Here is a 72,089-nt window from a genome sequence, read left to right on the forward strand (position 1 = left end):
TTCAGCAGTTTGATGGACTATCTCCGATCCCATAAACTGCTTTTCCCCAGCCTCAAGCCAACAAGACGGCGTACGACACTTCTATCCGTACAAAGCTTGATAAGGTGCCATCTTTATGCTCGAGTGGAAACTATTATTGTAGGAAAATTCTACCAAAGGTAAATGTTCATCCCAATTACCTTGGAATTCTAGGGTACATGCTCTCAGCATATCTTCAAGTGTTTGTATCGTTCGTTCGCTCTGACCATCAGTCTGTGGATGGTAAGCTGTACTTAAACACAACTTGGTACCCAATTCCTCTTGTAGACTTTTCCAAAATCGTGAGGTGAAACGGCTGTCACGATCTGACACAATCGTTAACGGAACACCGTGAAGCCTCATAATTTCCTTCACGTAAGAATTCCCAAGCTTATCCATAGACCATTTCTCCTTGGCTGCTATGAAATGCACACTCTTAGTGAATCGATCAACGACCACCCAAATCATGTCGTGACCATTCTTTGTTCTGGGTAGTTTAGTGACAAAATCCATAGCAATGTCTTCCCATTTACCCATAGGCACAGGTAAAGGTTCTAAACTCCCGTATGGTTTCTGATGTTGTGTCTTGACTCTCGCACAAGTCACACACTCAGCCACATACTTTGCAACATCAAGCTTCATCGTCGGCCACCAGTAATAGGGTTTCAGGTCCCTATACATTTTAGTGCTGCCAGGATGAATCGAGTACATGGTTTTGTGAGCTTCTTCCATCAGAAGATCTCTGACTCCTCCATTTCTTAGGTATCCAAATTCGATCTTGGAACACCTTCAGTCCATGACTGTTTATACCGAACACCAACGTTTTGCCCAAACGTTCCTCCTTTCGGTCATTCTTCTCAGAAGCTTCCTCTTGAGCTTTCTTTATACTCTCCACAATTGTCGAGACAACTTCAATTCTCAACACTCTTGGCCTCTTCCTTTCAAGATTGACTTTCCGACTGAGAGCATCAGCAACAACATTTGCTTTACCGGGGTGGTAAAGTATCTCACAGTCGTAGTCCTTGAGTAATTCTAGCCAGCGTCGTTGCCTCATATTCAATTCTTTCTGATTAAAGAGATATTGGAGACTCTTATGATCAGTGAAAAGTTTGCACTTCGTGCCATAGAGGTAATGCCTCCATATTTTCAGAGCAAAAACTACTGCTGCCAACTGCAAATCATGAGTAGGGTAGTTCTTTTCATGCTCCTTCAGCTGTCGAGACGCATATGCTATCACCTTTTCTCTTTGGGTCAAAACACAACCCAATCCAACACCAGACGCATCGCTATAAACAGCGAAGTCTTCAACTCCATCGGGTAGAGAAAGTATCGGTGCCTCGCATAGCTTCTTCTTTAACTTCTCGAATGCTTCTTTATGCTTATCACTCCAAGCATAAGTAGCTCCTTTGTGGGTCAAAGCTGTTAATAGACTAGCGATCGAAGAAAAGCCTTGGATACACCTTCGGTAATATCCGGCTAATCCTAAAAAGCTTCGGATCTCCGTGGGACTTTTCGGTTGTTCCCACTTCATTACAGCCTCAATCTTTGCTGGATCAACCATTATCCCTTCTTGGTTGACCACGTGACCTAAGAATTGGACTTCTCGAATCCAAAAATCACATTTGGAGAACTTTGCATACAGCTTCTCCTTCTTCAAAACTTCTAACACTTCTCGCAAGTGTCTGCCATGCTCCTCCTGGCTTTTTGAGTAAATCAGAATGTCATCTATGAACACTATCACAGATTTATCAAGGAACAGATTACAAACTCTGTTCATCACATCCATGAATGCTGTTGGAGCATTGGTTAGTCCAAACGACATAACCAAGAACTCATAGTGTCCGTATCGTGTTCCGAAAGCAGTCTTCTCGATATCTTGCTCTCTTACTTTCAGCTGATGATATCCTGGCCTTAGGTCAATCTTCGAGAAATAGCTCGAACCTTGTAGTTGATCGAACAGGTCATCAATCCTCGGCAACGGATATCTATTCTTTATCGTTGCCTTGTTCAGCTCTCTGTAATCGATGCACATTCTCATACTTCCATCTTTCTTCTTTACGAATAACACCGGAGCTCCCCAGGGCGATGAACTAGGTCTAATGAAACCTTTGTCCAATAACACCTGAAGTTGCATCATTAGCTCCTTCATCTCCGTTGGTGCTAATCGGTATGGTGCTTTTGCTATTGGCGTAGTTCCTGGTAACAAGTCTATTCTGAACTCCACTTGTCTATCAGGTGGTAATCCAGGAAGATCTTCGGGAAATACTTCCGGATAATCACTCACCACTGGAATATTCTGCATCGCCTTCTTTTCCTTCTTAGCATCAATCACGAATGCTAAATATGATGTACATCCCTTGGTCAAACACTTTCTGGCTTTTATTAGCGAAATGATTCCAGAATTTACCCTGCGTTTGTCCCCATACACCATAAATAACTCTTTCCCTGGCGGGTTCACTTTCACTATCTTCTTTCTGCATAATATTTCGGCATCATTGGCACTAAGCCAATCCATTCCCAACACGATGTCGAAACCGTTAAGTTCGATAGGTAATAATTCCTCGTGAAACTTATTCCCATTTAGGTCGATTAAGATGTTTTTCATACGATGGCTAACAGGTACAAACTTGCCACTAGCAAGTTCGACTAATAAAGCATTATCTAGTCTATCAACAGACAAAGCTAGTTTTCTACCAAACTCATGAGAAATAAAGGAGTAGTTGGCTCCAGAATCAAACAAAATTTGAGCAGGTAATTCGTTTACGAGAAAGGTACCTGAAGCGACATCAGCTTCATCTTTCGCAGCCTCAAGTGTCATCTGGAAGGCTCTTGCTTTCGGCTTTGGTGGAATGTTGGGCTTGGCTGCCTCCTTCTTCTTCGGACAGTCTTTTAAAACGTGCCCCTCTTCATTACAACCAAAACACACCCTTTTGTTGGACGGACACTCATTGGCGAAATGCCCAATTTTTCCACACCTGTAGCAGGTTACATCCTCACTACATTTCCCAAAGTGCTTTTTCTTACACTTATCACACCATTTCGCTTCGCCTCCCTTTCCTCCAAACTTCTTCGAATTTGACTTCGAAAATTTATTTTTCTTATTGGAACTGGAAGTTCCATCAAATTTTCTCTTTTCGCCAACTTCAACCTTGTCGGCGGTTCTCCCTTTGATCATATTCTCAACAGACTTGGCAGCCCAGATAGCTGCCTCTAGAGTAGGTGCCTGACGCACTGGCACCGCGTACTCCCATAGGAGTCCCTTCGCATACCGGTCCACCTTTGTCAGCTCGTCTGGGACGATGCGCAAGGCAAACTCCATCTTATCGGTGAAATCGTTTGTGTATTCATCAACTGACATGCTGCCCTTGGTCAATGTCAGAAACTTGTTCTCTAACTCTAACAGATTTTGGGCCGAACAGAACTTGCGCTTGAACTGCACCAAGAACTCTGGCCATGTCAGTTGCAGTGGCTCATTAGGGCTTAGGGTCTTCCCCAGAGTGTTCCACAAACGAACAGCTCCACCCCTGAACTGACGCACTGCCAAAGTGGTCTGCAACTTGCCTCTGCAGCCACACGTCATGAAGGCTAGCTCCATTTCTGAGATCCAATCCATAACTCCGATTGGATCCTCCTTTCCAGTGAAGGTCGATGGTTTGCAAGTCAGAAAATCCTTATACTTGCATCCCATTCCATCATTCCTTCTATCCTGGTTGTTTTGCCTAACTATCGGTGGGTTGGCTTGACCAACAGATCCACTGAAGTTTCCTCCTTCCGAGTGCCCTTCATTTAATTCGGGCTCTTCCACTTGAATTGACAGTTCTTCACGATTCTGTTGAAGCAACTGCCTAGTCTCCTCCATCTGACGATCCAACATTGTTTGAATCATCATTTGTACACCAGCCATTGTTATCGGCTCAGGTGCTGCTGCTACGACAGGTATTTGCTCAATCACTGGTGGTTGATTCCTGTTTTCGTCAGCATTTCCAACTCCACTCCTTGTTCTCACCATTTTTGATCTATACACCGAATAAGGTGAAATTAGATCCTCATTCACGATAGGTATTCAAATCATCCTTATCACTCCAAAACGTTTACATGCTAGTTCTAATATCGTAGACGTTCTCTTAGAATCCTACACACATAAGGTTTCCAGATCCGGTCGGCAACAGACCATAGATCCGAACAAATAATATCATGTATGGCAACATATAACATTTAGCACATAAAAGCATTTTAGGCAACTTTCCTAAAATAAACTAGTGCTCGTGTCTAAAATATAACAGATGCTATCCCAAAATCTTCACTTAGCATTCTAAGTTTAAGTCGAGAAATCCTACAAATTCCTAGTTCCCTTAAACTAATGCTCTGATACCAACTGTTGCATCCCCAAAATCACGGCCAGAAAAGACCGGTTTCATTTATGCTTTTAAAATAATTCAGAGTAAATCCTTTGATTTAAAAGAGTTGCGGAATTTGTTCCCAAAACAAAATATGATAAAATAAAGTTTATCAAAGCATTTCACCAAGAGATGCGTTTTCATTATATAACAATATTCGGGATGTCATGTTCCGATAAACAGACCAAAAGCATAAACAACAAAAGATAGACCATACAACAGTTACATATAACAACTGGTCTAATAAACAAAACAACTTGATGATTCATCCATCTTATGCCCTTGCGCCACTACCTGTAATACAACAAAACTGAGTGGGTCAGGCTTGGGAGCCTGGTGAGCATATAGGGTTTTCAACCCGCAATAAATAATTATATTTAATTTCACCAACCAACAATAACCCGATTACCCCTTTCCCGTTATCCTCACTTTATGTCCCTAAAACAACAGCTATTACAAGGGACCTAATCTAGGATTTTCATCAGGACGGACATTACTGCAAAGGGGTTTCCTTAACAATAGATGTCCTAAAGGCAACCATGAGGGGGATGGAGTACAGCGAATGAACACCCAAGTTCATTAACACCTACAGGTAATGAGCCTGCTAGCGTTCCACTAGACTGTCTAGAAAAGTCAGTGGTCGTCATCTAAACTCCGCTAGATGATTGAATCAGCAACAACAACGAGGCCTCTCATCTGTTTATCACACATCAACTATCTACCCATGTTCTACCCAACATGTTAGTAGATAAAAATATATATTTTTATACATAGTTTAAAACCTGTATAGCATGTTCAATCAATACATATTCCACATAACAGATGAGGCACACACATATCACGTATTTCATAGAGAATAAATCATATCTATGAGTTAGAAGAAAGTGAATATACATTAACACACATAAAAACAAAATATACACATAACACGTATTTCGTATAAAATACTTTATAATTATGCGTTAGAAGAAGGTAACTACACACTCACTTGATCAGAAGATGATCGGACAGCACTACTGCTTGCAGAAGTAGTATTCTTTGGTAGATCTGGAAGAACTTCACAAAAATCGGGTTTTTCGCGGGCAGAGCTTCGGCATGAGAAAGAGAAGAAATGAGCAATTATGCCCGGAACCCTCGCACCCCTTTTACAGGAGGCTGAAGCCTCGCATTACGCTGGGCGTAATGCCTAGTACGCGGGGCGTACGCCTCGGAAGTCGTCACTGCTTACGTATCCGAAGAACTCGAGTGCAAGGCGCGTCATGCTTCGCCCTACGCTGGGCGTAACCCGGATAAGTCCGGTGACTCCCCTTCGGATAATATCGGATTAATAATTAAATTTATATATTAATTATTTAATAACCTTCAAAAATTCATATCTTCTTCATACGAACTCCGTTTTCGACGTTCTTTATATCCACACGTAGGTGAGACTACGCTCTACAACTTTCGTTTAGACTCCGTCGGCTAATTTTGAATTTTATTTTTATTATTTATTTTTAGTAGGCCGGGACAGGAAAACTCCGTTATAAATTCATAACTTCTTCATCTGACGTCCGTTTTCGTCTGTCTTTTCACCAATGCACTACTATCAACGAGATCTTCGATTCTCGTTTAGATTGTTTCAACCAACAATCACTCGATCTCGAATCGAGTATTCGGGCTGCATACTGCTAAGTCGAAACTTCGGAAAATCATAACTTCCTCATACGAAGTCAGATTTGGGCATTCTTTTTATGCACGCTCTCGGTTTAACGAACTCTACAACATTCGTTTAGATCACTAAGGGTAAATATCGCTCTAACGTAAATTTCACTTTTTACGTCACTCAGCGTTGCCGGTTCTGTCGCGAAACTTCGACAGGTCATAACTTCTTCGTTATAACTCGAATTTTGGCATTCTTTATAACTCCGGAATCCTTGTTTTAACCACTACATCTTTAAGCGAAGATATCGGGCTTATCTCACACTTTAATTTTGACGCTTATTTTATTCTTAATTCATTAAATTATAATAATTAAGAAAATAAACACATAATTCACATAATTCACATAATACTCAAATATTTCATCATTAATACTTCAAAAAGAGTTACAAGGGTTAACCTAGACTATTACATCAACGATAATGCCTAGCCTGGAAACGCGGGCGTTACATTCAGCCCTTCGGTTCCCTAGGGTTTCGGCCCTATTTCACTGTTTTTCAAGTAAACTTCCCGTTTTGAGTGATTTTTGGCCAAGTTAAGGGTCGGGATGAGCCGGATGACTATAAAAAGTTGAGAGATTTTGAGAGAGATTTGGGAGAGATTTGATTTTAGTCAATATTAGTGTATAGTCTCGCAATGCAAGGTTCGTGAACCCCTTTATGCTTTGTTTATGATTGATTTAAGTCCCCAAAAGGTTCCATAGTCGTGTTTTGGTGTGCTTGACTCCCTTCTTAGGGTTTTACATTGCTAAACACATAAAAATCTCCGAGACACTTGAATCCTTGACATAAAAATGCACATTTTCATACATAGAATAACTTTTAACATAGAAGTACTAGCTAAGTTTGACCGGTTTGACTTGTTGACTTTGACTTTGACTTGTTGACTTTGACTTTGACTTGTTGACTTTGACTTTGACTTTGACTTGAATAGACAGTTGTCACACAAGGAAACGTGTTGGCAGCAAAACCCCTTACGTTTGACAGTGCCAAACGTCAGGCTCGAACACTGGTGGACCATGGAATCCGCCAAGGCATAATGGCCCTCGTTCCTGAGTCAACCAAAGGATGTGATGATAAACAAAAATCCGGGAGTGGGAAGAAAAGACAATCAACACAAGAGCCCTCAGATGGAAAACAGACAGGTGCGGCCTATGCTGCCATGACACCGGCCACTCCAGCACCCGGCAGTCGTTATGCTGGAACCATCCCTAAATGTAATAAGTGCAACTTTCATCATACCCGAAGGTGTCGGAAGATGTATTGCAAGAACTGCCTCAGAAGGGGACACACCATCCATTTCTGTAGGGCACCGACACGACCAATCTCTCAGGTCCCATTTGAGGAAGTAAGTCAAACCTGCTACGAATGTGGCAAAATGGGGCACTACAGGAGAGATTTTCGACTGGCCAGAAACCCCGGTGAAGAGGGAAGAGTGCTGATGATCACTGCAGGAGAGTCTACCCCGGAACCACCTGAGAACAGCGGTATGTTTCCCGACTCGAAACATTTCTAAAACTTGCATTTTCACGAAAACCGTTACCAACTAGACCCTAGCTATAAAAACTTCTTCCTCATTCAAATCGAAGCACATAGTTTATATAGAAACTAAATACCCTTTCTGGTAAGCTATAATGACTTGGTGTAAACATTAGGGTCATATATAATTAAGAACCTATAGACTTAGAGTGTGTGATTCCGCCTTATTTCATGTTCCTTGTCTGGTTGTAGATTTAGGGCAGAGTCACTCAGTCAACTGTCTTGTCAATCTTAATTATATATGACTTGTAGACACCAAGAGATTATAGAGGGACCGGATAGGGATCATAATATCAAGTATCATCCATCAGAACAATTCTACGATTAGTACACACTTAATACAGTACAAAACGTTCCCAGTAGTAATATCAAGGTCAAAACAGAAAGCACTAGAAACGTACACACATAGATACACTAATGTTCTAACAAACACTCCTTCCGAACCAACCTTACACGTGATCCGACTACATCATCCCGCCTAGATTGAATGGACCCACGCTATACCAATCCCATACATCACTAAGGAGACCTTTCTCTTTAACCAACCGAATAACAAAACTCTCTTCACTCATAACAATAAACTAGATGCGAACCTCGGAATTGTCTCTCGCTTCAAACCTCCGGAGTACTCATGCGAGGAGTATGGTATCCTCCTGTAACCTTCCCTAAGTATTCCCAGTAGACCTTTTGGAAATACCACTCGCGCAGCAAGTCAAGTTCAAGCACAGAGGCTAGAGACAGATACGGTTAGCCTGTCAATGTTAAGTGTATACGCGAGGGTGGTATATAATTAAGATTCTACGGACTTAGGATGCGTGTTTCCACCCTATCTCCTGTTCCTTGTCTAGTTGTGGACCTAGGGCAGAGCCACCCATCCGACCGTCTTATCAATCTTAATTATATACGACTTGTGTACACAAGGCAATGATAGATGAACCAGGTATGAGTCCTACCATGAACTTCAGGACAAAAGCTGCTCAGGACTACGAATGGACATCCTACCAGTTGGATGAACATTGTCAAGCAAGTCAAACCCACACACTCTCTATAGATCAGAACAGCAGATCCAACAGTGAAGATCCGCTGAAACACCCAACAAGGATATGAATTCACTGAAGAAGGCAAGGATTAAATAGAACCAAAGTACCCACCTCTTTTCCTTATCCTTAACCAACCACTCGGAAATCCGAATTTCGGGACGAAATTCCCTCTATCGGGGGGATGATGTGACAACCCGAACCTTTTTCAGTCAACGAAAGTCCAATCCCGTTAAATAAAAATTTCGAGTTTTATTTATTTTGTCAATTTTGTCAAATTCGTAAGGGTTGAGAACAACATAGATTATATAAATTAAAATTTATATAAGTGTCAGGTCTAAAATCGTGCGAAAAATCAAGTTTTTCTTCGAAAATCAGCCAAGTCTCGAAAGAGCCCGGTGTTTACGGCTGCAATCGTGTTCACGGCCGTAAACCGTGAACGGCTGGGTGGACCCCACCACCGACCATGAACCCAGCCTATATATATGTGTTCTTACCCTCATTTTTACTTTTCTGGCCGAAAACACCACTTTCTCTCTCTAAAACCACCAACCGAAAACTCAATCTATCCTCCGAAAATCACCCAAATCCACCTTGGAACTAGTTTTGGAGCATCAAACATTCATCCTTTCATCAAATCAAGCATTACTTATTCTTGAGTTCACGGCCGTAAACCCTTCAAATCTTCATATATCACCAAGAACAGGTCGTAAACCATTCAAACGTTGCAAACCATTCAAGGGCCAAATTCAGTTCACGACCAAGAACAGTTCACGGCTGAGAACAGTTCACGGCCGTAATCCTTTCACTACCGCACTCAACCCCAATCGGAATCTTGGCTGAAAACCCACTTTTACCACTTCGATCGAGTCTCGGCAACATTCCTTAACTAAAAGCAAGAGCTTTTCTAACACTTTAACTAATGGGTTCGCTAATTTAAATGCAAATATGTGTTTAATAATTATTAGGATTCCGTTAATTCCGCGTACAAAAAATCGTGGGTCATCCTTCCAGTCTTGATGTCAAGCATGTGCACATAAACAACAGTGAGTTCATACCCCCATATTTTCCAAGCTTTTTAATGTTTTTTTTTTGGGGGGGGGGCGGGGAATACAAGTAAAAGCACAAGTAATCTTGTGTTTAAAAATATAATTTGGTTTATTATATTTTCCTATAGTTAACACACGTTGAACGTAGAACTTACTAAACATGACAAACATTGTTATTACTAGACTTATGAACAGTTTTACAAACATGTTAAGATATAAACGTTACAAGCATAGGTTTCAAACAAGGAAATAAACTTATGAATTATGGAATAAGAGGTACTATTTTTATAAGGATTCATGTTAATAACAAAAAGGGGTTTTCATAGTATTATTCGTGAATTCGTTGAGAGCACTACATTCTGACACACGACTTCTTGGAAGTCTACTCCATAGGAACCAGAGTCTCCTGGAGGGAGAGCGTGAGTTTGTGTATAGATCTATATGGGACTGACAATCCCGCACCCTGACTATTTGCTACAGTCAACCGAGGGTGACAAACGTCAGTTCAGTTTACGACATCCGAAGTACGTGGTAGTGTTTATCGTCTATCAGCATGGTTATAAGAACTCACACAGAAAACAACGACTCGTTCACGTAATAATATACTTAACAAACAGTCATCAGTGTTAATAACTAGGGGATTACTTAGCATATACATCAGGGTGATATGAAATTAACATCCGACATGCTGTGGGATGTGTGACCTCTCCCTCATTTCCTGTTCCTTGTTTGGTTGTGGGCTTAGGGCGGAATCACCCAATCGACTTTTGTTCGATTTAGATTTCTATAACTCGTATGTACTAAGTGATCTCAGGAGGGTATTAACAACACTTTCAGTATACAGAACAATACATCTTCGTTTAGTTTTATTTTAAATAATAAAACTACTATACATTAGTGGTGGTACCTAGGGTTTTCAAACAGAACAACGCTTTAACAACATAAGTATGGAAAATACTTATACTTTTTAGTTTTGGAAAAGTTAAGACAACAACTTACACTTAGGGGAAAATATAGGATTTTCCAGGACAAACATCAGTACTTTACAAACGATCATTTTATCATTCAACTAACGAGTATTCATTGTTAATTCTATAATTCCTTAGTTTATGCATCCAGACTACGTATGAAGAATATCTGATAGACCATGGAATGTGTGGGTTCCGCCTCATTTCCTGTTCCTTGTTTAGTTGTGGGCTTAGGGCAGATCCACACAATCAATTGTATGTTCGATATTAATTTATACGTAGCTAGTATGAATTAAGTGGTCATAGAAGGAACTGGTGTTATCATACTTTCACTAAGAAAATATTGGATTTTCTTGAGAAACACTTTCAATAGATTTCAAAGGACCAATACAGTCAACTTTGTAAGTACCTAGTGAATACTTCAGGGTTATGTACATGAGGATCTGACAACCATTGGAATGTCTGGCCTCCGCCTCATTTCCTGTTCCTTGCATGGTTGTGGGCTTGGGGCAGAAGTACACACTCGATTGTTTGTTCGATCTGGATTATATATAATTTGTATACACTAAGTGCTCGCAGAAGAACTGGTATGAATCATTTTACTTAACATTCATTACATCAGAAAATATACGGTTTTCTAGAAAAACAAAGCGCACTTTTCAAAGAACATAGAACCTGTTTTCTAAAACAAAACGCTTATGAACTCACCAGCTTAATGTTGATACTCTTTCAAAACCTACTTGTATTCTCAGGACACTAGTAGACAAGTACACGCACCGGGTTCAAGAAGATGGAGTATAGTAGTTTTGAGTCTTTATTTTGCTATTTACTTTTGGAGTCAATCGTGTAAGATTCGAATACAATGTAAACATTATACTATTAATACAATGGTTGTTGTTGCTTTGATCACTATTATTCAATTGTTGTGATACTGTACATGACGTCCTCCGCCCCCAAACGTTTCCGCAGTTCCGGTTTGGGGGTGTGACAGACTCCAACTCTATGTATGACAACTTAGCAATGTGAATCAAAGATGACTATATATTTGCTCAATTCTATCTAAGTTGGTACTTGAAAGTGTTAACAAGCTCTAACACTTCCCATTCACCACATTAATTAACCAAAACGAGCTCTTTGATTAACCCTAACCTTACTAACTTAATCTAAACAAGCTCTTAGAATTAGATTGAAAGATTGCATTAAACTTTATGTGAATTTTCCCAACAACACCCAATACTCCTCACAAGCTCGGGAGCATAAGAGTGTGTGAATAAGATTTACAATAAATTCATTCAATGGAAATCAGTTTAGTGCTTGTTACTTAGTCCAATTCACAAAACAATTACGGATTTTGCAATTAGATAACTTGAATGACCTAACCCTAATTCAAATGGCCAATAAGAATCACAATTAGAATCAAGCATTCAATTAAAGCAAAATCAAATTCACTAGATAGAAATTAAAAGCAAACGTCAAGTCTTATGATTGAAATCACAACTAAGAAGTCAAGACATGAAGTTAGAGAAACTAGGGTTCTAGCCACACATGGCTAGAACAAGATCACAAGTTAAAAGATGGAAATAATGTGTAATTACAACTTACAAATAAGAGAAATAATGTTTCCAAATGATAAATGATCAAATCCTTGCAAAAGCCTTCGAAATCCCCTTACCAATAGTGCTCTGATATGATGTGTAAGTGTAAAAATGACCCTCATCTGTAATATGAAAGATAGGAAAAACTATCAAAAGGCAGTTTTTGGGTCGAACACGGCTAGTGTCAAAATAGGCTAAACTGACACGGGTCGTGTTCAGCATGGTAAACACGGCCCGTGTAAAAATAGGCTAAACTGACATGGGTCGTGTTCAACATGGTCAACAACTTCTTCTTGGTCAAACACGCCCCATGCCCACTTTTCAGTGTAAATCCAACACGACCCGTGTACTCCTCTGACTCCGAATCCAAACTTGATTTTTCCAACTTTTTCGTTCTTTGCCCGATCATCTCGAAATCTTCACCAATGCTTCCCGGCACCTCCCAAAGTGCGTTCTAACTTCCGGTTTAACTGAAAAGAACATGAAAGCGTGAAAATAAGGTTGTTCTTGAGACTAGCATGAATTGGATGAAATGCATGAAAAATGAATAACAATTATGCTAAATAGATGCATAAAAGGGACTAAAAGGTGTGCAAAAAGGTGCACAAAATGCACCTAACAGTCTTTTACCCTTAGTAAGAGAGACATGATTTGGACCTTGGTTATAAGTTATTACCCTAATTATTAATAGGGTGGATTTTGGATGTGTTCAGTGGGAGGAACCCTTGTAGTAGCAAACGTGTGTGTGATTCGGTTATCTTCGGTTTGAGGTGAGTCTTCTCACTGTGCTTGTGGGTCGAAGGCACCAATATCGGCCCACTAGATTATGTTTGTATGATGCTAGCTGTCTTTGTAACTCTTGCATGTTTCTTTGATTAGGTTGAAATAAACCCTACGGTCGGGCCCATTATTGTATGATCGGGTTGAAAGAAACCTCAGGGCTAGGCCCTAGGGCTGGGCCCATGAATATATGATGGGTTGAAAGAAACCCCAGGGATGGGCCCATGATTGTGTATTGGGTTGGAATATACGCTAGGGCTTGGCCCAATTGTATGTTTGATATGTGGTACTTTGGGGAACTCACTAAGATTTGTCTTTATAGTTTATGTTTATGGTTTCAGGTACTTCCACTACGAAAGGGAAGGGCCCGACGTAATAGCACAACACCCCCCTCATGATTCTGCACTTAGGATTATTTGTACTCTGATTTCTTTAACATTTTGTATTGTGGTTGACTTTGAGACATTGTAACAACCAGTTATTTAGAGTCAACAAAAGTCAGTAAAAGTCAATGCAAGTCAAAGAAAGTCAAACTTGTTAAATCAAAGTCAAATTATTGAAAACATAAAACATAAATGTGATTTAATTCTTTATGTATATTAGAATTTTGGTAAAAGAATCAAATGCATTTTAAAAACCAAAAACACCCTTTGGAAAACTGAGAAATCTCGCAGGACCCCACCTCCTCGGACCGAAATTGGATTTCGGTCAATATCGAAATCATGCGAGGCCATGACCCACTTCGGACCGTAAACGGTTCACGATCAGCACCGAAATCAATTTGCGAGGACCCACCTGTTACACTGAAATCTCTCTCTTTTGGGCTATTTTTCGATTGAAAACCTATCAAGCCCATATGTAGGACCGAAATCACATTGTTTGAGGCCCAATAAGGCCGAAAACCCCTTTTATATATAAGTGTTTTGCCGCAAACTCCATTCATTTCTCACTTTCCAAACCGTGAACGCCTTCAAATTGATCTCAAAATTCTTTAAGGAATCTTCATGTCTTCAAGGGATTTCGCCAAGATCACCATTCAATCTTCAAATCTTCAACCGAAATCCCTCAAGAACATTCATCCCATCTTCAAATCTTCATAATATCCTTCAAATCTTCAAGTGTCACTCAAGAACACCAAGCCTATCTTCAAATATCCATATTTAAACCAAGAACACCAAGAACAGCTCCAAATAATTACCAATAATTTTTGATACCGCTATTTTCACCTACGCTAGCCCGAGGATCGTCTCTAGCATTTCGCTATCCAAAAACGAACACGTACTAGAGGTGAGTTCATACCCCTACGTTTTCACTATTTTTCAAAGTTTTTAAGGGACGGGGGGGGGGGGAATACAAGTAAACACAAGGACTCTTGTGTTAACATTTAAACGATTTTCAAACCATTTGCAATTGTTTCAAAACTATTTTATTACTGCACTATATCAATATATATATATATATATATATATATATATATATATATGTATATATATATATATATATATATATATATATATATATATATATATATAAGATTCAATAGACTTAGAATTGGCAATTCCGCCCTAAATCATGTTCCTTGTCTGGTTGTGGGTTTAGGATAAAATTTCTTATTCGACTGTCTTTTCACTCTTAATTATATATGCTGTAAATATATATGAATATAAAATATATTTCATCATAATGTTAACCCTTTTGTAACATGTCGAGCAAAATGGTATTTTCACAAATCTTATATTACTGTTTATTACACACTATTAAATTGCAAGGGGTTTCAGTTCATTACAGAACATACATATAAACTATAATAGGTATAGTTTGGAGTACACTACACTACTTTCTAAATTCAATAATTGTTACAAGAACATACATACAAACTATAATAGGTATAGTTTGGGAAACACTACACTATTCTACTAAGTTCAAGAACACCATACATGAGTAACTATATAAAATATAACAGGTATACTTTATGGAACATACACACTACTTAACTATTTCAAGGATACACTACTAAAATAATTATTTAAGTACAACTATTTTACATTACAAGTACACTACTACCGGGTAACACATACATTTTTTCAAGGGAACACTATAACATTATACGTAAACGAGTTAATACATGATTGTGAGGCACTACTTCATTGTACCCACTAGAGTACAGGTTAAAGTCCTATAAATTATAACCAGAGTCTCCTTGAGGGAGAGCGTGAATTTGTGTATAGATCTATACGGGAATGACAATCCTGCACCTTAACTGTTAGCTACAGTTAGACCGGCAGGCCTGGGGTGACAAATGTCATAACATTCTAACGCCTGAAGAACGTTGTGGAGGCCACAAGTCATTTTAGCATGGTTATAAGAAACTCACAATAGTATCAACTAAACCATTGTTTACGGGGCTAACACTACTTCAAGAGTTTTATTTTAATAATAAGACTACATTACACTATTTCACACTACAGCTGATGAATTCCAGGCACATATAAAAAATGTTTTTCATACAAACACTATTATGATATACTACTGTAACGACCCAAATTTTACAAAGAATTTTTTCATTTTTAATTAGTCAACCATTTTCATAAAAACATAAAGATTCCAATAATCGTTTTCAAAACCTTCAACATTACAACATTATTATTTTCAAAACATCAGAGTGTCCCCCAAACCAGATCGGAAAAGAGATATAAAGTGCACGTCGCATCATCACGCCTTGCCTTTACCCTTGGACTCCGATGTACCTCAAACAAATCCACAAACAGTAAGTTGAAAGCTTAGTGAGTCCCCCAGATCATACCCCACACAAACCACATATCATATTAGCTATAAAGCTACCTCTGCCACATATCACATGTCAATTAGCCATGAAGCTATCTCTACCGTTAGCCACAAAGGTTATCTCTACCATCAGCCATAAAGGCTGTCTCTACCATTGGCCATAAGGCCGTCTCTACCATTAGCCATACGGCTATCTCTACCGTTAGCCACAAAGGCTATCTCTACCATATATCATGCACAAATACATATCACACCTCTACATAAAAGGTAAACCAACTATCGCAAAATGGGCCGGCCTTGGTGCCTTAGACCCATTGGTATGGTGAGAAAACTCACCTCTCAAAGGCTGAACTGGCAAACTGGATTTAGGTATTCCTGTGTTGCTCTTTCCTTATAATCAATGAGTAAATATCTCAGCATAGTCCCATAAATACCCCCAGGGTCAACCCTGGTCAAAGTCAAAGTCTATAATCAAGGTCAACAGTCCATATTGACCTTGATTCGTCGAGTACAATCATTCACTCGTTGGGTTCCCTGCTTAACTCGTCGAGTCACCCGAGGGACTCGTCGAGTTCGTTGGTGTTTACGGCCGTAAACCATCAACCGTACACCTTTGACCGTAAACCCTTGGTCGTAAACGAGAAAACCCTCTCGACTCGCCGAGTCACTTGCACGACTCGTCGAGTCCCCCAAAGTTCATCATGATTACGGTCCTTTCCAGTGGGACTTAAGGTCCCAAACTTTAGATCCATCATCTCCTATTATAGATTTCATGTAAAGTTACAAACTTTACGTGCATGCAGGGCCTTTCATAACCGTAAACACCAAAACTAATCCTCCAACAAGGTTTTCATTCTGGGGGATGGAATAAGCTTATAAAGCATGCAACTTCATGATATTTGGGACCTAGTGAGGTTCAGATCTGGAACCATACCCTTGTGATAGGTCCAGATCTAGGCTTGCTTCCATTTCCTCAAAGTTTGTTCATGAACTCCCAATTAGAATATAGGCTTAAGGTAACAGATTCATACCTCAATTTGATGCCCAAGAAAAACTAAATGCTACATCCAGTGTTTTCCCCTTGATTCTTCTTCTCCAAGCTTGGATTCCTTCCCAAATTCCCAAAGTCAAGCTCTGAAATGCACATACTTCACACACCAGGGAGTTTACGGCCGTACACAGTCTCTTATGATGTTAAGGGAGGCTACAAGATCGTTTAATGAGGCTTATATAGGAGCAAACCCCGAAATTAGGGTTTTTCATTAAACAGCCCTGACTCATCAAGTCAGCCTTCTGACTCGCTGAGTCACTTCCGATTCGTGCCCTGAAATACGACCCTACTCGACGAGTTGAGCTCCCAACTCGCCGAGTCCATGCTCAAATCCTTTCCAATTCAAACCAGGTGTTACAAGTCTACCCCACTTGAACTAGACTTCGTCCTTGAAGTCTGCTGACTCAAACAAATTGGGGTAATGATCTCGCATCTCCTCTTCCGGTTCCCAAGTCCATTCGGAGCCCTTCCGATTTTGCCATTTCACTTTCACCAGTCTTACTTCCTTATTCCGAAGAGCCTTCGTCTTCCTATCCAAGATGGCAATGGGCTTCTCGATGTAGTTCAAGCTCTCATCCACTTGGATATCACCCAATGAGACAACCGCAGCCTCGTCTATGACACACTTCCAAAGTTGCGACACATGGAACGTGTTGTGAATCTGGCTAAGCTCCTCTGGCATATTCAAGCGATGTGCTACTTTGCCCACCCGGGCCGTGATCATGAACGGGCCTATATACCAAGGCCCCAGCTTGCCCCTCTTCCGAAACCTGATGATCCCTTTCCATGGCGACACCTTCATCAACACGAAATCCCCCACCTGAAACTCAAGATCTGATCGTCGTCGGTCGGCATAGCTTTTCTGACGGCTCTGTGCGACCCGCAACCAGTCGCGCACCTGCTGAATCAACCCAGTAGTCTTGAGCACTACTTCAGTGCTTCCCATGACCCGGTGTCCAACCTCATCCCAACAAACTGTTAGGGTCGAATTATATTGTAATATGGTGTAGTTTGTTTTACCCTTCGTATGTTTTGTTAAGTTTATTTACTGAGGTGTATTTCGTACGAAGCTTAATTGTCAATGCCTTAGTATTTTTTGTATGCTTTCACTGTTCCTATAAATATGGAACTTTACTAGAGTTAGATAAGAGTCCTTGACAGAACCTGTCTATCTTCTCTATAAAAGTTGAGAGCATAAATGAGCAGAAACCAGATCTTATTTACATCGTTTGTTCAATCTGAATTCATTTAACTCTAATTTTGATTAATACTTGATTCCACGATTCATCAATTGGTATCAGAGCAGGAATCATGATCTGAGATCTAATTTTCATTCTGTTTCAAAAGGTTTTTGAATCAAAATTCTAGTTCAAAAAGTTCTGCATCTTTTGACGTGAAAAAGCTTTCTAGATCTTGAGTTGTGATTTGATTCTGCAACAGATTTGTTGAATCGAGTATTCTACTTTGTTTTTCTGTTCAATTCAGCAATTTGCTCTCAAAATTTCTTTGATTTCTCATAAATTCTCAAAAAATTTCTTCCGTACATCAATGGCGAACTTCAATCTCAACTCGATGACTTCATACTCTCATCTTCTAGGATCTTCAACTAAGATTCCTATGCTCATTCCTGAATACTATGATCAGTGGTCTGACCGTATGCAGGATTACTTGAATGGAATCGATGAAGAGCTTTGGTCTTGCATTTTAGGGAATGTTACTTTTCTAACAAACCTTCAACCAATTGGATATTCATCAAGTACTACAAGTGTGGAAAATCAAAATGATCGTATGAAGAAACTTGAAAAATGATGCATAAGGGAGTTGCGTGGTGCATTGCCGCCAGTGGTGTATAACTATGTCAGAAGTTGTACAACTGCAAAGGAAATCTGGAATAATCTCAAACAAAAGTTTCAAGGCAGCGAGAAGACAAAAATCAATTCAGTTAAGCAATGTTTGATTGAATTGAAGGATTTCAAGAAAAAAGATGGTGAAACGATTGAAAGTTACTATGATAGGTTGAATGAGCTGATATATAAATGCAATAGTTATGGAATCACGAGGACTGCCATGGAATTCAATCTCATCCTTGTTATGGGACTCCGTAAAGAATGGAAAAGTGTTAGCATGATGGTGAAAAATCAACAGAGTTTCGATAAAGCTTCTTTGAATGATTTGTACAATCTACTGAAAACTCACGAAAGTGAAATAAATGAAATGGCAGAAGAGTCGAAGCTTAGTCTGGGAGGTCCATTAGCACTTGTCACAAAAGTAGCTGAAAAGGAAACTGTCGAAAAAGATGATTCTGATGATGAAGAGGGCTTTACAATGAATTCGGATGATGAGGCAATTGCTTTTTACTCTAACAACCGAGTCAAAAAGTTTTTCAAGAAACCGTTTAATTCGAAGGTGAAGCAAAGTGAAGGAAAATGAAGTTTTGTGAACAAAAATGCAGGAGAAGAGAAGAAGAAGTATGAGAAGAATGATGTGAAGGGTGCTAAGGAAAAGAAAGAGAAGAAACTGAAAGGAGATTCTGGTATGGATTGTCATTATTGCAATGGAGCTAATCATTTAGCAAATGGTTGCATGCTTCGAAAGAAAGATGAGAAGAAGAATAGAGTGAACGATGAGGCATATTATGTGGAGAGGTTGGAAGAGGTACGTACGAAGGCGAAAAATCTATCATTGGTGGCTCAAGGTGAACAGGAGAATGACGGCACATATCAAATCTGGTCTTCGGGCTCCGATGATGAGGAAATGCGTAATTCTACGCATGGGGCAATGTATGCAAAGCTGGAGGATGATTCAGATGATTCAGACGAAGAGGTCAAGGGACGTTGCTTTGTGTCAAAATCTGCTGATAAATCTCCAATGACAACAAAGGTACGTAACATTCTTCAATCTTTCAGTATTCCTTTAAGTGCATATGATTCTGAAATTGTTGCTTTTGATGATACTGTTGCTTATTTCGATAATTTGGTTGTTTCTGCTAGCAATGAAGCTAAGAAATTAAGCAATCAGTTGTTAGAGACACAGAAGAAGTTAGATACGAAAGTTCTCAAGATAGAATATTTAGAATTGCAAATAACAAACATAATGTGTGATCGTGATTTGTTATCTAGTGATGTAAAACTTTTGCTAGCTCAACGAAATATCTACTATAATTCTGCTAAACGTCTATATGTGAAATTAACTGCATTACATCATTCGTGTAATATTAGCAAGGAACAACATAGGAAATGATTACCTTTTCTAGCATACGAAAGAGCGAAGGTAGATAATATTTCGTATGATTGTGAGAAAACCATTGCTGAGTTTGACAAGATTCCTGATGATAGGTATGCTTATGGAATTGTCAAAATTGATGAATGTCTTGATACAAATGAATTGATTAACATTGTGAATGATACTTTGACCAAGTCAGAACAAATAAAAATTTTGAAAAAGACTGAGAATTCGACATCTGATTCTCAATCTAATTTTGCCGATATTGAAGATAACTCTGACAATATTAGCGAAATTAGTGATATTGGGGATGTTGATTGTTCTCAGTTGTCTGTCATTAATGTCGCATCAAAATCTCAAGGAAAAAAAAACTTAAGGATTTGGAAGTTAAGATTGAAACTGACAAACCTTCAACTTCAAAAGTTTGTGATTATGAGTTTGTGGATATCCGAGATAGTCAAACGGATAGCAGTGATGATGATAATGATGATGACGAATCGGTTAAAAAGGTCTCTTCAAACAAAGATTCGAAAGAAAAAGAAATTCCTCGTGTTGTTGTTGATCAAGTATTTGGGGACACTGAAAATTTTGACAAAGTGTTGTCTGAAAAAGGAGCCCATTATTTGGAAACAAATCAAGTGGTGTATCCTAATTTCAAGTGTACTGATGATGTTGTCTTTCCAAATCAAGTGTTTGTTACAACTGGAAATGTTGAAAACATTAAACCAGAATTCACCAAAATGGTCGAAGATGACAACAAGAAGACAACGGATGAAGGATTCTTTTCAAATCAAAGCACAGTCGAAAATACCTTAACAAAGAATTTGTATGTTTTTCAAAGACAAAAACCACAACGCAAATGGGTTGAAAAATCAAAAATTCTAAAAGAAGTTACAAAAGAAATTGTTGTTGAAAAACACGATATTGTCAAATTAAATTCCAAAGAATTTAAAGAACAAATTGACAAGTTTTCAAAAGAAAATGCAATTTCCAAAAGACAAGCTCGAAAGAAGATTTTTTGGTAAACCATGGAACTTCGAAAACAACATAATGGGTTGAATTTGGAAATAACTGACAACAAAAAGACTAAATCTGTTGAAAACAAGTCTTCTCATTCAGTAATATATTCAGATCTTAAGCAAAATCCCGCTCAAACAAATAAATCTAAATCTGAATTTCAATCAAAAACAAATTTTTCGAAAGTTTCAAACTCATCTTTTTCAAGAAATAACGAAAATACATCAAAGAATGTTCAATATCAATAATCACATCAACGATTTTCTTCTAATCAACAAACAAGGTTTTCTCAAAAACAAAAATCTCCAAATCGATTTTCTCAAACTCAAAGTGTTGGCAACAATGATGGAAGTCGATATGCTATGGCATTTAGACCTAAATCAAATGTTGATTTCTTTCCACAAAAACCGAATTTTCCAAATCCTATAGGAAAACAAACCTTCAAAGTTTCGTACACAAAAGGGTTGTCTCGTGACAAAAACATCGATCATTGGCTTGAAGGAAAAGGTCGAAAATATCAATCCAGGAAATATTCTCAACAACAAATTCACGACGCCTATGAGAGTTATGTGAATTCTTCGTCAACTGAAAGCTCGTCATCAAAAGATTCGAATGTTTCGGTTAAAACTTGGCAACCGGTTTCGAAAGACAAGCTTGATCATACTCAATCTACAAATACGAAGGCATGTGTCAGTGACATTTTCCAAACTAACAAAAACTTATGTTTCAGTTTCTTTAAATAATGATGTGGACTTAATTGATAGTCTAAAAACTAAAGTTTGTGATTGGGTTAAAAGTTCTTCATTTCATTCTGTTTTCAAAACTAATTTCCAAGGACCCAAACAGCCTTGGGTACCTAAATTCTTTCATTGATCGCAGGTACTATGTGACGAGCAATATGATGAGAAATGGTATATTGATAGTGGTTGCTCACGTCACATGACTGGACGAAGGGAAAACCTAAGAGATTTTCGCAGCTTGGAGCATGCAGGAGTTGTGAAGTTTGGCAATAATCACAAATGCCAGGTGAAAGGCTATGGTAAAGTCACGAATGGAAAATTCACTGTTAATCGCGTTGCTTATGTCGAAGGTCTTCAACATAACTTGATAAGTGTTCCCAACTTGTTGTGGGCACTGGCAATCAAGTGGTGTTTAACGAAGAAGGCAGCATCATTTCAAATGTTGAAACTAACAAAGTCTTGCTCAAATCCAAACGACATGGTGACATGTTTACTCTTGATATCAAACCAATCATTGGGAAACCCTCAGTGTGCTTACTTTCGAAAGCTTCATCTGACATCAGCTGGTTATGGCATCGACGTTTATCACATTTAAACTTTCGAAACTTAAATAAATTGGTTGTTGATGATCTTGTTCGTGGTTTACCTGTACTAAAATTTGATAATGATACTTTGTGTGCAGCTTGTGAACAAAGAAAACATCACAGGAAAGGCCATCCAATTGTGATAGATTCGAAAATTATAGAACCATTGGAACTTCTACACATTGACCTTTGTGGACCATCGACTGTTGAAACTCTCAACAAGAAACGGTATGTTTTGGTTATTGTTGATGATTTTTCACGCTTTACTTGGGTATATTTTCTCAGGTTAAAATCTGAGGTTGCTCAAACAATGATCGAGTTTATTAAGAAGATTGAGTTGAGTCTGAAGAAAAATGTTCGAAAGATCAAAAGCGATAATGGATCTGAGTTTAAGAACCATGTGTTGGATTCGTACTTAACAGAAAAAGGAATTTCGCATAATTTATCTTCGCCTTATACACCGCAGCAAAATGGTGTGGTTGAAAGACAAAATAGGTCACTTTGTGAAGCAGCTAGAACTATGTTGACATGTGCGAATCTTCCTCAATATCTATGGGCTGAAGCAGTTTCGACAGCTTGTTTCACTCAAAATCGATCTTTCATTCATCGTCGATTCAATATCACTCCGTATGAAATTATCAATAATCGAAAACCTAATGTCAAATTCTTTCATGTTTTTGGCTGCAGGTGTTTTATAATGAATCTTAAAGATAACCTTTCAAAATTTCAAGCTAAAGCTGACGAAGGCATATTTTTGGGATATTCGCACAATTCGGTTGCATACAGAGTGTTAAATAAACGAACAAGAAAAATCGAAGAAACTTTCAATCTTACTTTCGATGATTATTATGTCAAACAAGTTGAAAAGCAATTTGAACAAAAACCAATTATTAATGAATCATCTGATGAAACTGAAGAATCAACTTCATCTGATTTTGATTATGATTTAATTTTTGGTATTCCTGATAGGGTTGTGGATGCTGAAGTTCATGCGAATGATAATCATCACTTTGAATCTTTGAAGCATAATGATGACTTGGAAATTCCTCAAAACATAGTAGATGTTAATTCAACAACGAATTCTCTTGGACTTGGCGAAAGTATGCTTGATAACCAGTAGAAGGAGAGCACTTGGATTCGAATACTCTGGTTGAGGGGGAGCATTCTTTCGAGGGGGAGAATGGGAGAATGGATGTTGTTGTTGAGGGGGAGCATCTAGTTGAGGGGGAGCATCAAAATGATAATCGTGTTGAGGAAGAGAATGAAACAATAAATTTTAATCAAAATGATGATTTTCATGATCTAAATGATAATCTTTCTGTTGTAGGATCTGAAAATGAAGAGATGTACGAAGATGCACCTTTGGATTTTGATCCGGCTTATCCACCGTTAGAGAAATGGACAAAGACTCATCCAATTGATCAAGTCATTGGAAATCCTCAAGATGCAGTATTAACAAGAGCTCAGATTCGTGCGAAGAATCAGGTATTAAATACTCATCAAGAATTTTGCATGTTCAATGTTTTCATATCTAAAATTGAACCAAAGACAGTTAAGATGGCAATGGAACACTCAGATTGGGTTGTTGCAATGCAATCTGAACTGGATGAATTTGAAAGAAACAAGGTTTGGAGATTAATTCCTAAACCTGAAAATGTTTCAATTGTCGGGTTAAAATGGATTTTCAAAAACAAAACCGACAAAGATGGAAATATTGTACGAAATAAAGCACGATTAGTTGTAAAAAGATATTCGCAACAAGAAGGAATTGATTATGAAGAAACTTTTGCCCCTGTTTCAAGACTTGAGGCTGTACGAATATTCTTAGCATATGCAGCTCATAAGGATTTTGATGTCTATCAAATGGATGTGAAATGTGCCTTTCTCAATGGAGAACTCGAAGAAACGGTTTTTGTAGAACAACCTCCAGGTTTCGTAAATGAAATGCATCCTGATCATGTATATATTTTAGATAAAGTCGTATATGGGTTAAAACAAGCACCAAGAGCATGGTATGCAACACTTACCAGTTTCTTAAAACAGTCAAAATTTAAGCAAGGATCAGTTGACCCCACATTATTTCGAAAGAAAGTTGGGTGTCATCTGATGCTTGTTCAAATTTATGTTGACGATATTATTTTTGGCTCTACTGACCCTGCTTTGTCTAATGAATTCGAAAATTTGATGAAAAGCCAATTTGAAATGAGCATGATGGGTAAAATAAATAATTTTCTTGGCTTAAACATATGTCAAAACAGAGAAGGCATATTCATCAATCAAGAGAAATATACAAGGAATTTGCTCGAAAAGTTTGGATTAACAAATAGCACGAAGTTAAGAGTACCAATGGCTGTTGGCACAAGGCCCACACCTTCGTTAGAATCGCCTGCGGTTGATCTTACCTTATACAGGAGCATGATAGGTTCATTGCTTTATCTTATTGCAAGTAGACCTGATATCATGTTTTCTGTATGTAATTGTGCTAGGTATCAAGCAACTCCTCGAGAACCACATTTAACAGCTGTGAAGAATATCTTTCGTTATCTCAAGGGAACAATTTTGTTTGGATTGTGGTATCCTTCAAAAACAGGATTTTTCATTCAGGCATTCTCAGATGCAGATCTAGAAGGGTGTACATTGGATCGAAAAAGTACAAGTGGTGGTTGTCAATTATTGGATGGAAAGTAGGTTAGTTGGCAGTCGAAGAAACAAACATGTGTTTCGATTTCTACTGCTGAAGCCGAATATGTAGCAGTTGCTGCTTGTACATCTCAAATTATTTGGATTCAAAGTCAGTTGAGAGATTATGCTGGGAATATGAAAAATATTCCATTGTACTGTGATTCTCAAAGTGCTATATGCATTTGTCATGATCCAGTACAACATTCGAAAACAAAACATATAGCTCTTCGTTATCACTTTATCAAAGATCATGTGGAAGATGGAAACATTGAAGTTCATTTTGTAAAGACAACTGATCAGCTTGCTGATATTTTTACAAAAGCTTTAGATGAAAAATCATTTGTTCGAATTTTGATAGGATTGGGAATGATTGAAGCGAGTTTAGTTCCAGGACGGATTTCGAATGTATAGCAAAGGTGTGTTATACAAATGTGTCGATTCAGAGGAAATACGATGTCGTTCAGCGGTTACTGTTCATAGTCAACGCTTCGACACGCTTCGAATTCGACAATTTGCATGTTGGTTGTGTGGTAAAAAAATTTCGTTAGTTTGTCAAATTGTCGTAAAGTTGTCCAATTTTCGTTAGATTGTCAACATTTTCGTAAGAATGGTGAATTGAAGTTTGTTTACAAATTTTCGTTTATTTGTAAAAATTGTTTTTCATAAGTTTGTATCTTAGTTTTCTTTTCGAAAAATCAAAAACTCCAAAAAGATTTTATTTTTCGTTTTGTAGTTCTCTTTTCGAAAAATCCAAAATACCAAAAATATTTTCTTTTGTTAATTGTTTCATTTTTCGAAAAATTTACAAAAACTCAAAGATTTTTGTTACTCTCTTTGTTTCTTTTTCTTTGTGCAGATAACACGAACATTATTTAAAGGGTCATGCTTGTGTTTCTCTGGAAAGGTAAACTTTCGACAACTATGTACTAGTTCGACTGTCCCTAGAAGCATACTGCAGCATGTTGACCCAAGCCTTTGAAGACTCAATGTGTGTTTATGAAAGCCTTAATGAAATCTTTCATACGAAAATTTCTTCCCAAGTCAGGCTTATATTCACATTAGTCGTTTGAGCTACCTTACTCTTCTCACATGAGTTAAGAGTTATCTGTTTTGTCCGAAAATAACAGAGGTACAATTTGTTACTCAAAACCAATCTTTTTCATCACAAAATTTCTTACACTTGCACACACGAAGACATATATCCAAGAGATCTTTGATTCAACCCATCAAGATTTAGATATATCAAAATTTTGTGTTAATGATCTGACATCATGAGGCCGTGATGAAAGTGAAACCCACCTACCTATCTTAATAAGGAATTGACGGGGAACTATGTTCCAGATCTGACGAAACATTTGTTTCAGTACCATTTTTCGAAACTCAAAACCATATTCTATTCTTATGTGTGATCTTGATCAAACTACCGAAACCCACGATGTTTGTTACCCAACAGGATCCAGAACAAATAATTTTTTTTATGAATATGATATTTGTATGAGTTTCATTTGCTTTCAAAGTCACTCTCAAAATATTTCAAAGCATTCTTGTCACTGACTACACTGGTCAAACAAGTAATTTCTGTTACAATTACTCACCTTATGTTTAGGATGATATGTAACGAAATTATAAACCACCCACTAAGCCTAACAAAAGAAGCCATTCGATACTTCTCTACAAGTATTCGATTGTAATTCACGGGAACATACACAAGCAGTTGATTATCTCTCTTGATAATTAATGAAGCAACCTTTGCCCGGGGTTTCTCTGCTTTTGTGTCGAAATTTTTTTTTTGACATTACAGATCCAAATTTTCGTTAATTTGTTTCTTGTCTATTCTTTGGCACACAGCACACACGAAATCCTTGAGGTTCTGAGTACTACCAACTCAGGCTGATGATTTCGAAAGTCTAGCAAATGACTTCGTCTCTAAACCCAAAGACGAAAGAGCTTAACCTCCATCCGAAGGTTGATGACGGTTACTATTCCATGAAGAGATATGAACAGACTGTGTGATGAGATGTTTCCTGGTTTCAAAGCGACGTGACAGTTACTTTTTGACGCATGGCAACTTTATTGGCAGACTGGTGCGACGTTTAAGGTGCCACGTCAGATTTCAATCAATGCATATCCCGCGTTCAATTCAAATTAAGGGTTACATATAAAAAGGGTATTTATGGATTCTTTATCCTTTTACGCTCACAAAAGAAATCAAATACCCAAATTCTCTCTGTTCTTCAAAGCTTCTAAACCCTAATCATGGCTGGCATTGATTCTACTTCTCGCACAACTGAAGACATCACTTCTCACCCAATCATAAAGATTCAAAGCACCATCGAGGCCCGAACTATACTTGGGAGAATAAGAATGAGATAAAAGCGAAATATCCCCATTTATTTTAAATCGATGTGATTTCGGGGACGAAATCCTCAAAAGGAGGAGGTATTTGTAACATACACGTTTTGAAATCGTGTTATGTAATCCAAAAAGTTAAAAATATTATGAAATATTATGTGAAATTGAGTGTTGAGTTCTAACAGATAGTTTTTACTAGAAATAAGGTAAAACTATGTTTAGAATCACTCATAAATTATTGGAAGTCTTATGAGATTCCAATTAAAAGTCAAATAGTGAAATTTAGCGAAAATATAAAATTTGAAATATGTAAAATTTTATTATTGAAAGTTGTAGATAATCTCGTTAGAAACATGTGGGCGAAAACCTCGTCGAAATCCGAGTTATAACGAAGAAGTTATGACCAATCGAAGATCTGCGATAAAACCGGCACGGTGCCGAATGACGTAAAAAGTGAGTTTTTGATAAACTACTTTTTAGCCTTAGTGATCTAAATGAAAGTCGTAGTATTCGTTAAACCGAGAATTTTGATAAAAAGAACGCCAAAATCCGACTTCGTATGAGGAAGTTATGATTTTTACAAGTTTCAGCTTAGCAGTAGACAGCTAAAAACTCGAATTTTAGATCGAGTGATTTTTAGCCGACACAACCTAAACGAGAATCGAAGGTCTCGTCATTAGCAGTACAACGGTAAAAAGTCTGACGAAAACAGACGTCGGATGAAGAAGTTATGAATTTTTAACGGATTTACCAGTCCCGGTCTGTTAAAAATAATAATATAAAAATAAAGTCAAAATTTTCCGACAAAGTCTAAACGAAAGTTGTAGAGCATAATTTTCTCTACGCGTGCATATAAAGAACGTCAAAAACGGAGCCCGTATGCAAAAGTTACGGATTTTAAAGGTCGGGGCACAATTTCCGAGAAATCTCGCAAGGATAAGGCTGATTTCGGTGAGTCATCGCGCCACCTGTCTGAGCCGAAGACCCAGCTGCTGACGCGTTGCCTTCTGATTCATCCGAGCAGCGGCCCAATCCCCGTGTCCGATCCATGACTCACCCTCGCATGAACAGTACCCGCGTGTCGCTTCCGGATTCGACCAACTTCGCGACCAGTAGCCTTCCGACGCGCCTCGCACACCTGTCCGAACCGAGGCCTCGCAGCCTGCCACCTGCTTCGCTCTGCTGACGCCGCGTGTCCGCTGACTCATCTCTTCTCGGATCCGAAGGTCGGTCTCGCACCCTATATAAGGGAGGTGCGAGACTTCCTGGGTAAGAGTTTATTTTTGCCCCTTTTTCACCCCTAAACTTTATTTTAAGCCATTTTGACTTCCCCCGAAGCCCCGGTACTTATTCCAAAGCCCGAAACACGCCCTGAGATTCCCGAGAAGCCCGAAAAATTTATTTTTTCGGTTTCGAAGCTCTACCTTCGCAGAGCCCGGTTTTCATCGAAGAAAGTCATATTTAGAGCCGAAGTGCTGCCCGAATTACTATTTTGACCCCCGGTTATTTCACGGTGAGTTTAATATATAGGAATAATTGTATGTTATGTGTTATACGTGTTATGTGCTTTTCCATGTTATCATCTTGAGTTGTTGTTTCTGCTATTTTTATAACAAGGTTGTACCTCTGACTTGAAGTGTATGACATAAGCATCACTTGGGTATTGGTATGAAGCGTTGACCACGAAGTGTATGACATAGGCATCACTTTGGCTTCGGTAGTATGCTAAGATAAGGCTGAAATCCTAAATATTCTAGCAAAATGATATTCCTGAGCATTTTCTGTGCCATTTGTGCTGAAACTTTATTGATTTTATATCAAGTATGGAAATTGTTATGTCTCATTGATTGATATGGAAAGCTTTTCGCATTATGCCCTTGTTGTTCCTTGTTCTTCTTTGCTTCTGGCATATTGAAGTATATATATGGCATAACGTTATATTGTATCTATTATTGAACTCACTAAGCATCACCGCTTACCCCTCTCAATGTTTAACTAATTTGCAGGAGATAAGCTTCCAATATAGTTAGATACTGGTAGAAGATTTTTGAATAGTTTGAAACTATTGTACTGATAGAAGATTTTCGAATAGTTTGAAACTATTGTATTTTGCACTCCAATATGTATAAAACTATAGAATCCTGGGGAGTTATGTAATATATAACACTTTGAAATAGTTGGTTTGTATCCAGTAGTTTGTAACCGCTTTATCAATATAAAATATTGTTTTTATGAATATGCAAGTAGCATGTTTCGGAGTAACAATTGTCAACTATGAAAGTGTGGGTCCTTTCACTGACCCGCAGCAATCTCAGTCCTAAATGATCTGAGTCTCTCCTCCATGATCTCCATTATGCCCTCCTTAACCGTCCCAAAAATGAATGGGGTAGCGTCAAGGATGCCCCTAGTAACCCAGGCCTCGTATGTGGTGTCACCCGATCCATTCCCGGATCCAGATCCCGATCCTGATCCTCCCATCCCGAAACGTGTCACTACCATGCTGAACTGGAATATCATAAATCATAACAATCAGGATTTTCATAAAACGGATCTCTCCACACCGGCCCTCCTTCAAGTTGTCAGATCTAACATTGGCTTGGGTACAGGTCCTGTTCTTCCAGTAGTACGGGCCCAATACTACCTTTCACACCTACCTGTACCTTTCCCCAAGGCTCGACCTGATAATTCCAATTCGTCCCAAATAAACCATATACTACCAACCACCGCGTAACCCACATCCTAGACTGTTCTAAGATTTCCTCTACCGACATCAAACAGACCAATCATCACAGGTTGCCTTCATGCATGCAAATTATACACAGAAGAGGATCAAATAGAAGTTTTACGGGTGCCCTAATTACAAGGTAAACAATTTGCCCTAATTTATAAATTTCTTGAGAAACCTTGAAAAAAGGTATGTAATTCATACAAATTATTGTTTTTCTAGGTGGAAGAAGAGGACTGTGGTTTTTTCAAATGGTACAATGAAGAAGATGGCCACATTATCGACCCAACTCACACAAAGCAGGGGCAGGGGCAGGAGCATGGATAGTTGAAGACTTTGGTAGAAATAATTGTAGGTCTCTTAGTTCTTATTTTGGTAATGGTGACAATAGTTGTTTTGAAGATGTAAATTATTTTGGATTGGCTTTTGGTAGAATGTTTGGATCGACTTGGCTTTTGGTAGAATGTTTGGATTGATTTTAGTTGCAAATGGAAGTACAATGCTGAAATTGGCTAGTAACTGTTGTTTTGGATGAAGATTTTAGATACAAATTATTTGTGAAATGCAAATGGTAAACTACAATGATGAAATGGTACAATGTTGTGAAATGGTACAATGCTATGAAATGGTACAATGCTGTGAAATGGTAAAATACAAATTATCTGTGAAATGCAAATGGTAAACATAACAAACATATGGTTCATAATATAGATTAAATTGCTAAATGGTAAAGTACAATGCTGAAATTGGCTAACTGTAGTTACAAATGATACATAATATAGATGCTAATGGTATGGATAAAAAAACATAATATTAAATAACAAACTTAACAAACATATTATAACCATAATGAGGGGATTCATTACATCATATTCATGTACCATTACAAAATATTACAAAAGATCAACTAACATGTACCATCCATCCATTTTTACCAAATTGCCAAAAATATATCCCAAAAAGGCAACCCAAAAGGTACATGAGAACAATTGGATGAAAGGTGCACTTAGTGGGTGTATAAACTAAGATGTACAAAATGTACCAAAAAGGGCTTCCTGTGCAAATGCCCAAGTATACCATCCCCACCTAAATCCCCCATATACATAACTAACTACTCCAGATTCACTGGATTTGAACATGTGGAACCACCCTTATCTTTATCAAAAACTGCCTTTTTAAGCTTTAGTTTAGTGATACTCTCTGATGGCTTTCTTTTCCTTGTCTTAGGCACTATCAGATGACCTTCATCATCAGCCACATTCCCATCATCAGCAACCTCATTATTTAGAACATCACCAGCAGCCTCATTCCCATGATTAACACCTTCACCTTCAATCACATCACCATCATCTTGATTTTCAACACCTTCAACTTCAATCACATCACCATCATTTACAAAGTCAGCTTCACCTTCACCTTCAATCACACCACCATCATTTACAAAGTCAGCTTCACCTTCACCTTCAATCACACCACCATCATTTAGAACATCATTTACAAAGTCAGCTTCACCTTCATCAACATCAGGCTCATCCTCATTTAAGTCCTGATGCAAGAAATAACAAGGTTAATAAATTACCATATCATATAAATGGGAAAAAACATATATTTAAAATTAAAATTACAAGGTTAATAAATTACCATCTCAACTGGTGGAGTGTCATCAAGTTCAATTTCCAACCACCCCATGCTTTCAATTTCAGCCATGGAATATCTTGCTTCAAGTAAATTTGCTATTCCTTCAACACTTATCTTGATTTTATCTGGGAGAACATCTGATGCATGTCCTTCAGTGAATTCAGGTTCTTCACCACCTTCATTCACCAATGGAACATCAAATGCATCTGATTCATTTCCAGAACCAAGAATTTGATCAATTGCATCTCCAACTTCATCAAGACTTTGTTTTAGATCTTGGGCAACCTTTACTGGAACATCAACTGCTTCTTCTTCTAGCACCATAACTTCTTCTTCTTCTAGCACCATAATGGCATCTTCCTCTTCTATCACCTCATTCACCAAAGGAACACCATTAACTGCAGGAACTTGAGCAACATTTTTTGGAATATCATTAACAACTGGAACTTGGTTATTGACCAAATGAACTTCATTAAAAACTGGCTCTGGCACCTTCACTGACACCTCAGTTTCTTCCTCTTCTATCATCTCATTCACCAAAGGAACATCATTAAGAGAAGGAGCTTGAGCAACCTCATTTGGAACCTGGTTGTTGACTTCATCCTGAAATTTGGTTGTTGACTTCCTATTTTGCCTTCTTACAGCCAATTTCTTCCTTTTAACATCTGGGACAGTTACTTCACTTGACTGAGCACCCACAGATGCAATGTCACCAAATCTGAAACTTGGGCCTCTTAAACCTAATTTCCTCATTTTTTTTGCCAGTGTTAGAACTTGAAGCATGTAGACTGCCCTGTTGACTTGCTTGTTGACTAGGTTGAGTGGTTGCAGTTGATGTCATAGGTGGTTGACTGCCCTGTTGACTTGCTTGTTGACTAGACTGAGTGGGTACAGAAACATGTGGATTGGATCCAGCTACATCACATTTCCTAGGCCTCCAAATCTACCTTGTAACTAGCACATGCTCTTCTCACTTCAAATACATTTCCTAGGCTATGCACTACTAACCAAAGCCTGCATGAAGACAAAGAGTATGTATTAGTCATTATATATCAATTGTAATGACAGTTAGAAAAAGAAACAATTATTTTGTGTCTTACCTAAAGTTCTTTCCAAAAAGATTCATCTTCTTAATCACCTCTGGACATATATTACCTTTCCATTTACTGCATTCATCATTCATAAAGGAAAACATGTCCATTATGTATATCCTTATCTCTTCAAGCATTGTAATCAAAGGTTTTTTCCTAGCTTCTACAATTATGGAGTTGAAACACTCTGAAATACCATTCTCCACTACCTCACAAGCAAACCCTACACTCATGTAAATGTGTCTAGCACATTGCCTGTGCTCCACATGTGGCAAAATAACCTTAACAGATTCAAGCAAACCCTGTGAACAAACATATTATCTTAGTATTTATAACCATAATGAAATAATCAAATTGAAATATACTATGATTATAAGGGAACTTACTTTATGTTGATCAGAAATAACAACCAAATCTACACCAGTACCAAGGTCAAGATCATCCTTCAGAAGCTCCAGAAACCAGGTCCAATTATCCTTGTTTTCCACATCAACAACAGCCCAAGCTATTGGGAACACCTGGTTATTAGCATCTCTACTTATGGCTGTGAGTAATTCACCTTTTACCTGGCCCTTTAAGAAGCATCCATCCAACCCTATTACCTTCCTACACCCTAATTTCCAGCAAACACTTAAAGATTTGAAACATATGTAAAACCTTTTAAAATAATTCTTATCATCTGGATTGTTAGTAACACCAACTTTGCATGTAGACCCGGGGTTTGATCTCAACAACTCTTGGGCATAATCCCAAATTCTTGCATAATGTTCATTTAATTTACCCTCAATCAGTTCTTTTGCCCACTGTTTTGCCCTTCTAACCTGTCCTATAGATACCACACATCTATACCTTTGTTTGATGTCACTGATCATCTCCCTAAGTTTAACTTTGGGCTTATTTGCTATCTCAGTAACATAGTGTCTTCCAATCCATTCCAGGGTAACAATAGACCCAAATTTAAACACTCTAGAACAAAGATGCTCATAATTCATTGCCTTAACCTGGAAGGTTCTGTCATTGTACATCCAAGCTGCATAAAGTCTAAAAGGGCATTTATTATCTTCATGTCTCTTACCACATCTTGCAACAATTCTTCTATTGTTACTCTTTTGAAAGTATATTTGGTACCCTCCATTTACTGCATAGTTTGTCATACAGAATTTCAGTTGTGCAGGTGATTCGAACACGTCCCCTAACTTAGGTTCAATCTTATCCCACCTAACATTTGGATCATGTATTTTGTATTTGTTAGTCACTTCTTCCTCTGCCTCCTCATCATTTTGCAAATCATTACCATGGTCCACTCGATCTTTCACCTCATCAGTCATACTTGCATTTCTAATGTTCGCATCACAAAGTAGAATGTTAAGAAAATGATCCTTACATTTATCAAGCCTTGATACAAACTCCTGTCGTGGTTCATGATCCATGTAAATCCCGTGCAGCTCAAAATCCATCTCATTTAACCCGGAAAATGGCTCGTAAATTCCAACAAATGGGTCGTCGTAACCATCGTCTGAAGAACCCATTTCTAACCCCTGCATAATCGCAACCATTATCATGAAAAGTAAGCAATTAATGGAGATGATTTCTCGTAAAAACCATGATCAGACCCTAATTTCTTACCTCTTGAAAAACCCTAGCTTCAGACAATGAGAATGCTTCAACAGATGGAGTGTTAACGGAGGAGAAACGGAGGAGAGGGGCTTAACAATGTTACCGGTTGCAAATGGGGATGTAACCGGTTGGTAAAGGGGAACCGGTATAAAACATTAAAATGAAACATGAGGGGCAAATGTTAGGCATCTGTGGCAAAAAAAATCGATTTTGGGCATAACCGGTTTTTTTATGTAAATTTGGGGGCTTTTATGACAAAAACCCTAAATCATATGAACATTTTTGCAATTTACTCTTTATTTTATTTATTATATTTAATCATAAATATATAATTTTTGTTAGTATAGTTTCTTTTCCTTGGACAAAGGGAAAAGAGGAATAAAGTCGAGGCCAAGCACCGACCCATGGTTCCCTACTACGGAATGTACCGAAGGGAAAAAGGAAACGCATGGAAGATTTCGAGAAGAAAGTGAGAATATCAGAAGGCATGGACGTTGATCAAAATGGCTCCAACCACCACGAAATCGTCTCTTTGCTTCGCCAATTTCTCGGAGTTCAGCAGCGACGAGCGGAAGCCTACGCAAAACTCAAAAAGTTCGTTTTCAAAAACTTTTGGATATTTGTTTCTGTATATTTTCAATTTCTGCAATATTACTAGATCAATATATTTTATCGTTCGGAAAAACTGATATCTAACTAGCTTTGGATGTCGATTGCGAAACATTGCGTTTTCATTGTTTAAATTTCATGTTTTTAGAATTTTTTTTCTTTTGACAAATATTGATTTGTTATGATTTCGTTTTTTCCAGTAATTAGGGATTAATACATGATCTATTTCAAAATTAATACTACCACTTACATGAATCAAACAAGTAATTACAAGTAAAACTACGATTCAAATATTTTATCCCAAACGAGTTGGGGGTAGGCTATACATTCAACAATTGGAAATTAGGGCTTTGTACATGATTAACATCCTTCTATGCTATCTATTTGAAATAGTGTTGTCAAAATCTATGATTGCAGTAATATTCATACAATTTGGCTCTGATTTGATGAAGTATATGTCTATATGATACGATGTCATAAATGAATTAGACGTGAATGAATAAATAGTGAATAGTAATTTATTTATTTTCTGAAACAAAGCCAAAGAGTTATTTTTTTTCATTGAAGAACATAAACTCTTGAAATGTTTTAACTTATCTAACATACCATTGGTTAACAGGGGCTTTACTGAATTGGGAGATTCTGCTTACCAACAACTTTGCAATGAGATCACACTTCAATTTAATGACTGTTCCAAACAAGTAAGCAACATATAGCTTCCCTCTTCTCATTTGTGAAAAGACATAAATGCCCTCCTCACCCTCATCATTGAAAAGAAATTAAGTTGATGAAAGTTTATTCACAGGTGCTTGCATTGGAGTCGATATTTCTGAGTCCCAGTTATTCAAGAAATGATTTAGCTTCTATAATGAGATCTGTTCAAGTACAAGAGAAGCAAAAGCTGCATCTGGTAATTTACACTAATCCTTTACCTATTTTCCCTTCTTTTTTCCTCACAATTCCTCTCATGTTAAAGTTGATGAATATTGTGAAATGTGGTTTTTTTTTATTTTTTTTTTTGTAATGTAAGGGTAAAATGGTCATTTTGTCATGTTCAGTCAGTTTATTCACTTTATCCAGACAAGCATCATTCCTCAATACTCTTTTAACCACTTTACCCGTACCGAACTTAATGAGAAATAAAAAGAAACAACCCCATAATTGGTAGCTTTTTCACCTTATAAAAGACATTTTTGGTCTCTATAGTTTTAGTTTTCCGGAATTACATCTTTGGTCCCTGAAGTTTTTAGTTTGCATGAATCACATTTTTGGTCCCTGTAGTTTTGCTTTTTCAAAATTAAACTTTTGGTCTGTGTAATTGATAGACCCTGATACATTCTTGATTTGATACTCAAACTAGGATAGAATTAAAGATAGATTTCCATTCATTCGAGAGGAATGGTCTCTCCAAAAGAAGAACAAAGTTCTCTTACAAATTAATTCTTAGCTACCAACTCTCTAAAACAAAAGGACTATATATACTACCACTAGAGACAAGACAAAAGGGTATAACAGCCAACATCATCAGGTGTTGTTCCCACTAACAAAACAGCCAATAACAGCCATAATACCAAAAAGACCAAACTACCCCTACAGCCAAAAGATAACAGAATAACTCTACTAAAGCAAATCAACTAAAAGCACTCTAGGATTAGTTGCGGCTTATCAATACGGGCCGCCCAAACTTTCACCTTGTCCTCAAGGTGAACCGAAGAATAGATCCATCTGGTACTCAGTAAATCCCTCAATTTCTTTTGGACAAACTCATGTCTTGTAAGTTCCTCTTTAGTCTCTTCAACATTTAACTCTTCTTCGGTGGTTGAAACTAGTTTCTTCCTTTTATATTCCTTCAACTGTCCAACAACATGCTCCTCGATTGCAGTATTTGTGATCTCAATTTTTTTGTGATCAAACATCTCACAAGGTTGCAAATACTTCCCCTGAATAAGCTTCTCTATACGTACTCTAAATGTCTCAAAGGTCAAAGCATCAAACTTTCTTTGGTCAATGACAGCTCTTAAGTCAACAATACCCGTCAACAAATGTGACAAGGACGACTCATCATCTAATGGTATATTGCAAGCACACTGAGCAATATCAGCATTTTCATTCATCTGTGGAAGGTAGGCACCTCTTCCAACCAATATCAAGTCTATTTGACTAGTCTTTGCTGCCATCAAGGGTATCCTAGAAGTCATGATAGCAGCAGATGACGTGATCATTCCTTGATCAGATTGAAGACCAAAACAGACCCTACCTGATAAGGATAAGAACAGGTGAGCTTTAAGATCAACCATTGATACAGAATTATAAACAATAAGCATAGGTGTTTCCTTTGTTGCATCAGCTTTTGAATTTTTGATCAATATCTTGACCAGAGCCCATTTCTTCTGTATGATATCCTTGAATATTTCCAACACACCATCAAATTCTACCTCAGCTCGTGAACTTCTTATGAGCTTCTCCCCATTAGCCAACAAGGAATTCTCTTGGTAAATTGTCTTCACAGGTGGAGTCAGTTTCCAGTCCCCACGATCTTTTTAAGTATCTGAGAATAATTACTTTTGAGTAGACGAATAAGAAAATAAAAGTTTTCTACCCTGAACCCAGGAGTAACTTTGAGGACAGAAATTAAAGGACCATGTTCTCTTTGTTCAGGTATGCAGCAAGTCTCCTGACCAGCCCAAAACAGATGAATTTCAAGATGATCTTGCTTCACAGGAACATAAAAACTCTTTATTAGAGCTATTCCAGCCCCACCATACTTGTTTGCGAAGCTAGAATACTGTGTTGCTGTGTCCCTGTAGTCAGGAAAGTGTTGTGGAAGACAAACTAATCCTGGGAAGATCCACAGAGTAGGATCAGTTGTACCATCTCTTTTGAAACCTTTTAATTGATAACTGATTCCCAAATCACATAGGGCCGACTTACAAACGGGCCATGATCATTGAGAAAATAGCTTCCCTTCCTGTTTACTTAGGTAATTAAGATAAAGATCATGACTTACTGCATCTTCCAACACTACAAACAACTCCAATCGTTCCCTAGAAAAATTATCCTTGCATTGGAGAGTCAAGATGGCTTCTAAGATTTTGGAAGAGTTCGACGCTGACGACAACAGCGTCGTACGTGCCCCGGTAAAGAAAGAGGCGAAGGTACAGAGAGAGGTTGTCGATTGTGTTATGATCGACAGAGAAATGGGGGAGGTGCGATATGGTGGTATCTCGCCCGGATGTTGGGCTAACTTTCTCGCTGTAGATTTAATGAGGTATGGGCTTAATTTTTTATTGATTGTCATACCTGAGTCGAAGTCTCTTATCTGATCCAACTTCGAGCCCAACACTCTCATTTTGGCCCCATTATTCTTTTTAGGCCCACTTCTGTAATGACCTAAGTTTAACGGAGCCGTCCTCACTAATACGCTCCGTTGGATTTCCGTTTGCGTTTCAACCTGCCAGAGCGCCAACCGTCGCTCTCCTCCGCCGTTTGACGATCGGAATCGTCGAAGAAGCAATCCCTCAAGCGCTTCCCAATCTCTTATGGGTCGCCTTCCGTGCTCCCAATCATACCCAAGAGATGCATCACCTACAAGAGATCTCATCGCAGCCTCTATCACGTTCCCTTCTGTCGATTTGTGAAAGGAAAAGTCCCTTCTAGCTTGAATAATCCAGCTCCAGAAGCTTTTACCGTCGAACACGGGGATTTCCAGCATTTCCCAAACAACTTTGAGTCTCTAACATTCAGAGTTGCATCCTCTTTTTTGTTCTTGATTCTTAGAGGTTGTGGAGACAACAGTGGTGATGGTGGTGTAGATGACAGTGGTGGCAAAAGTGATGGTGAATGAAGCGGCAACGGTGGAGGGCATGATGGCGTCTGCGACGGCCGTGGTGGTTGTGTCGGCGGCAGCACTGGTGGTGGGAGCTGCGGGGTTGACTCGGATTCCAATTCCGACTCAGAAACTTCCGATGATACTTCTTCTTCATCCTTCAAGGCAGAGTAATAAATCTCTATCCAGTTAGCCTTCTCAACCTCCATTCCTTCCTCCGAGCAGTAGTACTTTTTCCATTTAGCTATCTCTGCTTCTTTCTCTTCATCTCTTTCCTTGTGGCTAATCCTCAAATCTTCTAGAGCCCTTGATTGTTGTTGTTGTTCATTTTGTTGCGTAGTTGTGTTCCCTTCTTCTTCTGATGTTCCAATCCCATCTCTTCCATCTCCGGTGAGGAGCCCTGCCTTCTCATCCAAGAGCTGGTCTATTCTCTTCAGCATTTCGAGCATATCCTTATGGAAGATCGTCATTTCTTCCAGGTTTCTAGCTTGTTGTTGGTTCCACAGTTTCTGTTGTTGCTGTCTGTCTTGCACTTTCCTGGTAGCTTCCTCCAAGTAGTCTAGTCTTCTTGCTGTCATTTCTTCCTCAGCATCAACTGCTCTGCTCTGATACCAATTGATAGACCCTGATACATTCTTGATTTGATACTCAAACTAGGATAGAATTAAAGATAGATTTCCATTCATTCGAGAGGAATGGTCTCTCCAAAAGAAGAACAAAATTCTCTTACAGATTAATTCTTAGCTACCAACTCTCTAAAACAAAAGGACTATATATACTACCACTAGAGACAAGACAAAAGGGTATAACAGCAACATCATCAGGTGTTGTTCCCACTAACAAAACAGCCAATAACAGCCATAATACCAAAAAGACTAAACTACCCCTACAGCCAAAAGATAACAGAATAACTCTACTAAAGCAAATCAACTAAAAGCACTCTAGGATTAGTTGGGGCTTATCAGTAATTTTTAATTTCCAAGAAATGAGTGACTTAGGTGCTGTTTGTTTTTTTAAAAAAACCTCTTCAAACCACTTTCTGCTGCGCGGCGCAGCACACGCGCAACACTTTCCCTCTCGCAGCAGTTTGTTTTTTGGAAGACTTCAGACTGCAAAACCTCTGCGCGTGTGCTGCGTGGCGCAGCACTTGACTTGCCTCTTCAAACCTCTTCAGCTTTCATTTTTTTAAAGTGTTTTTTTTAGAATTTTGGTATATCTTTTTTTTTCTTTAACTTTTATTTTTTTTAAAAACTTAGATTTTTTTAAACTTTTATTTACGGATTTGATACAATTTCTTATATATTTTTCACAACTTTTTTAACTTGATTTTAAAAAAAAAAAAAACTTTAATTTTTTACCGTTTCTGTTAATAATATTTTCAGTTTCAATTTCATTTTTTTTAACGTGCGTAATTTTTTACGAACTTTGTAGACATCGTTTGCAATTTTTTCTTAATTTTTTTTATTATTTTCTTTTTTATGTTTTTTAAAATTAGTTTTTTTCTAGAATAAAGCTGTTAGCTTCTTTTATATTTTTGTAAGTTTTATATTTTTGTTTTTTTACATGTTCTTTTTAGTATTCCTTCAATGTTTTAAGACTAGAATTATTTAAATTTCGATGTTGAAAACTATTTTCAGTTTATAAAATTAGTTTATTTAAATTTTAGTTTACTGTAGCAGTCTGCAGATGTTAAAAAACAAACATGCTTCTTATTATGGGCTGCAGCCGTTTGTTCCACCTCTTATTGCAGAGGTGGTCCGCAGAGTTCAAGAATTTTCGCTTCGAAAAAACAATCAGCACCTTACACTTTTTTGGTCCATATAGTTTAAATTTTCCGGAATTACATTTTTGCTCCCTGAAGTATTTAGTTTGCATGAATTTCATTTTGGTCCTTGTTGTTTTAATTTTCTGAAATTACACTTTTGGTCTGGGTAGTTTTTAATTTGCAAGAAATGAGTTACTTACACTTTTTTGGTTTTATTTTCCGGAATTACATTTTTGGTCCCTGAAGTTTTTAGTTTGCATGATTTACATTTTTGGTTCCTGTAGTTTTAAGTTTCCGAAATTACACTTTTGGTCCGTGTAGTTTTTAGTTAGCAAGAAATGAGTGACTTACACTTTTGAACCCTATAATTTAAATTTTCCAGAATTACACTTTTGGTCCCTGAAGTGTTTAATTTGCATGAATTACATTTTTGGTCCCTGAAATTTTATTTTTCCAAAATTACACTCTTTGTCCGTGTAGTTTTCAATTTGCAAGAAATAAGTGACTTACACTTTTTGGACCCTATAGTTTAAATTTTCCAGAATTACATTTTTGGTCCCTGAAGTTTTTGTTTTGCATGAATTACATATTTGGTCCCCGTATTAAACATTTGGTCCATGTAGTTTTTAGTTAGCAAGAAATGAGTGACTTACACTTTTAGTTCCTATAGTTTGCAATGTTCTGCACTTTAGGTCCACGTTTTGATATTTTTTACAATAAAACTAATTTACAGTATGAGTCCCTGCGGTTTCTATACTTGCTTATCACTCTTAAATCACACAAATAATCTTCAATACATTCAGTGAAACTTCGATTCTTGTTCTTTTTCAGTGATTCTATATTATCTTAACTCTGTTCATTGTGAAAAAAACAGACAGCAGCAATTCAAGTTTTGAAAAAAGCTGGACGCCCTTCAGAACGTTTAGTGAGCCATGAAAACTGCAAATTTAAAAATCATATGCAACATGAATGTGTTCATGTTCATGAGATAACAGAAGCTGCAGGAACAGAAGAAGCAGAAGCAGATGCAGAATATGATAATGCAATGAAGGAAGCGATTCAAGGAGTTCAAGATGCAGTCACCACCATTAATGAGCATTTGGAAGAAGTTAGGTATGAAATTGCTGCACTTGAAGCAGAATGATTTTTGGAATTACTTGTTATTTTGTGTTTTTTTTTATTAATCGATACTTTGTTTAGATGTTTTCGTACATATATACAATATTTAGTTATCTGGTTACTATTTGAAATTAGATTAAAGGTTGCTTATTTGTTTGTTATGTGATTTATATATCAGATACATTAGTTATATATATATTTTTTGTTTATTATAGCATTCTGCTTTACTTTCTTTGTTAGTAAGGTATTTTGTACTTTGAAAAATCTGCCCAATTATAGCATCACAATAATTTAATTTATTTTTTCTTATTACAACTTTTTATTCAAAAAAACTACTAAATTATAGCAGTGAGAATTTATTTGTATTTGGATGACAGTTGCTATAATTGGTAGATTTTTCAATGAAAGTGCATAACGGTAGGGGTATGTTTTGAAATTAGAAAATTGTTTTTATAACATATATAATTTCTTTATTATATTAACTTATTAAGATTAAGATATTTCTAGTATCAGTTGTAAGCGAGTTAGTTGTGTTAGGTACAAATTTATACAATGTCGTTTGCTATTATATATTGTGAAATTGATCAAATATCTTCTTTCTGATTTCATCGGTTATTGCTTTAACAAGTCTTTTTATTCGTTTGCTGTTTTTTTAAAGCTAAAAGAAAAAGAAAAAAAAACTGAAAAAGTTTGGAAACAATCTAATCGAACCTAAAAAATCCAAAATTATTGTTATAGTTATTGGTTTAAAAACTTGTGGGTTTGAAAGTCCAAAATTATATTATGATTAATGTAAATTGTTGCAGGATAAAATGTTTGTTTATGCAACGGCATTTTATATTTTTCTTAATTTGTACAACATAATTTATACTAAATATGCAATTATGTTTCTCTCTAAGGTGCGACACTAGTTATTTCAAAAAATTTATAGATTTATGTAATGATGTTTTGTTTTTTTGCCAATTATGTTTCATTTTTGAGTTGCATCAACTAATACGCATCATGTGCCAATGTTTTTACCGACTAAACATGTTATGATTATGTTAGTTGTGAAGATAAATAAAAGTGATGGCTTAAAAATCAATCAACTATTTTTCAAGATGATTTTATAGTTCAAAGCGATTATACAAGATGTAATAGAAGCTAATCCCAAGGTTCCCCTTTTTAGCTAAAGTACAGGCTACATACTTGGTTCTCTTGATGTACGTCTATGTTATAATCCTGAGAAGTGACGAGTCTAGAATAGAAATTACATGGTTCTGTAATCAATTTTAACCGGGTTAGTTCAACCAAAAAAATGACTTTTTCAACATGTATAAAAACTAGTAGTGAAAAAGACCGAGCTCAAATCAAACATTCCTAAAAAAAAATTGACTAATACCACCTTGGACATGGTGGTACTCGGTCTAAACCAAAGCTCAGCAAGCAAACTTATGGCGCTTATGGTCTGAACTATAAAAGATGAAGCATCTATTTATAATGAAAAACTCTTCAACACTTTCTGTTTGGAGTCGATGTGAGACTATTAAGGTAGGTCCTTTAATATTTTAAAGTAAGTCCTAAATATTTTTTATATATTAACTTGTAAAAATTTTAAATTTAGATGGGTCTAGTGACCCACTTTTGCATACACTAGCCTCGCCTCTAGCTATGAGGAGGTGACGAGGTGGTCTATGAGGAGGTGACGTGGTGGTCTTGACCTAAAAAAGTAAGTCCTAATTTTAAAACAACCAAATCTAGTTTATATACGTTACATATTGTTTTATGTAAATAACAACATAAACATTTCTTATTTTAGATGGTTAGGAGGGGTACCATCAATCCTTTTAATTTCAACTTACAGCGTTCCATTCTGAAGCTCCTACCTTCCGTTTTATATATTTTACAGGCTATGATACGATTCCTAATTTGCTTTTCTAATTGAAGTTACATTAATGGTCTTTGAAAATGATCAAAAACACCTTTGGATCATTTTAATCAATTTCATTTACAGTTTAGTTTAACACCTATCTATTAATGTTGTCGTTCTAAAAGAAAATTATGGTTCATACTTAACAAGTTAAAGGAAACTCCACCATCAATGTCTTAATCAGCTTCAAGTTATAATAGGTAGTGCCTAAAATAGACCTAGCAAGCAAATTTGGAAATTAGTTTATTTTTGTAGGATCTTTGGATCCCGATCCAATCTTAGGATCAGGATCTTAAAAATGTAAAACAATTTTATGTAAGATCCTGATCTTGACTAGTTTGCTTTCAACCTTCCTCATGTTAGCATTTTCTTCTGTTCATGAATATCTCAGGCAAAAAAGATAAGGTGGCAATGAGAATCCATAGCATCTGATCACAATTCTTTTATGGAGACGACGACTACTGAATCATGTAATTTTCTCACTTTTCGTCCCTGCAATCCACATACAAATGATTTCTAGTAACTCAATATCGGTTTAGTTGGAAATCAAATCTACGTATACTATCCAAAAACTATAACATTGCATTCAAGGGTTGTACCTACATATATAATTGTAGATCTCTGAGAGTTGTTTAGGCCTGCACATTGAGGTCTCGAGTCGGTCTTAGAAATGTTCGTTCTATTTGGGTCTGGATCTTTTGAAAAGATCTAACCTTTTTCAGATCAGTATCAGATAGTCTTGAACTGTTGGTCCGGTTTTTTCTCGATCCAGTCTTTCTGGGCCAATCATGGTCTTTCTTTTTTCGGTCTTGTCTCATGGTACTTGCATGTGTCTTTTTCAGTTTAGTTTTCTGGGTCTTTTTGTTTGGTTTTATGGATTCGATTTTGGGTTTTTTCTATTAAAAAATATTTGATTAGCACCGATATTTTTCAGAACCGGTCATTGCAAACCAGTTCATTCCTGATATTTTTCAGAACCGGTCAAGTGATGTCTAGATTTGTTTAAAAGTTCAAGCAAATACTTGGGATATGGTCAAAGGCCCTCAATGGGTTTGGAAGAACTATGTTTTCCCATGGATATTCATTCCGGCCCAACGAATTAATAACAAGAAAAGATACAGAAGCCGTAGAAGCCTTATCAGTTACTTTTCCCGTTACAGGTACTTATAATTAGTTGCGATTTTAACTAACCCGGTCCTATTTGAAACAATATTGACCCGACTCAATCAATTAGTCAATGCATTGCTAATCATTAGGCTCTTTGCATCGCAAATTCTAGAATACTCCACGAACTTGTGCCATTCATGTTAAAGATCCACACCCAACAGTTAAGCAATGAAAATAAAATTAGCATCATTTGACAAAATTATTTCTGTCAAATTATTTCTAAAATCAGCGGTTGATCATCTTACTGATTAACCCATAAAATATTTGAAAATTATGTTTGTGTAAATTACTCACCCCAACCATGTAAAAGATAATCTTATACAAGACTTTATAAACTTATCAAACAGACAATTCAATATCACATAAATATATTATTACAAAAGGAACTCAAATTGCATCATCTTATTCGAGTACAACAATCCAACAACTCAAATACTCAAACTTCTGTAATTATTACAACAAACAATTCAATACCAAATTACCACATTGCCACTCCAGAAACTTACCCACCAATGTCGATGGACTTCACTTCCGGCTTCTTCTCTTCCGCCTTGGGCACGGTCACCGTCAGCACGCCGTTCTCCATGCTAGCTTTCACCTCTTCCGTTTTTGCATTTTCCGGCAGCCTGAATCTCCTCAAGAACTTCCCGGAGCTCCTCTCTACCCTATGCCACTTGTCGTTCTTCTCCTCATGTTCCTTGCTCCTCTCTCCGCTTATCTGCAACACCCTTCCTTCTTCAACCTCCACCTTCACCTCCTCTTTCTTCAGCCCAGGCAAGTCCGCCTTGAAAACGTGCGCCTCCGGCGTCTCCTTCCAATCGATTCTGGCGTTGGCGATTGCTGCTGTTTCGCGTGATGATTCGGGTAGGTTGTTGAGGACACTTGAAAAGCCCTGGAAAGGATCCCAGATGTCGAGGGAGAAGGGATCGAATACGTTGCTCTTTCTGCCTGTAAAGAAACTTGGAATGATCGACATGACTGAAACTTTAGACAAATATTTGATCTTTGGATTGTGACACTATCAAATCGCTACTCGCAACTCGCAAGTTCTCTTGTTTATGAATCTGGAGGGACGATAGGAGATCATTATTTACAGGAGGGAAAAAGTGATCGAGTGGTATTTAAATAGGGTTGTGCTATAAGTAATTTTAAATAGGGTTGTGCTATAAGTACCCTTAACTAATTTTACCCCTTAACCAATTTTACCCCCTAATATCAATCAAATCAACTTTTTATTTTTTATTTGACATTATTTTTTTCTTTTTCTTTTTCTTTTTCTTTTTTTTCCTTTTTGTTTTTGATTTTTTTTCCTTTTATTTTATATTTTAATATTATTACTATTAAATTCGGATGACATTTTAAAATTCGGTAAGCATTATAAATTCGCACGACATTATAAATTCGCACGACATTATAAAATTCGTACGATTTTTTTGTCCGTAATTAAAAAATATAAAAAAAATATTTAAAAACCGATTTTATATAGCCGTTTGAACTTATAATGTCATCCGAATGTTAAAATTTTGTGTGAAATTTATAATAATAATAATAATAATAATAATAATAATAATAATCAAAATATAATAATAATAATATTAATAATAATAATAATTAAAAAAATTAAAAATATGAAAAAAACAAAAAAAAAACAACAAAAGACAAAAAGTCAAATCAAGATGGGTGGAATTGGAAAATGAAGAGTGGTACTTATAAAAAAAAACCCCTTTAAATATTTCTAGGCTTGTCTTGAAGGTTGAGGAGACTATTGTGAAAGCTTCCAGATGAGAGAGAAAAATGGCGATGTAATGGACCCACCGGGTTGATCTTGGTTTTGATGGGCCAAATAGATTGAGATTTTTATTAGGCCCATTAGTTCTTCGTGGTTCATATTGATTTATCAATTCTAATGTCTACTTCTATTTCCCTAATTATGTACTTATTTCACTTTAAGAAAATAGAGTAAATTACACGAATGGTCCCTAAGGTTTAGGTAATTTGAACATTTGGTCCTTAATTTATTTTTTTAACTCGGAAGGTTCCTACTGTTTGTTTTTGTTATGCGCTAGGTCCCTGTCTTACCTAAGAACACTATTTTTCCCTTGATTTTTTAATTTATTTAAATAAACATACCCCCAACCCCACCTCTCCCACCTTACCTTACCTACCCCACCATTTTTCCCTATTTAAATAATAGTATTTTTAGGTAAGACAGAGACCAAGCGCGTAACAAAAACAAACAGTAGGGACCTTGAATATAGCCCCATACTTTTTCATCAAAAGAAAAACATATGATATGCACGTGATCAACCATATGCTAATATATTAATTTCAACTATCCCAATTGTTTTCAACTTTTCACCATGATACAATAAACACAATAGAACGCCAATTAATCAATGATCATATTAATTCCATTTCCACATAATCATGAAAGAATCTATCACATTCAAAAACAAGAGAGATAAATGAATCACATACAAAACATAATAATACATAAAACCATGTTGGTTGTTGGTTATACAGGACATGACATAATAGAGAACAGGTTGTAATGCTTTTGATTTTCATTAGACTAAATGACTAATGTCCATTAACAAAAACTTTTATATTTTTGCCCCACCCAAAAAAGTGGAATAGGGACCCACATTCAATCTCTTGTGTGTGGAAATGACCTAAATGCCCTCATAAAGAAAAAAGGCTAGGAAGATTTTTTTGCATTTGCATCAATGTTTCTCCAAGGATTGAGAGCTTCTCGCATAGCTTGAGCTTCGGGTGAATTCTCCCAAGCCTTCTTTTCCGACTCAAGAACTATCACTTTGTCAACTGTAAATAAATACATATCATCGAATATACCCTTTTATTGTCTTTTTTTTTATTCATATGAATATTTAATTCCCAACAAATGGTAGTTGACTACATTTTTAATAGAATGTCTGATTAATTTTGTTACATACTACACATTCATTATAATAAGAATAAGATATACTATGATGGTGTATTAGACAAATCAATGAAAGAACATTGTTATATTAGAAAGTTTTTGAATTCCTATAAATTTAAACACTGAAAGCAAATCAATTTGACAAAATGAAAAAAAATCGTTTTACTAAACAGATAAGATAGATAATCAAAGGGCATTGTTCATAAGTTCTCTTTAACACAAAACACACAAAGACGAATCAATAATATATCATCATTGATTCAAACAGATGAACTAAATAAGAGGAAAAATCAATCAAAATCCATAAGATGAAAAATGACTTACAAAAACCGATTTTGATCATGAAATACTCCATGGATCCTCCAATTGCAGCTGATACAACTGCAATCTTCACATACCAATCCAGGAACTTCATTGATTTACACTGGAAATTGTAAATATGTAAGAGCTTAATTAACTCAACACTGATTTAAATTTTAAACATTGGAAGCTTGTAAGAAACAGAGGGGCATCTTTTCCGATTTCTAGGTCGTGGTTAGTGCAGTTACCAAATAAGAAGGCTTCTTATCGTGATGAAAACCTGAAACCGATTAAACGTGGGAGGAGAAACGATCGACTGTGTGGAACGTGGAGGAGGAGCCGAAAACGGTTGGCCGATTAACCGTAATTCTTGAGTTATTACGGTTGAGATTGAAAGAAGGGGGAGTTTAAAGGCTGTGAGATTTATTGGATGGTTTTCCACTCATCGTCATCAATAGTAAAAAGAATTTCAACTTACCGTGTTCGATTCGGACAACCCTACCTTCCGTTTTATTTTACTGGCTATGATATGATTCCTAATTTGGTTTTCTAATTGAAGTTACATTGATGGTCTTTGAAATTTTGATCAATTTCTCTGCATCACCCCGTCTTCCATTTTCTTTTAGATTGTATTTTCCTGAATTTACAAACCCACCCTCCTCAAGTCTCAAAAACACCTTTGGATCATTTTAATCAATTTCATTTACAGTTTAGTTTAACACCTATCTATTAATGTGTTAGAGTCGAAGTGTTGTAATTAGTCGAAGTTTGTTTTAGTGTATTCGAACATTTTTGTAATCTATTTTACTAGGGCATTGTATTCGTAGCTTAACACTTAGTCTTTAGTATATTTTTTGTACGCTTTCCTCTCCTATAAATAGGAGTGCTTACTAGGGTCATAGTAAAAAAAAAAGTCTTTTACAGAATTACATCTTGTACTCTGTAAAACTTGAAAGCGTAATTGAGCTGAAACAAGATCATATTTACATCCTGTGTCTAAATCTCACATCATTACTTGAATTCATACTCTGATTAATTCATTACTCGATTCTTTGTTTCTTCAATTGGTATCAGAGCAGGAATCATATCTCTGATCTGATTTTCACGTTGTTCAAAAGGTTTTTGAATTAATTTTTGATTCAAAAGATTCCGTACTTTTTGAAAAGTGAAAAATTGTCTAGATCTTAGTCTATGATTCGATTCTGCATTTGAATCATTGAATCGAGTGTTCTACTAGTGATTCTGATTTGAATCATATAGTTTGTTGTCAAATTCTCAAAGTTTCTTAAAAAATTCTCAAGGATTTATTCCGTACATCAATGGCGTCTTTCAATCTTAATTCCATGACTTTGTTTTCTCATCTTCTAGGATCATCCACCAAAATTCCTATGTTAATTCCTGAGTATTACGATCAATGGGCTGATCGTATGCAGGATTATCTCAATGGATTGGATGAAGAACTGTGGAATTGCATTTCTGGCAATCTCAATCCACCAATGAATGTTCAACCAATTGGATCATCTTCTGGAAGTTCCGAAGTTGAAAATCAGTTTGATCGTCTGAAAAAGCTAGAGAAGAGATGTGTGAGAGAACTAAGAGGTGCTTTGCCTCCAGTTGTTTACAACTATGTGAGGAGTTGTACAACTGCAAAGGAAATCTGGAACAATCTCAAGGAGAAATTTCAGGGGAGTGAGAAGACAAAAGTTAACTCTGTGAAGCAATGCTTAGTGGAACTGAAGGACTTCAGACAGAAAGATGGTGAAACGATTGAAGTTTACTACGATCGTCTTAATGAATTAATTTATAGATGCAATCGATATGGAATCACCAGATCAGCCATGGAGTTCAATTTAATTTTTGTTATGGGTCTTCGTAAGGAGTGGCGTAGTGTGAGCATGATGGTTAAGAATCAACAGAGCTTTGATACGTCAACTTTGAATAACTTGTACAATCAGCTAAAGTCTCATGAAAGCGAAGTGAACGAAATTGCTGAAGAATCGAAGGCAAGTTTGGGAGGTCCACTAGCTTTGGTTTCGGAGATCTCTGAAAGGGAAGCTGAGAAAGATGTTTCGGATGAAGAAGAAGGGTTCATCATGAACTCAGATGATGAGGCAATTGCTTTCTATTCAAACAATCGTGTGAAAAAGTTCTTCAAAAAGCCTTTTAATCCGAAGGCAAAATCATCTGAGACAAAAGGGAATTTTGTGAGTAAAAGTGCTGGGGATGAGAAGAAAAAGGAAGAGAAGAAAGATACGAAATTTGTTGAAGGTAAAATAGAGAAGAAGTTAAAGGGAGATGTTGGGATTGACTGTCATTATTGCAACGGAGCTAATCATTTAGCTAATGATTGCATGCTGAGGAAGAAAGATGAGAAAAAGAATAAGACAAAGGATGAAGCGTATTATGTGGAAAAGTTGGAGGAGGTGCGTGCGAAGGCAAAGAATCTTTCGTTAGTTGCTCGTGGTGAACAAGAAGAAGATGGTACTTATCAAATTTGGTCATCTGGATCAGATGATGAGGAGATGCGAAATCCAACCCACAGAGCAATGTATGCAAAGATGGAAGAAGATTCAGATGAGGAGGAATACGAAGTTCATGGGAGATGCTTCGTATCAAAAGCTGCTGACAAATCTCCGATGACCACGAAGGTACGTAATATTCTTGAATCTTTTAATATTCCAATACATGCTTATAATTCTGAATTAGTATCTTTCGATGAAACTGTTACTTATTTTGATTCGATTGTGGTATCTGCTAGCAATGAGGCTAAGAAGCTGTCTATGCAGTTGCTAGAGACACAGAAGAAACTAGATTCGAAAATTACTAAGATAGATTGTTTGGAACTTCAAATAACTAATATCATGATAGATAGGGATAATTTGTCTAATGAAACGAAACTGTTGTTAGCCCAGAGGAATATTTACTGTAATTCGGCTAAAAGATTGTATGGGAAATTAACTGAACTTCATCATTCATGCGAAATCAGTAAAGAACAACATAGAAAATTGCTGCCATTTTTAGCTTATGAAAGAGCTACGGTAGACAACATTTCGTATGACTGTGAAAAAGAAATAGCTGATTTTAACAAAGTTCCGAATGATAAATATAGATATGGAATAGTTAAAGTTGATGAATGTCTTGATGCGAATGAATTAGTTGATATTGTGAATGATACTTTGACTAAATCTGAACAAATTCAAATTTTGAAAAAGACTGAGAATTCAACGTCTGATTCTCAATCTACTTTTGCTGATATTGAAGATAATTCTGATAATATTAGTGAAATCAGTGAGCTTGAAGATGTTGATTGTTCTCAGTTGTCTGTTGTTAATATTGCTTCAACATCTAAAGGGAAAGAAAAAGTTAAGGATTTGATGGTTGAATATGAAACTGATATACCTCCAACTTCGAAAGTTTGTGAAATGAACTTCGTGGATCTCAAAGACAGCCAAACTGACGATAGTGATGATGAAGATGAAGAGAAAATTTCGAAAGAAAATGAATCTTCAAAGGAAGAAGAAATTCCTCGAATAGTTGTTGATCAAGTGTATGGTGATACACAAAAGTTCGAAAAAGTAATGAATGAAAAAGGTGAACATTATCTTGAAACGAATACAGTCGTTTATCCAAATTTCAAATGCACAGATGATGTCATTTTCCCAAATCAAGTTTTCATCACAACTGGAAATGTTGAGAAAATCAAACCAGAATTAAAGAAGTTGGTTGAGGAGGATAATTCAAAAACAACTGAAGAAGGTTTTTTCGCAAATCAAAGCATAGTTGAAAACAACTTAACAAAGAATTCGTATGTATTTCAACGTCAAAAACCACAAAGACAATGGGTTGAAAAATCAAAAATTGAAAAAGAGAAATCAAAACTTGTTGAAAAAGAAAATGAAAAAGTTGTTAAACTAAATTCTAAGGAATTTAAAGATCAAATTGACAAATTTTCGAAGGAAAACAACATTTCGAAAAGACAAGCAAGAAAGAAAATATTTTGGCAAAATGTTGAGTCTCAAAAGATGTCTGAATCACAATCAAACAAAAATGTTTTCAAAGCTAAAAATTCCTATTTTTCAATGAAAACTCAACATTCATCTCAATCAAATCATACAAAGTCTGAAGTGAATAAGCAACCAAAGTTTTCGAAAGTTTCTGAAACTAACAAATCAAGAGCATTTTCAAATAAACCTAATCCAAATCAAACATTTGTTCAACGACAAAATTTTAAATCAACAGGTGAATCATCATATGCTTATTCTTTTCTAACAAATCCCAAAGTTGATTTTGTTCCTCAAAAGCCAAATTTTCCTAATCATACGAAGAAAGAAACTATGAAAACGTCACCTGAAAAAGGAATAACTTCAAGAAAGAACATTGATCATTGGCTTGAAGGCAAAGGAAAGATGTATCAGTCGAATGCATATTCAAAGGAGCAAATTCATGAAGCATATGAAAAATATGTGAATACTTCTTCGAACGGAAGTTCATCTTCTAAGGATTCGAACATCTCGGTCAAAGCTTGGAAACCAGTCTCAAAGGCAAAGAATGTTCATTTTCAAACTCAGAATTCGAAGGGTAGTGTTAGTGCACATTCGAAACCATCAAACACTTATGTTTCGGTTCCTTTAGATGATGAAGTGAACTTAATTGATAGTCTCAAAACCAAAGTTTGTGATTGGGTTAAAAGTTCTTCATTACATTCGAAATTAAAATCTAATTTCCAAGGACCCAAAAAGCCTTGGGTACCTAAATTTTTCCACTGATTGCAGGTACTGAGTGACGAGCAATATGATAATAAGTGGTATATTGATAGTGGTTGCTCTCGTCACATGACTGGGAAGAAGGAGAATTTACGAGATTTTCGAAGTCTCAAAAATGCTGGAGTAGTAAAATTTGGGAACAATAAAAAATGTCAAGTCAAAGGATATGGGAAGATCACAAATGGACAATTCACAGTGAATCGTGTTGCATATGTTGAAGGTCTTCAACATAACTTGATAAGTGTTTCTCAACTTGTTGTGGGCACTGGCAATCAAGTTCTCTTTAACGAAAAAGGAAGTATTATTTCGAATGTCAACACAAACGAAGTGTTACTGAAATCCAAAAGGAAAGGTGACATGTTCACTCTGGACATCAATCCAATTATAGGGAAACCAGTTGTATGTCTTCTTTCGAAAGCCACATCTGATCTAAGCTGGCAATGGCATCGAAGACTTTCACATCTCAACTTTCGAAACATCAACAAACTGGTGGTACAAGATCTGGTAAGAGGTTTACCTGTCCTTAAATTTGATAATGATTCTTTATGTGCAGCTTGTGAAGTTGGCAAGCAACATAAACAAGGTCATCCAATTACGATAGATTCGAAAATCATTGCACCTCTGGAGCTTTTACATATTGATTTGTGTGGTCCTTCGACTGTTTCAACTCTCAACAAGAAACGGTACATTTTAGTTATTGTTGATGATTTTTCCAGATTTACGTGGGTTTATTTTCTCAGGCTTAAATCCGAAGTTGCACAAATCATGATTGACTTTATCAAAAAGATGGAAATAACGTTGAAGAAGACTGTACGAAAAATCAAGAGTGATCATGGAACTGAATTTAAGAACAATGTTCTTGATTCATTTTTAGTGGACAAAGGGATTTCGCATAATTTTTCATCTCCTTACACACCACAACAAAATGGTGTTGTAGAACGAAGGAATTGCTCACTATGCGAAGCAGCAAGAACCATGTTGGCATATGCGAATTTACCTCAATATCTTTGGGCTGAGGCAATATCCACTGCATGTTTTACTCAGAATAGATCTTTCATACACAGGCGTTTTAATATTACACCGTACGAAATTCTGAATAATCGTAAACCTAATGTGAAATTCTTTCATGTTTTCGGATGTAGGTGTTTTATTATGAATCTTAATGATCATCTTTCGAAATTTCAAGCAAAAGTTGATGAAGGGATTTTTCTTGGATATTCGCACAATTCTGTAGCATATCGTGTGTTAAATAAGAGAACACGAAAAGTGGAAGAAACTTTTAATCTCACATTCGATGATTACTATGTTAAACAAAATAAACATAAATTTGCAAATCATCCAATTTTACAAGACACACAAGTTGAAACTGAATCTTTACAAATGGATGATATTGATTATGATTTGTTTTTTGGTATTTCAGATCATGCAATCGATGCTGAAATTCATGCTCCTGATAATCACATGTCAGAATGTACGAAGTTTACTGATGAATCGATATCAACTCCTCAAGAAGGCGACAGTATGCAAAATAATTCAGTGGAGGGGGAGCACTTGGATTCAAATACTTTAAATGTTGAAGAACATTCTTTCGAGGGGGAGAAAGAAAGGTTGTATGCTGATGTTGAGGGGGAGCATAATGATGATGTTGATGATGCTTGTTCAATTGCAGGTTCAGAAAATGATGAAATGTACGAAGATGCACCTTTGGAATTTGATCCAGCATATCCACCAATGGAAAAATGGACAAGAGATCATCTGAAGGATCAAGTAATTGGGAATCCACAAGAGGGAGTTTTAACAAGAGCTCAAATTCGTGCAAAGAATGAGGTACTGAATACTCATCAAGAATTTTGCATGTTCAATGTTTTCATTTCTAAAATTGAACAAAAAACAGTTAAGAATGCAATGGAACACTCAGATTGGGTTATTGCAATGCAATCTGAATTGTCTGAATTCAAACGAAACAAGGTTTGGAGATTAATTCCTAAACCTGAAAATGTTTCGATTGTCGGGTTAAAATGGATTTTCAAAAATAAAACTGACAAAGATGGAAATATTGTTCGAAACAAAGCCAGACTTGTTGTTAAAGGATATTCACAACAAGAAGGAATCGACTATGAAGAAACTTTTGCCCCTGTCGCAAGACTCGAGGCGGTTCGTATATTTCTGGCTTATGCAACTCATAAGGACTTTGATGTTTATCAAATGGACGTGAAATGTGCATTTTTAAATGGAGAGCTCGAAGAGACTGTTTATGTGGAACAACCCCCAGGTTTTATTAACGAAGAATATCCAAATCATGTTTATATTTTAGATAAGGCAGTTTATGGTTTGAAACAAGCACCACGAGCATGGTATGCAACTCTTACATCATTTTTGAAACAATCTAAATTTAAACAAGGATCTGTTGATCCCACATTATTTCGAAAGAAAGTGGGGAATCACCTTATGCTTGTTCAAATTTATGTTGATGATATTATATTTGGCTCAACTGACCCTGTCTTGTCTAGAGAATTCGAAGATTTGATGAAAAGTAAATTTGAAATGAGCATGATGGGAAAAATCAATAATTTTCTTGGATTGAATATTCGTCAAAACAGAAATGGAATTTTCATCAATCAAGAAAAATACACGAAGAATCTGCTCGAAAAGTTTGGATTGACGAATAACACGAAGTTACGTGTTCCAATGGCAACAGGCGTAAAGTTGACACCGTCGTTAGATAAACCAGCCGTTGATATAACTCTTTATCGAAGCATGATTGGTTCATTACTTTATCTTACAGCAAGTAGACCTGATATCATGTTTTCTGTGTGTAATTGTGCCAGGTATCAGTCTAATCCACGAGAACCATATCTCACTGCTGTGAAGAACATATTTCGTTATCTTAAAGGAACAATTTCGTTAGGATTGTGGTATCCTTCGAAAACTGGATTCTTCGTCCAAGCATATTCGGATGCAGACTTGGGTGGTTGTAATCTTGACCGAAAAAGCACGAGTGGTGGATGTCAATTTCTTGATGGCAAACTGGTGAGCTGGCAGTCGAAAAAGCAAACATGCGTATCAATCTCAACAGCTGAAGCAGAATATGTGGCTGCTGCTGCTTGCACTTCACAAATAATATTGATTCAATGTCAATTACGTGATTATGCAATTAATATGAAAAAGATTCCATTATATTGTGATTCTCAAAGTGCAATAAGAATTTGTCATAATCCTGTGCAGCATTCGAAGACTAAACATATAGCTCTTCGTTATCATTTTATCAAGGATCACGTGGAAGATGGAAATATTGAAGTACATTTTGTGAAAACAACTGATCAGTTAGCTGATATTTTCACGAAGGCATTAGATGAAAAATCTTTTGTGCGAATTATAGAAGGACTTGAAATGATCGATGGAAATTCTGTTCCATGCGAAAAAGAAGAATGATGGGTGACACAGAATAAATCAGAGGCGCTGAATAAAAGATAAAGCAAAATCATTCAGCATTCAGCGGTTACTGTTCATGGTCAACGCTTCGACCGCTTCGAATTCGCACGTTTGTCACTTATTTTTTGTGTTGATTCAGCGGTTACTGTTCATAGTCAACGCTTCGACCGCTTCGAATTCGTACATTTATTACTATAAAATTTCGTCTGTTTGCAAAAAGTTTTGTATTTTAAATTTTCGAAAATTCAAAAATCCAAAAAGATTTTCTTTTGTTTTGTCATTTCATTTTCGAAAAATAAAAAAAATAAAAAAAATATCCAAAAAGATTTTCTTTTGTTTTGTCATTTCATTTTCGAAAAATCAAAAATTCAAAAAGATTTTTTTTTGTTTTGTTACTTCACTTTCGAAAATTCAAAACTCCAAAAAAGATTTTAGATTGTTTTGTCATTATTTTCGAAAAATCAAAACAACAAAAATATTTTGATTCTTACTTCTTTTTAGTATTTTGTTGCAGATTATCATGACGCTACAGAGGGGACTTAGCATGCAGAATTTGAGTCAGGTATTATTTTTTCGTATGCAGTGATAAATTTTTCATCATTCGAACTAGTTAGGTTGTCCCTAGAAGCATGCTGCTGCATGTTGACCAAAGCCTCCATGACTCAATGTGTGTGTACGAAAGCCTTAATGAAATTATTCATACGAAAATTTATTCCCAATCAGGCTTATATTCACATTAGTCTCTGAGCTACCTTACTCTTCTCAAAATGAGTTAACAGTTTACTGTTTGGTCCAAAAATATAACAGAGGTACTTTTCGTGTCTTAAATCCATCTTTTTCATCAAAGTTCTTACACGATCACACACGAAGACATATGTCCGAAAGGTCTCTGATCAAAACAATCGAGACTTAGACATATCAAAAATCTGTGTTAATGATCTGACATCATGAGACCGTGATGAAAGTGAAACCCAATTTTCATACTCTTGTTAAGGAATTGACGGGGAACAATGTTCCAGATATTCACAAAACTTTTGTTTTTGTACCAAGATTCGAAACTCCAAATCATATTCATTTCGCATGAGTGGTCTTGATCAAACATTCGAAGCCCACGATGTTTGTTACCCATCAAGATTCAACATATAAATTTTTTCTTAAGTATGATTTTAGTGTGAGTTTTATTCGAATGTCCTAGTCATTTTAAAATTTATCAAAGCCAACTTGTCACTGACTACACTGGTCAAACAAGTAATTTCTGTTACAATTCCTCACCTTATGTTAAGGCTGATATGTAACGAAATTTTTAAGCCTCCTATGTAGCCTTACAAAAGAAGCCCTTCGAAACTTCTCTACAAGTTTTCGATTGTAATTCACGGGAAACCACACAAGCAATTGATCATTTCTCTTAATGATTAATGAAGTAATCTTTGCCCGGGATTTAATCTGCTTTTGTGTCAATGGTTTGACATCACATTATCCCATATTTTTCTTATATTTGTTTCCCGACTATATTTTTTGGAACACTGCACTCACGAAATCCTTGAGGTTCTGAGTAATACCAACTCAGGCTGATGATTTCGAACATCTGGCATATGACTTTGCTTTTTATCCCAAAAGTGAAAGAGCCCTGCCTCCATTCGAAGGGTTCTAACGGTTACAAATCATCTTGGGGATAACAATACAGGCTGTCTACATATGACGTATGGTATTCTGTTCGGTTCTCAAGGAGATGTGACAGTTACTTTTTGACGCATGGCTACCTTTCCTCAGTAATGGTCTGATTTTCAAGGTGCCACGTCGGATATCATTAAATGCACATCCCGCTTCAAATTCAAACTTCAGGGTTACATATAAAAGGGGATTCAAGGGTTCATTATCAGTTTACGCATTCCAAAAGCAAAAATTCTCTAAATTCTCTGATCTTTCAAATTCTCAAACCCTAACAATGGCGTCTTCTGCTCATATCGATCCATCCACTGAAGATATTTCATCCGCATCTGTCATGAAGATTCAATCCACTAACTATTACGTGGATGGTGAAGTTTCTCAATACCCAAAGGAATTGAAGATGCTCATCGTTGCTCTGAAACACTCTGTTTTATCCACGACGATGTTCCATTCCTTTTCTGTTCCATTGTCCTGGCTTTCTCAAGCAGGATCCACTGCCACTTACAACAAAGCATCTGATACGATCACTTTCCATCTGGTGAACGATAAAAAGGTTAGGCTATCCAAGAAACTCTTCTGCCAGATTCTTGATATTCCGAATTCACCTCCTTATGTTGATTTCACATTCCCACAAATAGTCCATATGTTTAATGAGATGGGATATCAGCCCCCATTGTCCAAGATAAGTGACTTTAAGAAATCTGGTCTTCCTTGGCTATGGAATTTCTTATTTGGGATTTTTCTCCGATGTTTAACCGGAAGAACAGTTGGATTAGACAAAGGAAGGATGGAGGTGTATGCAATGGTTGCAGGCCTATACTATGATCTTCAAGCGGATTATTCCACACAATTATAGAAGGAATTCCAAAAGGGTGTCGAACAGACGAATGCAGTTCATGGCATTTCGTGTGCACGATACTGGAGCCTTATTTTGCAGTATTTTTATAATAAGGATGGGATTATGGTACCAAATGACGAAGAGAAAGTTACTTCTCAATCATATCATTATCCGAAGGAAGTTGTAGATAATGCTGATGATTTCCCATCTGTGGCTCGCATTCCAGATGCGATGCTCAAACGGGTTGATCCTACGAATTCCGTTTTAGTGGCCTATTTGCAAACAATCGATTCTTCTATTCAGACTGGGATCTTGTTGCCTAGGGAAGAGAAGAAGTCCAAAAAGTCAAAGAAGGCTGATCCTGCTTCATCTGATAAGAAAACCAAGGATTCAACATCCTCGAAGTCTCCAAAGAAAAAGCTTGAAACTGTTGGAGTATCTGTTGATGAAACACAAGTGATTGAGCCCATCATTGAAGAAACACAAGAAAAGGTTGTCATTCCTTCGAAAACAGGAATGTTTCGAAGAATTAAAATGAAGTCCTCTCATAAACGCAAGTCTCCTACACAACAAATGATTCGCAAACCCCAAATTACACATCAAGGTGTGTTAATTAGAGAAGTACCAGCACCTGTTTCTCCGGTGTCGAAGAAAAGGAGGGCTGAGGATATGGCGAAGAAGTTGTCAAAGAAAAAGAAGAAGAAGGCTCGAAAGTTGGTGATTTCAACTGAATCAACCGAAGATGATGATGACCGAATTCCAGAAACTCCAGAATTCACTCATCTCATTATGAGTTCTAATCCTGAGAAGACTGATGTCATACTACCCGAAGTTTCGATTGCCAAATCAATTTTTGAGGAGGTTCGAACTTCAGGCATCCCTGCACACGTATCTGATACGGATGCAAATGTCGATATGGGTGAAGGAGATTCGAAGCATGAAGATCAAGGTCCTATTATTTCTACTCCTATTGTTTCTGTCTCACCATCAACTATTCCTATTACATCATCCACTCATTCTCCAACATTCGAACATATTCTTGATCAACCTTTTACTTCCATTTTTTCATCACAATCTACTGAGCCACCCAAATCCACTTCTCCTATTCAAGACACTACTTTTATGGAGACAGAGACTGACAATGAAGGGTTTGGAGGAACATTTGACGACTTAGAATTTCACGAAGAGGAAGAGGAATTTCCTGATCATATGTTGATGACCATGAAGCAGTATAAAATTCTTAATCAGAAATTGAATTCCATAATTGAATCTCAAGCCGATCTTGGAGGAGGTTCATCTGTATCAAGTCTGGAAATTGACACTATGTTAAAGATGATGGAATCACGGATAATCAGCAAAGTATCTGGCATGATTAAAGATTCTGAATCTCGAGTCTTGGAGAAAGTTGATCTCAATGATCAAAACACTGAAATTCGACTTAATTCTCAAAATTCGAAATTTACTAGTGATTTGAAAGAGTTGAAAAATGTAGCAAAAGAACGTCATGTGCTCTTTATTCAAGATGTCAAGAAAGTACGAGAAGATGTCAACATGCAAATTCGTAAACTCCGAGAAGACATGCAAAAAGAAGTTGCCACTGTTCACCATGATTATGCCTCTGTGAATCAAAAAGTTGATATAATTTGTGATGCAGTCACAAGATTTGTGAAGTTATACGAAAATTTGAGTCCTCAAATAACTCAAATTTCAACATCCGAAAATGCAAGTTTTGAGGAAGTGATTAAATTGCTCAAGGAGTTAAAAGAAATTTCCGAAAGGCCGGTTTCTTCTCCATTGATTACTCCGGATTTTTTATCTCAGAAATTTGTTCAATTCGAAGCCATTCTCAATAAGCAACTTGCACCGCTATTTCGCATATCCAGTCTTCTTCCCACAACAACTGCTCCTCCTGTTTTCACAGGGGTGCAAGGGGGAGAAAGGAAGTCAAGTGAAGAAGATGCGAAAGTGGTAGGCAAAGTATTTTCTTCGAAAATTCCTACAACAAAACCGGTGATCCCTACAACAAAACCGGTGATTGTTTCTGCTGAACCAGTGATTTCTACAGTTGTAACAACATTACCCATTACAAGAACTATTTCAAAAGGGATTGTAATTGGTAAACCTTTTGAAACTGGTGGTAGTGGTTCGAAGCCAAAAGAGGTAATAAAAGATAAGGGGAAATCGATTGTTGTTGAAAAATCGAAAGAAGAAAAGAAGGCTGAAGCTGAAGCTGAGATCGAAAAACTGAGGATCATCCAAAGCATTATGACTCAACGAGCAAGTGATCCGAAGGGAATGAATAAAGGGGATCCAGCTAAACACTATAACTACGAGACAATTGAGGCCAAGGTTGCTTTCAATCACATGTACACATTCGAAAAGAAACCTAAGCAAAGCTATTTGGTCACAAATACTGATGCAAGTCAGCTGGATTTCCCAATAAACGAAATGATGTTTATTATGCCACAATTCAAAGCTGAAGGGAATTTAAAAGAAAAAGATGAAGGCACACACATGAAAATTCGTTTTCATGCTGTCTTGGAAAAGCCCCTGAGGAAGTATGGTCACTGATCAAAATAAAGAAAGTGATCAGCATGAAAAAGGATGTGGTTTTCGAAAACACAGTCCAAAACTTTAAATACGTGGTTGCCAGGGCAGATGGAAAGATTTGTGAATTTACTGTTGCTGATTTTCCATTGATGAACCTGTATGATCTCATACAAGTTGCATTGCTTTTAAAAGACAAATCATTTTCATTTCTACAAACACACAGATCCAGAAGAATTCAAGATTGGAGTTGCTCACATCAAAATCTTCATCGAAAATTACTATGAGTGTTTGGCAATGACTGATGTGGAGTTAGCAACTGCCAAGGGAATGGAAATAAAAGCTCCAATGGCTCCTTCGAAGACTCAAGCAGAATTAAAGAAATTTGCTGACGGAGAAATTTGTCTTAAGCCATTTGGAATAGTATTTGCTGGAAAAGACAAAGCAGGAAAAGCTAAACATTTCTTGTTCCAGGCAAGTGAAGTAGAAAGGTACTCAACGTCTTAATATACGAACTTAATTGTTCGTATGAATCATTGCAAAAAGAATAATGAAAGAGATAAGAAGGAGTTAAAGAAGATTATCTCATGGTATACAGAAGTTCGAAGGGTGTTGCTGTACTCCATCACACTTCTTACAAACTGAAGACTTCGACTATGATTACAAAGGGGGAGATTGTTAGAGTCGAAGTGTTGTAATTAGTCGAAGTAAGTTTTAGTGTATTCGAACATTTTTGTAATCTATTTTACTAGGGCATTGTATTCGTAGCTTAACACTTAGTCCTTAGTATATTTTTTGTACGCTTTCCTCTCCTATAAATAGGAGTGCTTACTAGGGTCATAGTAAAAAAAAAAAAAGTCTTTTACAGAATTACATCTTGTACTCTGTAAAACTTGAAAGCGTAATTGAGCTAAAACAAGATCATATTTACATCCTGTGTCTAAATTTCACATCATTACTTGAATTCATACTCTGATTAATTCATTACTCGATTCTTTGTTTCTTCATAATGTCGTCGTTTTAAAACAAAATTATGGTTTATACATAACAAGTTAAAGGAAACTCCACCATCAATGTCTTAATCAGCTTCAAGTTAAAGGAAAATCAATAGGTAGTGCCTAAAATAGACCTAACAAGCAAATTTGGAAATTAGTTCATTTTTGTAGGATCTTCGAGATCCGATCTTAGGATCACAATCTTACCAAATGTAAAACAATTTTATGTAAGATTCTGATCTTGACTAGTTTGCTTTCAACCTTCTTCATGTTAGCATTTTGTTTTGTTCATGAATATCTGAGGCAAAAAAAGATCAGGTGGCAATGAGAATCCATAGCATCCGGTCACAATTCTTTTATGGAGATGACGACTACTGAATCATGTAATTTTCTCACTTTTCGTCTCTGCAATCCACAGACAAATGATTTCTAGTAACTCAGTATCAGTTATTCAGTTTAGCTGGAAATCAAATCTACGTATACTATCCAGAAATTGTAACATTGCATTCAAGGGTTGTACCTACATATATAATTGTAGATCTCTGAGAGTTGTTTAGGCCTGTACATTGAGGTCTCAAGTCGGTCTTAGAACGGTTCGATCTATTTGGGTCTAGTCTCAAAAGATCTGACCTTTTCTCGGATCGGTATCAGATAGTGGTCCGGTTTTTTCTCGATCCAGTCTTTCTGGACCAATCATAGTCTTTTTTTGGTCTTGTCTCATAGTATTTGCGTGTGTCTATTTCAGTTTAGTTTTCTGGGTCTTTTTGTTTGGTTTTATGTATTCGATTTAGGGTTTTTCTATTAAAAAATATTTGATTAGCACCGAAATGATAATTAAAATTATTAATTAATAAAATTAAAATTTAATAAAATAAAGAAGATAACAAGTTGTATAATTTATTATTAAAATACATTAAATGTAATAAATAAAAGAAGAGAAGAACTTAGACTTCTCATGTGTGCCGGTTGGAATTCTAAAGTTTTCCGAGACCGGTCTCTGTTGGACATTTTTTTGGACCAATTTTATTCGGTTCTGTTTAGGGTTCAGTCTCATTTCATTGGAAACCGGTTCATTCCCGATATTTTTCAGAACCGGTCACAACTAATGTCTAGATTTGTTTAAAAGTTCAAGCAAATACTTGGGATATGGTCAAAGGCCCTCAATGGGTTTGGAAGAACTATGTTCTCCCATGGATATTCATTCGGCCCAACGAATTAATAACAATACAAAATTGCAAAAATGGTCCCTGTGGTATGCATTTTTTTGGGGTTTTAGTCCAAACCTCGACTTTTTTGGATTGGTAGTCCTTTTGAGCTAGTTTACATGCAGTTTTGGTCCCTGTCCAAACTAAAAAGACTATTATACCCTTAATGAATTTAATTTTCATTTTTCTTTCACTTTTTAAAATTATTATTATTATTAAATATAAAACTGGGCCCACCTCTCTCTCTCTCACTCTCTCTCTCTCTCTCTCTCTCTCTCTCTCTCTCTCCACGTCATTTAATCGGTACCCTACCCTCCCCGAGTCACACTCCATCTCCTTCATCATCTGTTTCACGCAGGTAACGAACGAAAGGAAAAAAAATTACAATCCTCTTGATGAGCTTTTCGAACAAATTAGAAAGTATGTGGAACGAAAGGTGATGGTGGCGAAAGACTTACTGCACTAGTAGAAGGCAGTGGTGGCTGGAATCACGATGGCAGCAGCAGATGGCGGCTGTAGTAGTGGTCGGAGGTTGCTCCAGTAGCCTCTGTTGCTTTGTTCTTGCTTCTGCTCGCCGAGGATGACGACAGGGAAGAACGACGGTCGATTTCATTCCGGGATTATGCAAGATTGAAATAGACAAAGAAGGTGATGGAAGCGATTGGGTTTTTTTCTTTCCCTTTACTGTCTTTGTTCACCCCACGATCGATCGACACTAACAATCGTAACCTCTCTTCTTCTCTGTAATGCTTTGTTCAATTTGACTGAATTCAATTTTCAAATCGACTTTTCACAAAGGTATCGTTTCCACAACAATCTCAACTTCCATTAGCCAAAAAATGTCTCTCGTTCTCAGGGACATTACCATCCGTCATCGAGGGAAAAGAACCAACATGTTATTCTTTTAGGAATTAAGATCCGAGAACAGAACCTTTGCACCAAATCGCTTATGCAATAGGTTTTCGTGTGGTGATTTGGGACGAGAACGTAAAAAAACGCAGTCATCATTGAATTAATGGAGAAATCGATTTTCTTGTGTTGATTTGGGGATGTATGGAGAAGACAACCCAGCACACACACACATACACACACACACAGAGAGAGAGGTCTCATAATTTTTATTAATAAAACTTTATATTAAATAGAAAAAACATAGAAAATATATCAGAATGGTAATTTTGTCTTTTTAATTTTATGAGGGACCAAAATCACAAACAAAGTAGCTCAAAAGAACCGTCAATCCAAAAAAGTCGAGGTTTAGACCAAAACCCAAAAAATATGCATACCACAGGGACTTTTTTGCAGTTTTGTCAAACAGGAAAATATACAGAAGCAGTTACTTTTCCCGTTACAGGTACTTGTAATTAGTTGTGCATTTTAACTAACCCGGTCCTATTTGAAACAATATTATCCCGACTCAATCAATTAGTCAATGCATTGCTAATCATTAGGCTCTTTGCATCGCAAATTCTAGAATACTCCACAAACTTGTGTCATTCATGTTAAAGATCCACACCCAACAGTTAAGCAATGAAAATAAAATTGGCATCATTTGACAAAATTATTTCTAAAATGAGCGGTTGATCATCTTACTGATTAACCCATAAAATATTTCATAATCATGTTTGTGTAAATTACTCACCCCAACCATGTAAAAAGATAATCTTATACAAGACTTTATAAACTTATCAAAACAAGCAATTCAATATCACATTATTATATTATTACAAAAGGAACTCAAATTGCATCATCTTATTCGAGTACAACAATCCAACAACTCAAATACTCAAATTCTGTAATTATTACAACAAACAATTCAATACCAATTACCAAATTACCACATTGCCACTCCTGAAACTTACCCACCAATGTCGATGGACTTCACTTCCGGCTTCTTCTCTTCCGCCTTGGGCACAATCACCGTCAGCACGCCGTTCTCCATGCTAGCTTTCACCTCTTCCGTTTTTGCATTTTCCGGCAGCCTGAATCTCCTCAAGAACTTCCCGGAGCTCCTCTCTACCCTATGCCACTTGTCGTTCTTCTCCTCATGTTCCTTGCTCCTCTCTCCGCTTATCTGCAACACCCTTCCTTCTTCAACCTCCACCTTCACCTCCTCTTTCTTCAGCCCAGGCAAGTCCGCCTTAAAAACGTGCGCCTCCGGCGTCTCCTTCCAATCGATTCTGGCGTTGGCGATTGCTGCTGTTTCGCGTGATGATTCGGGTAGGTTGTTGAGGGAACTTGAAAGGCCCTGGAAAGGGTCCCAGGTGTCGAGGGAGAAGGGATCGAATACGTTGCTCCTTCTGCCTGTAAAGAAACTTGGAATGATCGACATGACTGAAACTTTAGACGAATATTTGATCTTCGGATTGTGACGCTATGAAATCGCAACTCGCAAGTTCTCTTGTTTATGAATCTGTTGCTAGGAGGTCGATCGGAGATTATTATTTATAGGAGGGAAAAAGTGATCGGGTGGAATTTAAAGATTTCTAGGCTTGTCTTGAAGGTTGAGGAGACTGATACTTCTGAAAGCTTCCAGAGAGGAGAGAAGGAGATGGAATGGACCCACCCGAATTTGATGGGCCAAATGGATCAATGCGAATTTTATTAGGCCCATATGCAGTGACAGCTTCAGCCTTCAACTTTGAGTTCCATGATTCCATTTTCTATTTCCCTAAGTAGGTTATAACCCCTATACCATACCACACGGGAGATAGCGTGTAATAATTTTCGAACTTAATAGATATTATAATTAATAATACATTTACAAACAGTTGTTTTTTAAAAACGTGGATGTTTTGTCTGTAACTGTATAATTGTTTATTATTATGGAATCGATCTTGAAAAATATAAATATTTAGGGCATTTTACATCTAAACGTAGTTCTAATTTTTCACTTACCCCATTAGTTTTCAATTTGTTGTTAGAAACAGATAATGAGCTCACAGTTTGTACCACCTTAAAAAATTGAAATATGAACATTGGATAAATTATAGATGCCAATTGTCAATCCACAGTACTTATGACATACAAAGCATCACATATACAAAAATGGAAACCAATTCACTGAAAATAAATTAACTTGTGGAAATGTACTTCTGATTCTTATTTCTTTGGTCATTAAACTTGAAAGATCATCGATGAAACCATTATACCTTTCTAAATTGATTCATACATATTAAGAACATCCACTTCATTTAGGTTATTAAAAAATAACCCGTCATTAAGAAGAACCTCATCACATACCTATTAAAATAAATTAGGAAACGTGGCCCTTAACACAAAGGTCCCTTATTTGGAGTAACACCAATTCCTAGTTTTTTTCTTACCTATTTTAGGCTTCCATTAACTCCTAGAAAACATACCCCCAAGAGGGCAAGACTTCCCAATAGCTTCTATCCTTCAAAAAGAAAGTTTAATAAATCAAGATTCGTTGGAAAATATATTTCACCAATTTTTTTTATTTGCAAATAAACATATGCTACTGAGATCATGCTTCATTTTTGCTACACATTTGATATTTGTATCTTGGATATAGTATAACATTAACAACAATATCTAATAAGTTAAATGACTGTATGAGAATTAAAAACCACATTATAACATAAAGGAATTCAATTCCACTTCCCTTTTTTTAAAAGACCAAAATACCCCCATTATCCAAGAAAGTTCAAATATGCAATAAAAAAGAAAGAAAACATACTCGTTCCTCATTGTTTCCAATAAACCAACATTCCATTATTCTATATCTAAACAAACTTCTCTTAAACATAGCAAAAGCATCTTAACAGAGCAAAATATGTGGTTATAAAAAATAATAATATTGTAAATAAACCAACCTTGAGTTTGTGAAGCACGTACAGCTTCAAGTTGCATTTTTAGAAAATCAAAAATCATTTTATCATAGTCTCTTGTAAACTACACCGTTACCATCATTTTGACTTTTGTTTTCGCCACTACTCCGGAATCCTCTATTTTGCAAACTATGAAAGTTTCAAGGTAGACTCATAAGTAATAAAGCAACGACATCAACATGTAATAACTAACTTAAGTGTCAAAGAGACTAAAAAGACATATCTAGACATATAAGAAGATTACTAAACATACATTTTGGTTCAACCATTATGTCAAACAGATACTGTGCAACATCCTTAAAAACTATCATGCCCATATCATAGATTGCTCAATCAAAAGGACTTTTAATTCACATAATGTTTATGGCATACTTTAGAGTAATAGGCTTATATAAATCTCCTTTTATAATGTCTGATGTATATTTTTACGGGAAGCTTAAAGTAATGGATTTATGGATTGCATTTGAAGGAAAACAAAGATGGAAGTAGGAAATATGGAGATCACCAACCAGTTCTATATAGACAAAGTCACCAAGAATGTATAAAGATCCTTTAGTATATCAATCAACATGCTAATCGATCTACATAAAGATAAAGACACAAACACACATATAATTAGTTAAAATTAGGAATGGCAACGGGGCGGGTTCGGGGCGGGGCATGGTTTCCCAAACCTGCCCCGATATCTTTAGGTGTAACGTCCGTGTTTCTAGGCTAGGCATTAATATTGATGTGATAGTCTAGGTTAATCTTTGTAACTCATTTTGAAGAAATGAAAAAGAATTATGTGAATATTATGTGAATTATGTGTTTTATGCTTAATTACTAGGATTTAATTAATTAAGAATAAAAATGAGCGTCGAAAATAAATATTAGATAAAGCCGATATCTATTAAGAAACTTGTAGTGGGCGTGACAAGGATTACAGATATATAAAGAATACCGAAATCCGAGTTATAACGAAGAAGTTATGACCTGTCGAAGTTTTGCGACAAAACCGACACAGTGCCGAATGTCGTAAAAAGTGAGTTTTTAATAAACTACTTTTTAACCTTAGTGATCTAAACGAAAGTCGTAGTGTTAGTTAAACCGAGAGTGTGCATAACAAGAACGCCCAAATCTGACTTCGTATGAGGAAGTTATGATTTTTCTAAGTTTCAGCTTAGTAGTAGACAACTAAAAACTCGAATTTTAAATCGAGTGATTTTTAGCCAACACGACCTAAACGAGAATCGAAGGTCTCGTCAATAGTAGCACAACGGTAAAAAGACAGACGAAAACGGACGTCGGATGAAGAAGTTATGAATTTTTAACGGATTTCCTGTCCCGCTCTGTTAAAAATAATAATATAAAAATTAAAGTCAAAATTAACCGACGAAGTCTAAACGAAAGTTGTAGAGCGTAATTTTACCTACGCGTGCATATAAAGAAACGTCAGAAACGGAGCCCGTATGCGAAAGTTATGGATTTTAGAAGTTTTAACACAAAAATCGAGAAAAAATGTCAAATCCAAGAAATTTCGCATGGTGGGACTTCGGCCACGTCACCTTCGCTGCATGCACGCCACGTGTCCGAGACTGCTGAGTCATCGAGGCCACCTGGCGAGGCGTGTCGCCTTCCCTCGCATCCGAAGTGCGGTCCAATAGGTGTCCGACGCGTGCCTTCTCATGAGGTGTCCGACCTTCGCATGGTGTGCCACGACCGAACCCTCGGACCATAGACCTCGGTCCAATCAGGAGGCTACACCAGTACCCTCGCACATGCGACCCATGTGCTTCCGCTTCGGATCTACTGACGCGTGGAGACTTCTCAGCCCTTGGATCAGAAGCCTCGCCCCTATAAATAGAAGGGTGCGAGACCTCCCGGGTATATTTTGGAAACTTGTCTTTTTTAACCGCTTTTTCAATATTTCTTTCATTCCAACTTCCCTTAAAGCCCCGGTATTATACCAAACACCCGAAATATGCCCTGAAGTGCCCGAGAAGCCCGAGAAATTTATCTTTTCGGTTTTGAAGCCCAACCTTCGCAGAGCCCGGTTTCTCAATAAAACTCCCGGTTTTATTAGAAACGATCGTTTTAGGAAACGAAGTGCTACCCGATTATCATTAAATCAAGTGAGTGTATAGTCACCTTTATCTTACACCTAGATATGAAGTATTTTCTATAAAATAGGTGCTATGTGTAATTATATTAATTGTTTAATTGAGGTGACTGTTGAATATATATTTTATACAAGTTTTAAACTGTATATGTATTTTTATCTACAAATATGTTGGGTAAAACATGGGTAGATAGTTGATGTGTGATGAAATAAAATGATGAGAGGCCTCGATGTGATAGTGATCCAGTCATCTAGCGAAGTATGGATGACGACCACAGACTTTTCTAGACAGTCCAGTGGAACGCTGGCAGGCTCGCAACCTGTAGGTGTTAATGAGCTTGGGTGTTCATTTGTTGTACTCCATCCCCCACATGGTTGCCTTATTTGACATAAACTGATGGGAAACCCCCAAAGCAGTGTTGTCGCCCCGATGAAAATCCTTAGGCTAGGTCCCTTGTGATAGGTGTTTAGGGACGTAAAGTGAGGATAACGGGAATGGGTAATCAGGGTTATTGTTGATTGATGAACTTAATAATTTTATTATTATTGTGAGTTGAAAACCCTATATGCTCACCAGGCTCCCAAGTCTGACCCACTCAGCTTTTTATGTTACAGGTAGTGGACCCCGAGCATAGTCGGAGGATGATGAGAGATTTTTGGATTATAGGCCAGTAGTTGTAAATAACTGTTGAAAGGCTTATAATGTCTTGTTTATGGTTTTGATCTGTATCGGAACATGACATCCCGAGGTTTTGATATAAAAGGAAAATATACACTTTCTTAAAGAAAGGTTTTGATAAATTTTTATCATGTTTTGTTTTGGGGACCAATTCCGCAACAACTTTTAAAAGGATTTCTCTGACTTTATTTTAAAAAGCATAAATTAAATCAGTTTTTTCTGGCCGAGAAATTACGGGATGTCACAGTTGGTATCAGAGCATTAGTTTAAGCGAACTAGGAATTTGTAGGATTTCTAGACTTAAACTTAGAATGTTAAGTGATGATTGTGAGATGAGTGTCTAGTATATTTTAGACACGAGCACTAGTTTATTTTAGGAAAGATGCCTAAGATGCTTTTATGTGCTAAATGCTATATGTTTGCCATATATGCCATTATTTGTTCGGATCTATGGTCTGTTGCCGACCGGATCTGGAAACCTTATGTGTATAGGATTCTAAGCGTACGATTATGATATTAGAACTAACATGTAAACGTTTCGGAGTGATAAGGGAATTGAAATACCTATCGAGGATAAAGACCTAAATTCGCCTTATTCGGTATATAGATTATAATGGCAAGAACTCGCAGTGGAGTTGCAAATGCAAACGAAAACAGGAATCAACAACCTCAACCCCAAGTAGTTGAGCAAGTACCTGTTGTAGGAGCTGCACCTGAGCCAATGACGATGGTTGGGGTACAAGAAATGATGCAGATGATGTTAGATCACCAAATGGAGGAGACAAGGCGATTACTACAACATAATAGGGAAGAAACTACGATACCTGTTGAACAGCCCGAATTGAATGAAGGGCAATCAGTAGGAGGGAACTACAGTGTGACTCTTGGTCAAGCCAACCCACCGATAGTTAGACAAAACAACCAGGATGGAGGAGTTGATGGACGTGGGTGCAAATACAAAGATTTCATGGCATCCAAACCACCATGTCTATCTGGAAGTCCGACACCGGTGGAAGTCATGAATTGGATCTCCGAAATGGAGACAATGTTTGAAAGTTGTGAGTGCAGCAACAAACAGAAGACTGCACTTGCATATCCTCTGTTAAAATCTGGTGTATTGAGCTGGTGGAAGTTACTAGCTGATTCGATGCCCAAGGGAGAAGCTAGCAAGATGTCTTGGGAAGACTTTGTGGTACAACTGAAATTGCAATACTGCTCTGAGCAGGATCTTCTGGAAATCAATAATGAGTTCCAGAATTTGAAGAAGGGAAAGATGAGCGTTACTGAATACGCTGCTAGTTTTACGGAAAATATGAAGCTTGTTCCTTATCTAGGTCCAACTGAACTCTCCAAGGTCAACAAGTTTTCCCTCGGATTACCAGCGGACTTCGGTCCGATGGTCAAGCAAGCAACCACTTTGAAAGCCTCCATCTGGGCTGCTAAGAATGTTGAGACTCAGATCAGAGAGAAGGGTCTGGAGAGGGCAGAAGTTGGCGAAAAGAGAAAGTTTGAAGGGACTTCAGGTTCCAACAAGAAAAGCAAATTTTCAAAGTCTAAGAAGTTTGGAGGAGGAGGAGGCGAAGTGAAATGGTGTGAAATGTGCAAGAAAAGCACTCTGGGAAATGTAGTGAGGGGGTGACTTGCTACAAATGTGGAAAGACTGGGCATTTTGCCAACGAGTGTTCGTCCAATAAGAGGGTATACTTTGGATGTAACGAAGAAGGGCACGTTTTGAAAGACTGTCCGAAGAAGAAGGATGCAGCAAAGCCCAATCTTCCACCAAAGCCG

The 72,089-nt window shown here is 36.9% G+C and overlaps 4 protein-coding genes across 4 annotated transcripts; 1 reads left to right on the forward strand and 3 right to left on the reverse strand.

The window, feature by feature from the left end:
- Positions 1–32,807: 32,807 nt before the first annotated feature.
- On the reverse strand, positions 32,808–34,525 carry LOC145157534 (uncharacterized). Its single transcript, XM_079076560.1, has 3 exons — positions 33,356–34,525; positions 32,979–33,271; positions 32,808–32,892 (listed from the first exon to the last, which is right to left on the reverse strand). The coding sequence occupies exons 1-3, from the start codon at positions 34,523–34,525 to the stop codon at positions 32,808–32,810; spliced, it is 1,548 nt and encodes a 515-aa protein (XP_078932686.1).
- A 428-nt stretch (positions 34,526–34,953) lies between these two features.
- LOC145159204 (DNA repair REX1-B protein) lies at positions 34,954–42,055 on the forward strand. Its single transcript, XM_079078141.1, has 4 exons — positions 34,954–35,180; positions 35,815–35,896; positions 36,001–36,105; positions 41,661–42,055. Exons 1-4 carry the CDS (start codon positions 35,035–35,037, stop codon positions 41,928–41,930), a joined length of 603 nt encoding a protein of 200 aa, XP_078934267.1. The 5' UTR covers positions 34,954–35,034; the 3' UTR covers positions 41,931–42,055.
- A 3,262-nt stretch (positions 42,056–45,317) lies between these two features.
- Positions 45,318–46,065, reverse strand: LOC145159205 (17.8 kDa class I heat shock protein-like). Its single transcript, XM_079078142.1, has one exon. The coding sequence runs from the start codon at positions 45,955–45,957 to the stop codon at positions 45,484–45,486; it is 474 nt and encodes a 157-aa protein (XP_078934268.1). The 5' UTR covers positions 45,958–46,065; the 3' UTR covers positions 45,318–45,483.
- A 19,290-nt stretch (positions 46,066–65,355) lies between these two features.
- On the reverse strand, positions 65,356–66,212 carry LOC145159206 (17.6 kDa class I heat shock protein-like). The gene has a single exon (XM_079078143.1). It carries the CDS (start codon positions 66,000–66,002, stop codon positions 65,529–65,531), a length of 474 nt encoding a protein of 157 aa, XP_078934269.1. The 5' UTR covers positions 66,003–66,212; the 3' UTR covers positions 65,356–65,528.
- Between the last annotated feature and the right edge of the window lie 5,877 nt (positions 66,213–72,089).

Source organism: Lactuca virosa, chromosome 2, assembly GCF_052849685.1.
Source record: "Lactuca virosa cultivar CGN04683 chromosome 2, Lactuca_virosa_CGN04683_v6, whole genome shotgun sequence".
Taxonomy (NCBI): domain Eukaryota; kingdom Viridiplantae; phylum Streptophyta; class Magnoliopsida; order Asterales; family Asteraceae; genus Lactuca; species Lactuca virosa.

Bases quoted from the DNA above. Each gene is read 5' to 3' on its own strand.
- LOC145159205 (XM_079078142.1), bottom strand. From the start codon at position 45,957: ATGTCGATCATTCCAAGTTTCTTTACAGGCAGAAAGAGCAACGTATTC.
- LOC145157534 (XM_079076560.1), bottom strand. From the start codon at position 34,525: ATGGTTGCGATTATGCAGGGGTTAGAAATGGGTTCTTCAGACGATGGT. The intron at 33,272-33,355 runs GTAAGTTCCCTT...GTTTGTTCACAG, and splicing joins TTATTTCTGATCAACATAAA to GGTTTGCTTGAATCTGTTAA. The intron at 32,893-32,978 runs GTAAGACACAAA...GTCTTCATGCAG, and splicing joins CTTTTTGGAAAGAACTTTAG to GCTTTGGTTAGTAGTGCATA.
- LOC145159204 (XM_079078141.1), top strand. From the start codon at position 35,035: ATGGAAGATTTCGAGAAGAAAGTGAGAATATCAGAAGGCATGGACGTT. The intron at 35,181-35,814 runs GTTCGTTTTCAA...ATTGGTTAACAG, and splicing joins GCCTACGCAAAACTCAAAAA to GGGCTTTACTGAATTGGGAG. The intron at 35,897-36,000 runs GTAAGCAACATA...GTTTATTCACAG, and splicing joins TTAATGACTGTTCCAAACAA to GTGCTTGCATTGGAGTCGAT.
- LOC145159206 (XM_079078143.1), bottom strand. From the start codon at position 66,002: ATGTCGATCATTCCAAGTTTCTTTACAGGCAGAAGGAGCAACGTATTC.